At 52.9% G+C, this 69,320-nt stretch overlaps 2 protein-coding genes across 3 annotated transcripts; one reads left to right on the top strand and one right to left on the bottom strand.

Moving 5' to 3' along the window:
- Nucleotides 1-26,040: 26,040 nt before the first annotated feature.
- Nucleotides 26,041-37,522, top strand: PERM1 (PPARGC1 and ESRR induced regulator, muscle 1). Its single transcript, XM_013299910.3, has 4 exons — nucleotides 26,041-26,131; nucleotides 26,739-28,784; nucleotides 30,711-30,827; nucleotides 32,838-37,522. The coding sequence occupies exons 2-4, from the start codon at nucleotides 26,741-26,743 to the stop codon at nucleotides 32,915-32,917; spliced, it is 2,241 nt and encodes a 746-aa protein (XP_013155364.2). The 5' UTR covers nucleotides 26,041-26,131; nucleotides 26,739-26,740; the 3' UTR covers nucleotides 32,918-37,522.
- A 3,164-nt stretch (nucleotides 37,523-40,686) lies between these two features.
- PLEKHN1 (pleckstrin homology domain containing N1) lies at nucleotides 40,687-69,085 on the bottom strand. 2 transcript variants are annotated; one of them, XM_055800645.1, is made up of 17 exons: nucleotides 67,924-69,085; nucleotides 67,179-67,839; nucleotides 65,426-65,525; nucleotides 59,492-59,638; nucleotides 59,033-59,113; nucleotides 57,489-57,576; nucleotides 53,988-54,112; nucleotides 52,353-52,502; nucleotides 51,873-51,953; nucleotides 47,410-47,479; nucleotides 46,758-46,912; nucleotides 45,925-46,119; nucleotides 45,135-45,395; nucleotides 44,400-44,552; nucleotides 43,387-43,599; nucleotides 43,086-43,134; nucleotides 40,687-42,678 (listed from the first exon to the last, which is right to left on the bottom strand). In XM_055800645.1, exons 2-17 carry the CDS (start codon nucleotides 67,256-67,258, stop codon nucleotides 42,485-42,487), a joined length of 2,142 nt encoding a protein of 713 aa, XP_055656620.1. In that variant the 5' UTR covers nucleotides 67,259-67,839; nucleotides 67,924-69,085; the 3' UTR covers nucleotides 40,687-42,484. The 2 variants fall into 2 exon arrangements, with proteins under 2 accessions (XP_055656620.1, XP_055656621.1); XM_055800646.1 differs by having other exon boundaries at nucleotides 67,179-69,085.
- Nucleotides 69,086-69,320: the final 235 nt, after the last annotated feature.

The raw sequence follows: 69,320 nt of genomic DNA, 5'->3' as shown, positions 1-69,320 counted from the left end.
GGGATAATGTTCATGCTGTTGAGAGACTTCATCTTTGCTGGTACGTTATCGAGCCTCTTGGCTTCTTACACACTCCCGGGATGAAAGCACAAGGGGAGTGATTGTCCAAGTATTTACCAAAGTTTAGGTCTGATAAGCCCTGTTGATTTTACAAGTGCTCCTTGTGGCCCCAGGAATGACTTTATGGCTAGAGCTAGCAGGTGGAATACTTTGCAGTGGAGAGGAAGGAGGGCAGACACACCAACCAAACCCAGCATTATCCACTTGTTTGCTGATTATTTCTGTGCAATTTAACTCCTTGCAAAGCACCCCAGGCTCCCCCAGTGCGCAGTGTGCTTTCCATCACCTCTCTGCAGGCTGCTGGCTTGAGGTGTGGAAAGTCCTTGTCAAATTTCTCACGCTTACATTTTTCCTGAGAATTTCAAATTAAGAATGGAAACATCTCTACAGAAGGGCAGAAAAACCTCCTGTCACCAAGATCTCCTTGTCTCTGAGCAACTTTCTTTTGAGGAAGTGGTAGAACATCTTTTGCTAAAGAATTTTAGAAGTAGACCAAAACCTAGTCAGCACCAGGGTCTGGTATGGTGTAAACAAGCATCGATGCCGCCTACAGACCTGAAACTAGAAAGGCAGAATAGCCCTTTGCATCAGCTGACAGGGCACTTCTCTGAGCTCTCACCCCCTCAGTTGGCTGCCTCCATATGCAGCTCCGGGCAGCATTTCCACCAGTGTGGTGCAAGGGTACTTTTGAGGACTAAATGTTGTTGGTAGGAACCGATGCCACAGCATTTGAGTTTATACCCCTTGAAGAACTGCCCACCATGTTTTAGAGCTCTCTCCCTGCAAAACACTCCTTGCCACAGAGCATCCGGCAAAGGAAGACTACTGTGCTGCTTCAGATTTTCAAGTAATAAGGGTTCTACATTCTGTCACTTTTGCATGACCTTTCTGGCAATCTTTGTAATTACTTTCAGTCTTTCTCTATCCCTTCTCACTGTAGCTCTTTGAACATTGGCTTTATTTTACAGATGGAAAAAAATGGGTATTGGTTTGTTGAGGGCTGGGCAAAAAAAAAATCAAGCCAAACCAGCCTGTCCCAAATTAGGGACAATATAAGCCAAGGCAGCAAAATGACTGGGCAAACCTTTGTAGCACCTGGGAAACAAACAGCTGTGCAAGACCCTTCCTTCCCGGAGCCGGGACCTTGCAGAGTGAGCTCTGCAACGACCAGAAACTGCTGAAGTCTTCATTTCCCCCCGTTACTCAGGTTCAGCACCAAAACAATGAATCTTTCTGTAAATGCTCTTTACAGTGAGAGGCACCCTCACTGGGGTGAGGATGGGAGCTTAGATTTTTCAGATGGAAATAGTAAAGGGTTTGGCATCCTCAGGAAGTCAGAGTATCTTTGCTCTTAGTATCTCAGATGTTAGAGGAGAGGAAAGCATTTGAAGTCAGACAAAATAAATAATTCAGTTTCTACATTAACACAACAGTTTCCTCGCTATCAGCTCTGCCACTTGTTTGCAATTCTGGAAAGCAGCCTTCTTTAAGATTGTATTTAAGTATTTTCTTAAGTGCTTTTAGATTCAACAAAGCAAAGATCCTGTTTAAGTGCTTTCTCCAGCCGGGGCTTTCTTACATTCCTGCCTCTCCGATAAGAATTTGTGTAACATGCAATGTGTCTGCATGTGTGGACATCAACTGAGCGTGTTCCACCAAGACAGCATACGAAATCTGTGTATATTGTGTGCGTGCATATATCTGCCTGCCTGTTTGCATGCATTCGTATGGAAATGCTTATCTGGCTATTGCAACAAATAAAAGGCATCTAGCTGTAAGTGCACTCTTTCTGAATAAAGCTGATAATTACTGTAAACATCCCAGGTGCTTCAAGGCCCTGCTTGTTTGATATTAGGTGACAGGGCCCAGTTGCCCACCTGCTGCTATCTCCTCAAAGTCTACCTAGCTGCCAAAACCGCAAAGGCTGTTGATACTCCAGGTATCAGCATACTGGCTGCTGCAGCAGCCTACAGCTCTCAGGAGTGGGTCACTGAGTAATTAGCAATATTACTAATGGGTAGGAAACCTGAAGCAGCTGGTGACGTCCAGTCCCAGTGGAAGTGTGGCCCTAGGCTAGGAGCTGCTGTCAGTCCCCACTCTGTGACTGGATCTGTGGGTCCCCCAGCCCATGGGGTTACGATCCGAGAGCCAGGCTTGCTCTCCCAGCCCAACCAGCCAGGCTGCTGCAAGCAGCACAACTATGCCGAGCGGCGACGCCAGAAGGAGAAGCACCTCAGCTGCTGCGTTGCATCCACTCCTTAACCACCACGAAGAGCTGAGACTGCTGCCGTGGGTCCTACTCTTCAAGGCAAGCCTTCCTCTGCACCCGGGCTGCTGACCAGGGGTCTGGCACCAGGGCTAATCTGCTTTAAGCAGCTCACAGAGCACCCTGGTCATGCTGCTTCAGAGAGGAAATGCGGTGCTGGGCTTTCTTGTTTGGTGTTGGTGGGGTTTTTTTTGCCAGTATCTGTTGAACAAAGCGCCTTTCTTCCCGGCAGACTGGCTGACCTAACACAAGGGGAATTGTCCTCCCCGGCACAAAGGGTGGGGGCGGCAGCAGTGGGAGGAAATGGCCGGGTTCCTCGCTGGGCTGCACCTGGGTCCGAGGGCTCACCACGCCGATGAAGATGCCCGTGCCATCGGCCACCCTGGCTCTCACCTGCTGGCCAGTGTGGGGCTGCACCGTGGGAACTCTCCACCCCTCAGCTCACTCGCTGCCAGACCATCCGTCGGTCCTGGAGCTGGGCCCACATGCCCAGGTTAATGAATTGCACCCACCAGCGAGGGTGGGGGGAAGACAAGGACTGCTCCGGGGAGTTGAGTATGTGAGACTCTTAAATACAGTTTTATGCCCTGTCTCTTATCAGCAGCCCCATCCCCCAGCAGAAGCTGCCTAACCCGGTGAACTGGGAGAGAAACCCATCTGCTCCAGTGCGGTTTTGGCCACTGTCAGCCCAGAGCAGGGCAGGGGCACGTAGGCAGACTCACAGGCAGGCTGGGAGAAGGGGCAGTGGCAGCAGGAGAGGAAGACTGTCACAGCTGATGAGAGGCAGGCGGGTGGCGGTGTATTTTTCTCATGACAAAGATGCTCTTGTGCTGCCCAAGCCAGAGAAGAAGATGTTAATGGGAGCTGTCTGTCCCAGGCCAAGGGCGCTGCGATCCCAAAGGGCAACAGAGAAATTGTAATGAGAGCTATGAGTATCAACAGGAGCGTTTTGGTTGCAACCACAGGGTTTTAAAACCTTCTGACCACCATGTAAATGTACTTGAAACAGACTCAGCTGAGACCTCTGATTTCTCCAAGGTTCAGCCTTCAAAATGCCATAGAACACACACAGTTCTACCCGAAGCCATAAATGGCCCATGGGGAGCCAAGAGCCAGGAGCATCCTGCAGCCACACTTCTCCTTTCACCTTCCGTTTCCCCTCCTGCTCCTCCTTGGAAGTCCTTGCAAACCAAAGTGAGGAGCATCTAAGCTGCAGAGACATCCAAGCTGTGCAACAAGGATCTCTGAATTTTCCTTGCACTTTGCATTGTTAAGCTGCAGCTTCTCCATTCAGTGTCATTTGTGGCCCTAATCCAAAGTCAGCCAGAAAAGGACAGGATCACCCTGCCTGCAGACCTGCACCCTCTGCTGAAGTGTGAGCCAGCAGCAGCCTGGGAGACAGCCTGAGATTTCTGCCTTGTGCCCCGTGGGCCAAATCCAAGGGCTGCTGGTGCCAGTGGCGAGACCCCAGCAGACTCTGGGTGAAGTTCAGGCGCTGGACATCTCCAGCTGAGCAAGGAGATGGCTTGAAAATGTGCGTGGCTCATCAGGGCCTGCCCCCGAGTCCCAAGGCAAAAATAGAAGGATGGAGTAATAGAGGTGAGCTTGTCTCTAAGACATCCACCCCAAGGGCTGGGCGCTCCACCCTGAGCACAGCACTGCGCATTGCTAATTTATTGTAATCGGCGTGCCATGCCAGGAGACAGGTCCTCAAAGGGTTCCTTGGAGGAAAGCAAGCAGAGACGTAGGGTCCAGAGCCATGTCTGCAGCCATGGGGCAGCCTGCCAGGCGCTGCCGGCTGCCGCAGCCTGCCCGGGCTGCCCCGTGCTCCCCGCAGCCCCCAGGACACAGCCACTCGCCACCTCGGGGGGCCGGGTGTGATTTCTCGCGGCCGACCTCCACCCAGCCTGGCAGCTCCCTGGGTAGTCACGGGGGTGGTTCGGGCCAGGCAACTGCAACCATGCTGAGAGCCTGTTCTGCACGGAGCCTGTTCTCAGTGGGTGTAGAGATCCACTTTGCTATGCTTCTATGGTGGCAAGCTATGGGCCAGGGCTCTGTCAGAGCTCCTGCTCACAAGCGTGGAGGACTCAGCTAGGCCACGTAGGAGAGGAAAGGCAAGGTATCATGGTATTTTCTGCAATTTTTCATAGAAGGAAGCATAAGCATGGAGCAATTGTGTAGGGGTTGGGATGGAGTCAGGCCCTCGGACTGTTTCTTGCTGAAGCCCAGATTGCCACTGTGACTGCACAGGCTGATGTCTGAAAAAACATCCAGGAATGCAATGGTTAATCGCAAGTGCCCTGCATTGTGCCTCCTTATGCTTCAGAGCCAACAACCCTGGTGAACTCCTCTGAGCTGGGACCAGATCCTCTCCTCACTCCCCTGCGGTGAACTGCAGGGGATGGGGAAGTGGGCAGGGGAAGAAGACACAGGAGACAACCTCTGTGGCTATGTCCTTGCACAGTGGCAGCAGTTTCCGTGTCGGAGAGTTCACGTCTAGAGAAGAGGGAAGCCAGGGTGCCTGCACATTCCAGCGTTTGGCTCATGCTGCCTGCCCTGCCACATGCTGCTCTGCCTTATTTCCTTGTGTGTGTGTGTGTGGTGTTGCCTTTGGAACCCGGGATGATGTTTACACTTTGCATACAGAATAACACAACTTGATATGAATCTGGCTTGGAAAAAAAAAAAAAAAAGGGAAGAAAGATAGAAAGAGCAAACCCCAAACCCTGCAGCTGAAAAAATACTGCAAGCTCCTGTGGCAGCCAAGATCAACAGCAAGGACAGGCTACTACTCTCCAAGGGGGATACAGATGGGTTTTGCTAACCCACTTCTAATTTGTGACGAAAATAATCACAGAAGGACAGCAGATCAGTGCATGCCCATCAGGACGACTCACTCGGGTGCTGGGCGAAGGAAAGGTAACGAGAGCAGCTCGGTTCCTTGCAGTGAACCAGACTACTTTGGAAACATTGGCGGTGCTTTTGAAGGGGATGAACAGTAACTGGTTTCTGTTCCTCATGTGTGAGCAGATGAAAGCCTTTGGAAGACAGAGCATTCCCATGAGGGCTGGCGGCCATCCTTCAGTCCTGCCCCAGACCCCTGGCCTCAGGCAGCAGTGACATGGGGCGCTCCCCATAGCCTGCATCGGCTGCTAACAGGCAGGTGGGTCCCAGCTCTTGAGCTGCTTGGCTTTGCACTGTAGCGTGGAGCAGTGAGGCAGAGCTCAGAGATGTTGATCCCACCCCTTCTAACACAAAGGCTTTTTACAGCTCATTTGTGGTTCTGCTGAGGACTTCTCAGGGCATTGGTGCTGGAAGACAGGGAAAGCATTAGTTTTTTTGGCTGTCACTTTTCCTTAAGTCCTAAAGTGGTGTCATCTGGATGGACTGAGGAATCACCAGTACCTTCCCCCTGCCCTGTCTCTGTCAATCGTCTCCAGGACTTTCTGCTCTCACCCACCTTTCCAGTTCAGCTCTTTTTCAATCTCAGTAGCCTTATTGGCATGACATGGTTTGCAAGTATTGCCAAAGTTAATATATCAAATGTCTGTCCCTAGGAGCAAACATTTCTCAGCACAATTACTCCCCAAAGACTCATCGAATGCACAGGCCACGGCTGAACACTACAGTTTAATGTCCTCATTAAATAACGATGAATAACCACCCCACCCCCCATCAATGTCATTCTGGTTTCAGAGAGCCTCTTGGGCTCAGAATCTCAGGGCCACATGGGAAGAGCATTGGGAATTCTTTCCAGCATTTATTTGGATTACAGGCATCCATCCAAAACCAGGCCCCCGTTGTGCCTGGCATAGCACACAACAGAACAAGGAAAAGTCCCTGGCCCAAAAAGCTTGGACAATGCAGACATATAAATGATTACTTTTCTCATTTTACTGACATGTGAGGTGCTTAGGGACTTGCCCAAGGGCATGCAGTGAGTCAGCATCAGAGCTGGGGATTAAACCCAGATCTCCAGGGACTAAACTGCAAAACCAGTTCTCCCCCCAAGATGTAAATCCCAGCTCTGCAGGCCTTCCCATGGAATTCTCACCAGTGAGGCTACCACAGGCACTTGCCAGACTTGCAGCAACTCTGTCTCTGGCTAGCTAGTTCCCCCTCTGTTTCCAGAGAGATGGAACTGGTGCATTTGAGCCCGAGCTGCCTGCATTTCTGCAGGGGCTGGCACAGTGCCTATGTGCTTACCCTGTGTATACAGCAGTTCTCTGGGCACTTTGGGATCCTGGAAGAGGAAAGCCATGCACATGCTGTCAGCCTCTTAATTCTGCTTTTCTGCTGCTTAATGTCTCACAGGCAGGAGAGGGCTCGGATCCGTGCTCAAATTGCCACAAGATAAATCCCCTGCTCGGCTGAGCTGAGGTAACTGACGTCTGCATGCTCTTATTCAGCAGCAAATACAGGTTAATTCAGTTTAGCTTAGCTGGCAGCACTAGCAGCCTAAGCTGGGTTGTGTTACACAGTGCTTGCCGCAGGGGCAGAGCTGATGGGCAGACAGTTGCCAAGGCTCAGCTGGCGCATGGTAACACAGAAAGCTTCAGGACTTGCTCCCGTTTTCAGACCTTCAGACAGATTCCCTGTATCTGGCCTTAATAGATGAATAGACAAGAGGTGATTCACAAGGCTCAGGAAGAAACCTCTCCTCCCAGGTAACTGCTGGCAGCAGTTTACGTGTGCTTTTTTTGCAGCCTGATCCTGCCAATTCTTGGTTGCTGGCTCCTGCTCCAGCTGAACCACAGGTCTGATCCACCGAATTAAAACACAGCCATACCAAACCTGACGAGACAAAGTTTGGAACATGCCATGACAATTCCCTAACCTCTCTTCTTCCCCCTCAGCCAACAGGAGCAATTTCTAGCTACTAGGCATTTCCTCTGTTAATTTTGGAGTAGAAGATGGACACACCAGCCTTGTCTATACACAGAGTTCTGCACATGCACGCTGCATCCAGATCAGCTTTACATTGCTGAGATGAGATAGGCAGCTGCATCCCAGCCGGGATCAGCGATGCTGGGCCCATGGCCTGACATCCTTCCAGACTTGGGGATGTTCAATGGGCTGGGAGATACTCCTGAAAAACAAAGCAGCAGCCTCATAAAGAAAAACCTCCTATAGAGGCATTGCAGTGACGATTTCCCCATCCCTGGGCAGGGAGACAATGGTGGGAAGGAAGTTGGAGTCATTATCGTCATTGTTTCAAGGTTTAATCAGGCACTCAGGGATTAGCACCTCAGCACTGAGGGCACAGCTGGGTGGGAAAGGGCTTGGCTTTGTGCACTGCAGTGGAGCGGCTGTTTGAAGTGTTTTGCACTCTCCTGCAACCAGGCTTGTTGGGTCCTGCGGTGGGAGGCATACTGGCAGCTTCAGGCTTGGGGCAGCAAAGAAAGGCTGAGGCTTGCTAGGGAGGCCCCCCACCACAGACACAGCAGCGGAAGGCGCAGGGGGGGACCCCACCAGCCAGGGCCCCTCCACCTCCTGCTCCTGCCTATGTCAGAAGGAATTGGCAAGAGGGTGTATTTCCGGAGAACCTGTTTTCCAGATCCCCTGGCATCCTTCCCACCGCGCTCGGTGCATGCGTCATCATTTTATGAGGCTGCATCGTTCCCCGGGAGCCCCCTTCCCCTCCCCTTTCTCTTTCTCTCTCTCTCACACAGAGATTTTATTTATTTGTTTATAACACTTCGCCTATCCCCAGGATGCCTTTCATCTGCAAGCACTTAACTGTTTCGGTGACAGGAGGGAGGGCAGCAGCTCAGGGACAGGGCAGAGCCCTCACGCCACATTTCAGGCAGGATGGACCTGGGCAGTGCTGCTGGTCCCTGAGGGCACACTGCTCCCCTGGCCCCGCTGCCTTTCCCACTTCCAGCTCCTTGCCCTGGGCTGGCCTCCAGAGAGCTGGACTGGAGCGCTGCTGCACAGCTTCCCGTGCATCTCCTGTGTCCGACAGGACTGCCAGTCATGCAGACGCGTGCCTGGGAAATAGACCCTTCCCAGTGCAGCACATCCCTCGGGGCCGGCTCCAGAGGATGATCTCCCCTCCTGGGACCGGCCTCTCCATTAGCGGGGGACAATGTCTCTGAAGGAGACAATGAGTCCAGCCCAAGCAGCAGCCTGGCCACCCTCATGCTGTGGGTGTTGCCTCCAGACACCAACTGCTGCCCTTGGCTCCTCTTTAAAGGGCTCTGAAAGACATTTTGTTCATGGATTGAGCACAGGACTGTGAAGCGATGGGGCTAGCTACTTCCACACTTGATGCTTTGAGAGGGGGCTTAACTCTTCTGCCCCTTTGCCTCAGCTGTGCCTTTCCTTCCCCCCGGCATCAGCCCATTGCATCCCAATCCTACTGCAGTGTGCTCCCATCCACTCTGTCACCACTATTCCTTCTGTCAGGATGTCTCATCCCCAGCTGATATTTCTGGCTGTAAGAGAAACAGTCCAAATCAGGGCTGAGCTGTGCATGCAGACCCCAGACACAGGGAGCCCTGTGGGAGCAAGCTGGATGGGGATGTTCGAAAACTCTCTCATATCCAAAGCAGAACATTGTGCCTGAGCATATGCAGGACAGGGGAAAAGCTGCGTCTCGTCATGTGCAACCTAAGGTGTGGTCCGTCTCAGGGAAGCACAAGCAGAGGTTCTGCATGTGTCAGAAAGTTGTGATATACACTGAATAGGAGCCAAGGAGAAGTGTGGGCACATCCACAGGCCAAACACCACGTTCTGGAAGGCCAAAGGATGTGCCAGCCTTTCACGCAGCTCCAGGCGCAGCAGCCAGCCCCTAGTGATACTGGTATCTCTGCCCGAGGGACTCGGCAGTGAGCGCCATGGAAAGCTCAGCCTAGAAGGTGTGTAGGTGAGAAAAAGCCCAGCTAAATCTGCCACATGCTCTGGAGAGGGGCAGGGGAGACCAGGTCCTTCTGCCCAAGAGATGTGAGTGGGTGAGGGCAGGGTCAGACTTTGCACTCAGTATTGCCACTTCCAGGGCAGTTTTCAGCAACCAACATGCGTGTGTTGGGGGGGTGGGGGGAGCTAAATAGCCCAGCTTAGCAAATGTCAACAGCAATTAGTGTTTCACACTCGGCCTGAGAGGGGGTTAAACATTCACAAGTAACTAAGCAGTGCTGGGCTGCCTGGGAAGGAGTGCCAGACAGGGAGGGGGGGAGGAAGCAGAACAATGCTTTCTAATGCCATTGCTTTGTCAAGAGAAGTTTGCAGCTTGGTGGGAAAGATGCTCTGTCCCACACATTTTCTTGTCTCCCCCTCGTTGCTTTGCAGTTATTGATGGGGGAGGCCCCAGGCACTAGTGCTCAGCTTCCATGCAAAGCTGCTCAGAGGGAAACCGATGTAGCGTGGTCTTAGCTAAACCAGTGCAAAAGACTGGGAGTGCTCTTACAGCCACGCTAACCAGGCTGCCGCTGAGCAGGAACCACATAGGGCTGGACTGAGATGAGCCTATCTGCATGGTGCCTTGCATCAGGTACAAAAAACGACTTCGCTATTCCATCCTGGGAGTGTGGAGCAGGTACAGCTAAACCAGCATGAGAGGGGGTATATATGCAAACGCACATTGGCAGTAAGCCGGTTTGCCATCATCCTTCTGGATGAACTGATGCAAATTATCTTGCAAAGTTCTGTTGCTTCTGACAGTGTCCATGGACTGTGGCTGACTTGCTCCTGCTTGGCACTTGTGTGATGAAAAGAATAGGTGCTTAGCATTTAGGGAGGCGGGACGTCAGGGTTCCACAGAACTGGCATTTTGCTACTATAACAGCCAGCATTTTTACTGGGAACTGACAGGACTGAGGTCCAGTTCTCAGTCACACCAGCTGGCAGGCTCTCTCGTGGTGCTGCTAACTGCGATAGGATGCGTGCGAGTGTGGAGTCTGGGAATGCTTTTTTAAGCATTTTGCAGGCTATCTGGTGAAACCCTATGGACCATGTGTAGACCAACACAGGCCTAGGTAGTGGGGTTAGAAGGCAACTCCCCAGCGCTAAGGAGCTGTCACCATACCAGTTCTAGAAATAAATATCTCTTCCCTCCAGCTTCCCCACTGCCGCTGCTGCTGGGGTATTGCTGACATATCCTCTTGGCACTGATGGATAAAATCCCTGCTCTGCCAGATGCTGTCCAAGCACAGCTACAGGGGCAAGCCTTTGCCATCCAGTCAGAAAAATTGGGCAACAAAATGAATATTTATCCTCATTTCAGCACTGAGGACCAAAGGTCCAGTGAAACTGAAGCTGAAATTATAAGTGCCGGTGGTGAAGTGGCCAGATCTTAAGAGAAGAGTGTCTGACTGACTCTATCCAGAAGCAAGGTCCAGCCTTGGTAGCAGCAAGAGTCACTGAGGAAGACTGAATCAGACTGCCTTCCTTCTCTGCAAGAGGCAGAGGCTGACTGGCTCCGTCTGCGAGAGCAGCTCATCTCCTGCTCCAGGACTTGGCTGTCTTTCTCAGGAGAGCAAGGGATCTCAGTGCTGCACGGAGAGAGGCTGTAGACACTGTAGCTGCTGGGGTTGAGCTGTGCTGTGCCCACACGGGCTCAGGTAAATGTCTCTGCTGAAAATCTCTCCTGCTGAAGCTCCTGAAGCCAGTGGAAGGACTGCCCCCACTTTCCTGCAGCCTTGAGCTGCCCAGGGCAGCGCCTGGCTTTACACAGCATCGCACAAAGGCGCTTTGTCGACATGATTAAAAGGCAGACGCTCTCTTTCTGGAGCCTGGCAGCAGCAAGTCCTGCCTGCCCTCCTCCAGGCACCCTCCTCCCCTGGCTCCCCATCCGTGCTGCCAGCCTCCATGATTAGGAAAGCTGCAATGTGTGCTCTCTCCTCCTCACGTGTGCACATGCGTGCGTGCGCACAGGCAGACTGCACAGGGGAGCTTCAAAAGAAGGATGCGTTCCTGGCTCTGAACTGCAGCAGCTCTTCGGGGAGCTGCTAATCCCACCCAGGGCAAGCAGAGAACACGACAGCTTCTGGTGACGCACCTTCTCTGGAGAAGCCACACGGAGGGACGTTAATGAGCTGCCTGACTCCGGAGGCATTACTGCTGGCGCTGCGTGTCTGGCACTCGCACCGCGGCCTCCCCGGGAGTTACAAACTGCAGGCAGGCTCCCTGACAGCTGTGCTCCTATCGGCAAAGGCACTCTTCCTCCAGAGAAATAGCCGAGTCACATGGATCCCATTAGCCCTTCACTTAACACGAACCAGAACCAGAAACAACCACCAGCGCCACCCCCAACCCCGGCTCTCCCTGCCGAGATGCTGCACGGCAAAAATCTCCTTATGAAATCAGGCCAAAGCACTGCTGTGCCTGTCTCCAGAGCCCTGTGTGCAAGGAGGGCACGCAGGGGCCACGTGAAAAATGTTGCTTGAGAAGGGGGAATCCACCTGGGGCAACTTGCTGCCATCAAGTGCTTGCTTTTTACTTTATGGATGGGAACTACCTGTGCTTCATACATCACTGACAGCCCGCACCGTGCTAGCCCCCAGGGTCCCTGGCAGGCAGCGCTCACTGATGGCTTTGCTAATATCTGGGGGAGCTGAGAGCCAGCCACCAGTGTTTTTTCTCCCTGCCACACCCCCATCCGTGCAAATCCACATGAGCACAAAAGCCTCCAAGCATCTGTGGCTGGGGCTGAGAACTGCAATGGGTGGCAAAATCTGGACGGTTGCACAGTCCGGCGGGCCACTGTGAGCAGAGGCAGGCCCAGGTTAGCATCCTTCAGTGGCACCCCTTGGCAGCCATGCCGCAGCCAGCACTGCGCCCTTGACACGGTGTTGGTGATGGGTCTAACACAGGCCACCCCTCGCCCCTCGGGGGGTGGCCCTGGCACAGCTCACAGTGGTGCTCTGTGGCATACTGAGCCCTGCAAGTGAACCAAAGCAGTGTGCCACTGCAGGCTCAGGGTGATTAACTGGAGTGTTAGCCAATTAACTTTTTCACACTTGCAGCCTCTAAACCCCCATAACTCAGAGGTGACAGACTCAGTGTTTATTTTCTGCTTAAAGAGAAGTCAGTTGCAGGTTCCAAAGGAAAACAAGCCTTCCCCAGATTTATAGGCAGGCTTCAAGGCAGATAGTAGGACAAAGGAGCCAGTCAGTTTTAAAAGCTGAAGGCCAGGTCCTTGTCTGCAGAAACTGGCATCAGGGAAGCAATTCTATCAGTGCAGATCTGGTCCAGGCCTTATGTGAGTCACCTTCTTTCTCCATCTTCGTCTGCCCAGGTGGAGCTGGAGCTGCATGTAAAGAGCAGCAGTGCCAATTATAGTGTGGCACTCTCAGGGTACGGCTAAAACCAGGTTAGGTTTTACTGTGTCCTGGAGCCCCATGAGCAAGGCACATCTGCTTATCTGTCACCAAATGTCTTCCTACCTTTTTAAGTATTTGGGGGCATGGATTGTAACTTGCAATGTGTCCAGTGGGAATCCTGCATCCATGCTCCCAGCTGGGAGAAGGCCTTTGATTCTGTCATTAGGCAGCACAGAGGCGGGAGCTGCATGTGTCCTGCTAGAGTGAGCCCTAGGACACTACCAGATCATTCCATCTGCCTCTTGTTTATAATGTGAACTTCTCTGCACCCCTTCCCTGCTGCAAGAGAATGTGCCAATGCAGACAGGTCAACATCTGCATCTGGACAGCAGTATTCCTAACCGACAGTAGAAAACTCTGCTTCTGCCTCTACCATGGGCCAGTGGCTACCCCACGATGGCATTGTACTAGGAGGGAGGAGGGCTGAGAATGGATTTGCATGCAGGTGTTACTCATATTGGCAGCTATTTTGGGTTTTTTTGGTGGGAGATATTTTGTGTGCTGCAACAGGGTTTTTTGCATAAAACTGGCACTTGGTGACAGCCTCCATTTGCATTATGGCTCAGGAGGGGCACCGGTGACCAGAAAGCTTCAACCAAAAATGGGGCTTTGGCTCACTAGTAAGGGTCCTGATGCTGACAGATGATTAAAGGGATTTGCTCGGAACATCCATATTTTGGTTGGGATGAAGAGCACCTTTCCAGTCTGCTGTAATGACTTCAGCTGCTGCACAGTGATTGTTTTTTATAGTAACATCTCCAAGGTCTCAGCCTCATTATTTTCATTTAGAAATGAAGAAGTAAGCAAAGGGAGGTGCTGTGTTTTGAATAAGGTCTCCTGAGAGGCAGCAGCACATCACAGCTTCACTGATGGTCCCAGTCCTGTGGCCTTCCCACCAGACACTGCTGGAATTGTCCTGTGAGCAACCCATCGCTCACAGGGCAGCTGACAGCTTCACAGCTCCGCAGTAACTCCCTGACCCACAGCTTCTGCCTACAAGTTGACAGGAAAGCCTGTCTGCTATGAAGGTTAAAAATGTTTCCCATAGGGAGAGAAAAGTCTGACATTGCCTGCAGCATACTTCTCGCCTGGAGTTATTGCCTGTGGATTAGGAAAGGTCAGGGTTTAGTGCTTCAGCCCTTCCCAGTCTCTTCCTTTACTGCAGGTTAGGGCTACAGTTGAAAATTTTGTTGATTTAGCCTCATCCGTAAGTGTAAGGAAAAATCCCACCCAGTCTGGGGGAGCCATGGGAGCAGAATTCCTAGAGCAGATGTAATCATACTGGCAAACAGAAAATACCCCACCCCTTGGCCGCTGCAGCATGGTGAGGAAATTAATAGGATCCCTATGGGCAAGAAAGCTCCTTATCAGTAAACGCTATGTTCTCCTGGTCCTGGCACCCTCTCTCTAGCAAAGCTTGGTCCCAGCATACCCTCGTCTCCTCCTCTTTCTGTTTCAGTCTTTTCATCTTTTTTCTCTCTCCCGCCCATTTTCATTTCGCCCTGACAACTTTTTTTTCCTTGCAGAATGTGGGAGGGATGAAAGCTGCAGATAATTAATAACCCCAGCACTTCTCAGCTCTGTCTTCCTGGGAGAACTCAGAGATTCCTGCTCCTTCCACCTCTGCCTCCCCCTGCAAACGCTCTCTCGCTTCCAGTCATGTGCTGTCTGTTCCCACTGCCTGATAAATTGCAGCTGGCAGCTCTTGCTCCAAAAGACTTTGCTTATTTTATGTTTGTGTTCATGGGTAAGGATTCGGTTTGAGCTAGGGACAGGAGACAGCTTAGCAGCACACCCAGAGATGGGTGTCGCTACAATTTATCCACAGGCGAACCCCCCATTAGCAGAAGCAGTTTCTTGATGTGGGTCTGTGAGCGCTTTGCCAAGCTCTTGGGTAAAGCCACACTGAGGTGGTAGGGACTTCCCATCTCCCTAGCCACAAGGATAGCAGGAATCGCTTCTCCTGCCTTTCTCTCTCCTGTTCTGCCCCTTCCAGCAGTTTCCAGCAGCTTTGCAGGTCATTCAGGCTTACAGCGAAAGCAAAGGCAGGCTCTTCTTATTTGCTAGCCCCCATTCTTTTGTGCTACCTTCTGTGCTTTCCTACTGTTGAGTCAGTTGGAAATAAGTACTTTGCGCTGAAAGATTATCTGGAAAGGCAAAAGGCAGGATCTCAGGAAAGAGGAGGCTTGGGACAGTGCCTCATACAGGGAAAAAGTCAGTGCTGCTGCAGAAACTACCTGAGCAAACAGCAGGAAACCACAGGGGGAGGCCAAGGAGAAGCTGCTGATAACCTCTAATCACCTCCCAAGAGCTGCATGGTAAATTCAGTGCTGGATCCATTTGTGTTCAAGGGGGAGCAACCAGGCGAGTGCTGAATTGCGCTCTGTCTCAAGCATGATTCCTCATAAGCATCAATTTTGCAGAAGCCTGGTCACCAGGAAACTTGCCTGCTTGGCAGAACCCTGGAGAATACATTCGGGGACTGGGTCAGTACTCCTCTACGGTGTGGATGCCACTGCCTTCTGCAGCTGAGGCCGAGGCTGTGGCTTTCAGGCAACGGTGCAGCTTCTCATCCATGATTCCCTCCTGTGTAGCCAGATCGGTTCGTCTGTAGTGCGGAGGTTTGATGTTCTTAACATGAACGTTGCCTGCATAGAAAAGGAGCCTCTGTCATTCATTCCTGCAGGGTCAGGGATGGTGAGGAAGGTCTCCCCTTTGGTTCAGAAACATCCTGGCCCACAAGGCTTAATCCACACAGCTGCAAGGCAAGCACCCCTTCACCTAGGCACGTGCCTGCACCCCGCTGCCGGGCCTGGGGGCGAGCGTGGGTTCCCGTGCTGGCAAGCGGGACCACGAAGCTGCTGCGAGTGCTGGCGTGAGCCTTTTGGGCTGCTGGGCTGCTCTTCGCCATGTGCCTCCTGGCTAGGAGCGAGGCTGAACCCGGAGGGGCAGGGGCTGCACGGTGCTGCCTCCCACTGCCCTCGGGGGCCGCAGAAGAATCAGGGCAGAAAGCTCAGGGGCTTGCGGCCCCTCTTGAGCTGTCCCCCTTCTCCATCAGTTTTGAAGCTTGGGATGGACAACCCTCTCAACTCCAGATGCACAGGCTGTTTGTTCTATTCGGGGTGCTTCTGCTCTCTGTCCCCTTTCCTCTTCCCATTCAAACACCATGGGGCCCTGTGGCTTTTCTCCATTTGTGGGCTTAATCTCTGTTATGGTGTTTTGTCTCTTTACCTTCCGCCTGGTGCCTGAGCCATAAGACAAAGAGGTGTTTACCCTCCTGGGCTGCCCCAGCATTGAGGGCAGAGACAAGCAGCACAGCTGAGGGCAGATAGAATTGAACATTTCAAGATTTTTTTTCCCGTCTGTCCCCAAAGCCAATATTGACCCAAGACCCCTGTGCGGTTGCTTTAGTCAGTTTTACCAGCCCTAGAAGCTCTTGGGAGTGCAGGACCCTGGAGCTTGGGGATGAGGGGAGGGGAGGACATGGCTGCTCTCCAGAGGGGGCCATCCCACCCCGATGGGTTGGCGCATCCCCTGCCCCAGGGGGGCTTTGCCTCCTGGCACCAAGGAGCTGGTGCTGGCCAGCTAGTGCTGAGTGGAGCCACACAAGCGGCGGCCTGGTGGCCCTTGTTCCCAGTCAGGGCCGATCTGCCCTGCTTGCTGGAGATCACCCTGCTTGGGGGCACAAGGAGTCGAGGGGCTGGAGCCCTCCACACCAGCAGGCAGATTTTCAGCACCAAATTACGTTCAATTAGGAGCACTAATGGGACTGGCTTTGGCCTGAGCAATAAGGGAGCGGGGTCAGTGCCAAACAATATCCTGTTGACATCGCTTCTGAGGAGCGATTCACTGTGCAAGGGGAGAAGGGGCCTTGATGAGACGCTCCTCAGCACAAAAACCTCAAAGGGAGCTTTGGCCTCTCCTCCTGCTTCTCCCGGCTCCATTATCTGGCTAGGCCGCGTGAGGCGCGGCAGTGAGGAGGTGGTGGAGGGGAGCGATAAGGGGAAAAGTGGCCATTTTCCCTCTGGCTCATCTGCTGGCGATAGCACATCATCTTGGGGAGGGGGCCATGGGGGGCCTGGGGTTTGGATAACCTGCCTCATTAGTAGCTGTATGACATCATTATCTCACATTAGCGACACTCTTCCAGAGGTAATTGGGAAGCCTCTGGAATGGCCCCGTGACCTTTAATTAATGCAATGGGGTCTTTGCCTTGTGCGATTCCTCACTCTGCCTCAAGCAGCTGCTTCTTGTTAAGATGCCAGAACAGGGGAGCTCTGGTCCCATGCCGGGATTTTCTAAGCCTCTATCCCCCAGGGGAGAAATAAAAAGGTGCACAAACAGTCAGCTGCTGCCTGACTTGTTTCAGCCTCTGTTTTCCCCAGCCTGGGCAATTACCTCCGGCTGCCCCACGCAGAGCTGATTAGCTTGGCCAGGCTGCCAGCCTGGCGGTTACCCTTGGCCTGGTGTGCCCACGGGTGAGCCAGGGCTGTGTGGCACCAACAGCGACCGGTGCCCTCACTTGCAATGGAAGGAGGAAGGGCAGCTCTGCTGATCTCTGGGGAAAGAGCTTGGAGGAAGCTCGAGGTTTCTGGAGGCCATGGAGCTGCAGGCAGTGTGGGGTGCTGCTTTTGGGTTGGGTAATGGTGATGGCTGTGGGCAGGACTAGCTTCGGATGGGGTAGATGCAAGGTAGAAATGTTGTATTTCTGTGATCATCTTGGCTATCAAAGCCCTGCATACTGCTGCAAGAGAGAAGGGCTAGACCATGCTCTTCCCAAGCCTTTCATCTCACTCCAGCTGTAATTCTGGTGCCTGCTCCTATCTTTGCAGTTGTTATTGTCTCTTCAGCTTGGTCTCAGCTGCTAAATCAATGACCAGAGATTAGTCATTGGCAGCCCCAGGTAGCACAGAGATTTCCAGTAGTGCTGTGCATCTGGGCTGTCAGTATTATTAGTGCTGTTACTACAGCAGTGTCTGCAGGCTCCGGTGCAGAGTGGCATTTTGTCGTCCTTGGCACAGTGCAGAAGGGGAAAGGGTCCCAGTGCTGATGTGCCAACAGGCAAAGGAGCTATTGTATCCCTCTTTGACATCCAGGGCACTGAAACCCAAGTGGAGAGCGTGACCCCCAAGCAAGGTTATGCAAAACGGTTGGGGTGACCTAAAATAAACCCCGGACCTTCTATCTACTTTCCAGTGCATGGGTCCTAGAACTGCCTTCTCTGTGCCCTTGCCAGTAAAAAGCCTGACTGGAGCTAAAAAATACAATTTTCCTTATCATGCTAGGCCAGGATTTGCTACCTTAAGTTCTTTTCAAAGAACCACAAGAATTTTTGCAGCGTGCAAAGGAACTCAATAGCTCAGAAACACTCAGTCCCTAGCCAGAACCCAAATAAGTGGTATGCAAATACAAATGCAAGCTGCACACCCACTACACTCAACGAGGAATAGGGAGAGGAAATATCTTACTTTCAGTAAGAAGGGAAGGAAAAAATGTGCACTTAAAACAGGATTCCCAGATGTGATGTGGGGAAGACAGGAAGGTGTGAAGAAATCGCTGCTGTGGAAAGGTTTTGCTGAAACATTATTTCAAAGACTGGAACAATAAAATTTCCTCAAAAGACAATACAATAGCCTGATAGAGGTAGGTGGGTTGGTTTGGTTCTGCTTGGAGGCAGATTGATCCACGGCCATCCAACTGTGTACAGCATGTGCGCTTTCCAGGCAGTGGTCTTTGTGCTGGAAAACACAGAGCTCTGAACATGGGGTTGTGCAGCTGGAGATGGGTGCAGGAGCAAAGGCGGAGAAGCCTGCTGTAAGGGAGCTGCTCTGCCTTCGTGAAGGCAGCATGATCATCCAGCTCAAGCTGCAGGTGTGGCAGGGAGCTCCCAGACCCAGTTAAGGGGAGTAACAACATGTTGAGTGGCCAGCATTGACCTGACTTGTGTTTGAATAGTCATAAGCAGGGATCAAGTGGAGGTGAGAGCCACAGAAAAACCTGTCATCTCCGTAAGATGGTGCTGGGCTTGGATATGCTTGCTTGCGTGTGCACAGCGCAGTTAGATGGTTCCAAATAACTCTCTGTCCCTTAACACTGTTTAGGCTTTGCAGAGAGGGCAGAGGAATCACGTCCAGATGTTTCTGTTCCCTGGCCGCAGGACTACAAAGATATCCCACATCTAAGATCAGGACTTGTGAAGGCCAGTTGAGCCATCCCAGTCTAGTGGACAAGAGCAGTGTACAGGTCCCTGGAGCCAGCCAGGCTCTGTTTTCTGATTTTGCCACCAAAACTGGGACACCAGTGATCGCTGGAACATCGTGTCCCAGCCCTGTGCTTCTGTGTCTCCCATCACGTCACGTTTGACTGTTCTCTCCATGCCCACACAGTTTTTCTCCCTTGTACTGGGCTCCCTCAGCAGAACCCCCACCCCCTGGCAGGCAGGCAGGAGCTCTAGGTGTTACTGGGATGTAAATCAGGCTCCTTCCTTTGTCCAGACTCGGGTTTACACTTGCTGCTCTACCCTGGCTGCTGGGAGGCCTGCAAGCTCACACACTGCCTTAGGCACTCAAATGGATAATCAGGAATTGTTGTGGTCCTGGCCCAGCTCTAATCCTAATTTTGTCTCAGAAACCTCTGTAACAATCATCAATGTGAGGAGATAGGGACCACTGGCTGTTATTCTCCTGGCCGTGATTCTCTGTGGGGGCTTTTGTATTCAAAATGTGGAAACAAATTAACTCCCTGGGAAGACCTATTCAGAGGATCAGGGCTTTTAATTCACAGGTGACTGAAGGCAGCGTATTTCAAAAGCAGGTGAATGATGTAGTCAGGTCCTTGGGAGCCGTCAACTTGCAGAGAGCTTTAGCTTTTTTGACAGTGGCATTTGGACTTGTCAGGCTTTGGGGATCAGTCTGCACAGTGCAATGCTCTGCAGTGCTGCTCGTTGGCACAGCTTGCTTCTCAACAGCTGGCACGAATATCACTCTCCCTTGCTGCAGCAAGCAGTGCTGGCACGTCCCTGGGTGCTTCGAAAGCTCTTTCCATGGGCAGAGGGGAGCGCAGCTCTCCATAACAAACGAGCGCTTTGGGATTCCCATCTTATAGCCTCGGCCTTCAGAGGGTTAATGTCATCAGTTCTCCAAGGCTGATTTAATTCAAGCCAGACTGGAGTGCTGCACAAGGCAGCCTCCCCTGGAGTGGGAGCCTTTGCTCCTGGACTCTTGCGCCCTGGGGAGAGAGGGTGAGCAGAGCAGCCGAGTGCAAGGAGCTACTGGTGTCTGTTGTGCTTGCAACCTGACCTCTCCTTTGCTCTTTGAAGCTGCTGACAGTGGGTGGGCTGAGATCAGTGGAGTGGCCGATATGCTGGGAGTTAGAATAACACAACCGCGATGCCCTGTTCAGCCGGGAATAGGATCTGTTTGGAAGGGGGTGGGCAGCAGCAGGGTGAAGAACTCGGGACCTTGAAGACTGACAGAGTCCTGCAGATGTGGAACAGCTTGCATTTGGGGCTGGGGTGGGAGGCCCTTTCAACCCAAAACATAATTAATCAGAAACTTGGACAGAAAAATGGAGCTGTGGCTGCAGGTCCAGCTACCGTTGCCCTTTCCAGGCCCACAGCCAGAATGGGGAGGGAACAGCTTTGCCAAGTTGACACTCTGTGAGAAAGCCTCAGGTCCTTCTCTCTTTCCATGTCTTATCCCGGAGCTTGCTCTTGCTCCCAAGGGCCAGGGTCAGCATGCTGGCCAGCACTGCCTTCCCCGACGCCGCTCCAGCCCAAAGCAGCCTCTCTCCCTCACATTGCAATGTTGGGTGCAGGATAAAAACCGCAAAGAGGTGGCCCAAGACACCAGCTCACACTCCTGTGAGTTTTCCTTTATACCTTTACCACATGGGTCTGAGCACCAGCTCATCTCCATCTGGGATTGCCCAAAACCCCACTTTTTTGCTAAGCACTGGTAAAATAGCTGGTTAAACCCTTAGTGGCAAGCTGGAAGTAGCTGATACAGTGGCATCCATCCTGCAGAAAGCCTGATCCCAGAAGTGAGAGGTGCAGTCGCACTTGCTCCCATGTCGAGCTCGGGCAGCTCTCACCCTTTCAGTGCTACCTCCCCAGCAGCAGAGGAAGCAGCGGTGGAGCGTGCTGGGGTAGGGGCAGTGGGAGCAGTGGGGGGAGCACACACAGAGGAGCCTTTGCTCCTGCCCTTGAGCCCCTGGCAGCCTCCCGGGAAGGCTGGGAGAGGAGCTCCCCCCGGCTCAGCCTGCCGGGGGGTGGGGGACGGGACTGCAAAGGGCTATGGGGAGGGCAGGCAGGTCCTGCTGTGGGGTGGAGGGGGGTGTAAGGGGTGGCTCAGCAATGCTCTGGGCTGCCTGCACCCCTCTGCTTTGCATATGAAGAAAAGCCCTGAAGGAAAGATCTGGGCCAGCACTTGGAAGCAGTTCCAGCGCTGTAGGGTGAGGGAGGCAGCTGCTTGGGCACTAGGATGGAGATGCCGCTGGTGGTTTTGTTGCTGTCCAGAGGGTTGAAGTGACCCTGGCACCGGTCCATGCTGTGACCCCAGGGTCAGGAGACTGCTGGTATTGCTGCCTTGCATTGCAGTAGTGTTACTGTGCCCCCGCTCAGGGCCAAGTACCTCATGTGTGAAATGATGTGCAAAGGCAGAACAGCCCTTACCCCAAAGCACTCAGGATGGGTTGGTGACTGCAGAGATAGAGCTGCCTGCTGGCTCAGAGATTTGGACACCCACACGTGACAGCTGTGACCTACCTGCGTGGATCACTGAACATCTAACATTACAGCGCAAAGCGCAACAGGCTTGCTGTAGAGACTCCCAACATGCACAAGTCAGTGTTAGCAAAGACTCTGCTCTTCCAGCCTTACAAAACATAGCTTTTTCCTTTCTCCTAGAGGCACCACACCAGCTGGATGGGAGGCTCAGGAGATGTTTGCTTCCCCTACACCCCTCTCTTACAGCCTGCAGTCCTGACTGCTCTAATACCATTACAGCCCTAATTCCTGGACATCTAAGACCCCTTTTTAGGATTGACATAGTTCTGCACATCAGGAGGAGGTTAAAAATCTAGGGAAACTGCTAACTTTCTGGCTATAAGTGACATCTAGTGGAAATGGCAGGAAAAATTAGTTCCACAGGTAAAATGCTGATGCGGTTGCATTCAGTTGTGAAACTGATTCCTATGAGCTGGAACTTCAGCCCAGCAGCCTCTTTTCAGGCCTTGTAAAAAACATAGAATAGCTCTATCTGTCTGGGTATGACTTGCAGAGAGAGAGCTTGGCATGCTTCGTTTGTCTCACATTGGTGAGCAACATGAAAAGTGAGGCAGCTGTGACATGACAATGGTCACCTGCCCTTACGGCTGCTGGTCCCAAGCCAGAAACACTTACAGCCACAACAGATCATGCACTGGTCTGGTATTACTGTGCTGGATTTAGGATTAAAACAATCCACCGGGGTAACTGCACTGCTAAGCTTCATGGCAGTTTAGGTCTTGCCTGTCCTCTGACAGCTATAGCAACTGCTCCTGGGGCTCCGACGGCCATAGCTTGTGCCGCTGCGTCCTCTGCCGTGCAGTGCTCCGGGGCAGGATGGTGCCTGCAGCCCCTTGGCAGCACCCCGAGAGGGGCAAAGCTGGAGAGTTGCAGAACCTGTCCCCAAGGGACGGTGAGCCCAGGGTTATGGACATGGAGCCTATCTGTGTCCTGTGCCTCTGAGGCAGCTGTGTGCCCTGCTTGCCCTGCCTGCTCTTGGCACTGAGGTGGCTGCCTGCTGCCATCCCTGCCCTGGCAGGAAAGGTCCAGCCAGCAGAATAGATGTGGCCTGCGGCTATTCTTGTGTAGAGCAAAGCCAAAGCTTGCACGGAAACCTGAAACCCAGTGAGACTTGGATTAGCAACCCGAAACTCAGGCCAGGATACAAGCCTTTTGGAAGAGCTTGGCAGAGTTTCAGGCAAGTGCGGGCTGAGTTTCAAGTCAGCTCAGGCTGACCTTTGAGTGAGCCCGCTGCTGGCTGCGCGGGAGGCATGGGCCTGAATTTTTAGAGAGCCTGGGGACTGAGTTTCAGGCAAAAAAAAAACCCAAAACACCAAACCAAAACAGTTAAAGGGTTTAGACAATAACAATGCAGACCTCTTATGGTTTGGGGGTGATAATTCCTAGCCACTCACCTGCCCCCAAACCAGCAAAACCAGACTGGTGGTTACAGCTTGGTTGCACTTTGAGTTTCAATGTAGACTTAACCCCTTCCTCAGCATAGAGTAACTGTTAAATTCTAGACTTTCTTTGGGGTAGATCTAAATTCCCTGTTTCCTCTCTCCCTGTCACAAGGGAGGTCTCATGGCTGTTAGCAGTGCAAGGTCAAAGCTGTACCCAAGCAGCTCTTGGACATGAAGAGCTGAGCTATCCACATGACAGTTTGTACCTTGCAGGAATTTATGGAAGGGGGGAAAATGAATCAAATCAGAGGAGATCGTAAGATGGAAAGGCTAGTCCCTTGAGAGCGGAAGACCAGAGTCCAGGGATCAGCCAGAGATAGGCAGACAAGGCCATGCTGTATCAGTGACCGAGGCTGAAGGATGATGATCAAGCCAAAGCGGAAGAAAGCATGAGAAAGTGGCTGCAAATAGAGCTGTCTGTCCCAGGCAGTGGGAAGCAGCAAGGGCCAATGACGTCTTGCTCCTGAAACTGCAGACGTATCTCTCTTCACATTATGGCTAGGGTTTTTTTTTTTTTCCATTGCTTTTCCTGCAATCTCATCACTCTCTTCCTCCCCTAACAGGCAGCATGTGACAAGTCTATATCAGACCCACATTTCTCTGCGCTGTCTGCATTGTCTCAGCAGTGAATTCAGCCAAAACCCCCATACTCATGTTGGTTTAGTGCTGATTTTAAAAGCTCTGTGAAGGTAGAATTCTCCCATACAGAGTTTCCTGCATAGGAAATTGCTTATCTTAGAGTATTATTCTATATAGCTCTGATAGCTCCCCTCCCCTCTGCCGGTCTGTTGTGGTCCCTTTACACCAAGAGTAACAAATGTCAAGCCTGAAGCCACAGAAGGGGTCTTTATGCCCATGTAAATGCCCCTCTGTGGCACTCTTGGTTTTCTTGCCTCACTCCCTTTTCCATGCCCTTGATTCTGGCTCTTTCTCCCACGCTGTGTCCTATGTCATCAGGCAGAGAAGGGCCTCATCTCCTGCTTTATTTCAGGCCCTTCTCTAATTACACGTTGACATTAGTTATTTATATAATGTCCTTAATAGCAAAGTGTCAATACTGGAGGTGCTGGGAGGTGGTGGAGAGGCCTGTGCCCGCCTGTCTGTAGCTGAGCTGGTCACATCCACGGTCACGTTGGTCTGGAGGTGCTGGAGCAGCCCTGCAGCATCCCAGCATCTGGCACCAGTTCCTCTGGAGAGAGCTCTGGAGGGCTGGAGCCAGGTATCCCAGAGAGGCACAGGGTCACGCACCAGGTGCCAGAAGGTAATCAGAGACGGTCTGTTTGGGCTGCAACTGCTGGATGTCCTTCACAGACAGCATAATGTCCCTTCTGCAGCCTGCATGGCTTGGGGCAGCATGCCTTGCCCTTGGAGTCCACGCTGTGCTTATATGGTCCTCCCAGAGGAAGGCAGGGAAGTGCTAGCAGATGCATAATTTCCCCAAGGACAGTGTGTGGGCTTTACCCTGGACAGCTAAATAAATACTTGGATGTCTCCTGCACCGAGACTTGTTTGTGTCTCTGAGGCCAGGGTGGAACATGTGGTGGGGTGTGTATAGTTCCTGTTGGGTTTGGTGTGTGGCTGCTCCAGCACTGGCTTTAAATGCGACATTGATAATGCGGGCTGCCAGCTCTCTGCTGGCTTCCAGTTCCATCTCGCTGCCTCTGTCTCTTTTATGTTCTCTGCTGTGGTTCGCAAGGCAGAGTTTAAAGGTTTCTCTGACTAACCCTGGCTGCCGGACTCAAAGGGAAGGAAGTCGACTGCAGCCAAGAAAAGGAAGTCAGTTGGTTTCCCTTCTGCGTCTGCAAGCGCGTGTGAGGAGGGAGAGGGAGAAGGGTGTAGCCAGATCAGAAATGAGATAGGATGGGAAGGCAGCAGACCTCTTTCCTTCCATATTTTCTTGGCTTGACAAGCTCCCTGTGTGCGTCAGCCCAGAGCATGGAGAAAGGAAGCGTGTCCTGGTCAATATTTACCCGGTGGCGTGGGGCAGCACACTTCAGCTCCAGCTGTTGGTGGGCTACGAGCTTCTGGCTCACTCCTTGGCAGTGCCGTGCGGGAAGGCAGCCACGGCGGGGACCTTCATTCCTGCAGGTTGGCAGGTGCTGGCAGGGCAGGGCAAGAGGCACTGCTGCCCTCCAGCCTGTGGGACAGGAGCTGGGTGCTGTTCCCCAGCCCCTTGGAGCATGCCATGTGGCATGGCCAGCACCCCAGCTCTGCTGGCACCCTCGAGGTGGACGCAGGGCACCTGGGTCCTGCTGGGCTCCCACAGCATCTACACAAGTGGCCATCTGCAGTTTGGGTCTACGGCAGCCCAGAGACACAAGGGGTGGCCGGAGTCTGGGGGCAGTGCTGTCCCCTCTGGGGGCAGCAGGGCCTGGGACTGGGCTTGGGCTTGCACTCACAGGCACAGTGCTGCAGGCAGCTACTTCAGGGCATCTATTTCTGAACCCTGGGACAGGGAGGGCATGCAGTAGGAGGCAGGCTCCAGCACTTGCAGGAGCTGAGGGCTATTTCTGGCCATGGTTGCTGACCCGCCAGGCAACCCTCAGCCAGTTGCTTCCCTGTAACTCCCTCATGCCAGGCTCACCCTGAGTCTCCAACCCATGGCTCCCTCTGCCACCTGCACCAGATGCTCCTGGGGTGCATGGGATGGCTGCCACGCACCACACAAGGCTTGTCATAAGACCGTGATGCTGGCTGTGGTCCTTTGATGTGAATCTGCAGTGGGTTGGCAATAAGTGCCCTATGAGTACATAGACAAATGACACCCCAAGGCATGTTTCTGTCACTTTAGAAACGGGTAACCTGCAGACTGAGGCAAAGAGGTGGGTATGTTGTAAAAAGCCATCCAGATGTCATGCTGCGCCTTGTGCTAAAGGCTGGAGCTCTGGGGCCTGGGCCCCTTCCCTGCTGGTCATCCCACAGAATAACCCCAGGCAGAGGGCAGAACAGAGCAGTGGGCATCAGGTGTGGTCTCAGAGACCCCAGAGGCTGTGGGACAGAAACACATTGGCTGGCACCCTCACATCTTCCCCACCAGCTTCTATATATGGGCCTGCCCTCTCTGAACCCATCACACTCGGATCTCAAGTGACACACTGGGGAGGGAGGGGGAGGTGTCTATTTTTAGCCCCTGAATGGATCTGTGCTGGAGCCGAGCTCTCTGCCCCCATCAAGGGTACAGCATCATGTTGTGCTGGAAGGATTTTTCTGCGTGGCTCTTTGAATGGCTCCATCACTGGCTTAGATTGTGGTACAGGTAGGATGCAGCTTTGTGATTTCTCTGCTTCTTCTCCTACCGTTGGATCCCCTCTGCTGGTTTTGGGCTCTGTTGCATCTCCCTCCCGAGAGCCATGGGTATGGACGGAGCTGCCATGTCTGGCTGGAATGTCCTTGTTTGGACTGTGCTTCGTGCTACCTTCATGCATGATGCTGTGGCAGCAGGAATGCTCACGAGCATATCCCCCCCCCACTTTTTTAAAGGCAAAAGGAGTAGGGAAGGGGTATGTGAAGTGCAATACTGCTGTGCTGCTGTGGAGAGAATTCCACCCCATCTGTGCTGCTGTGCTCGGGGAGCAGAGGCAGAAGGGACCTGAGGGGGGTGGTAGTGGTCTCTGTCACTGCTGGCTGGGTTATGGTCCAGCACAACCATACCTGTCTGGCTGAGCCTGCCAGGAGCTGCCCTCACCTCTCACCATTTTCAGCTGGAAATGAGTGAGGATGAGTGAATGCCGGTGACAGGGAAGCAGGGCAGGAATCTGGGGGGAAGAGTTTGGGGCATATACCTCTGCTATGTCTGCTGATGCTGATACCCCCTCTTCATGCCTTGATCTCTCTGGCCCCCTCCTCTTGCTTTGCTGCTGCAGGCATGGACAACTTTGAGTACAGCATCCAGCTGAATGACAGGGACTGGGCTGAGTTCTTCTTGGCGTCGGAAGAATGCAACCTAGCACCAGCCGCCCTGGCCACGGCTGAGGAGCAGTGTCTCAGTGACATTGAACAAGGGGACGGCGTGCCGGGGAGGGACTGCCGTGCCAGCACAAATGGGCAGATCACAGTGAGGGTGGGCAGCAGGCCAGGGCCTGGCACAGGGAGCTCTGTCCCACGTGGGGTGCCTGGAGACGCCTCCCTGCGCTGGCCTGCTGGTGGGCATCTCTCCCTGCCGGAGCTTCTCTCGGGCAGCGAGGACGAAGCGGACCTGGGCTCGGTCGGCAGGTTTCTGTGTGAGAGCGACAAGCCCAGCTGCCCTTTGATTGCTCCAATGCCCAGCACGCAGGGGAGGCAGCCCCCCTGTCCCCCTGCAGCCACCCTTGCTGGCCCCACTGACGGCACAGCCGAGAGCAGCTCAGGACAGGACGCAGCATGTGAAGCAGCAGCACTGCAGTTGGCATCAGCATCGGAGAAAGGAGCAGCCAGCAACAGTCAGGCCATGGAGCCTCCCAGCCACCCGGCTGGAACGAGCGGCCCTGAACAGGGAAGGGATGCAGGAGGGCAGCAGCCCTATGGCAGCCCAGTGGTAGCACAACCGGGGACGGCAACGCAAGGCAGGTCGCTGGCACTGGCTGCCTCCCCAGAGGGTTCAGCGAGGAAAAGTCCTAGCAACACTTCCCGCTCGGAGTCTGGGCTACGGGGACCTCTGCGTGACCATCCCCCAAGCCCTGCCCTGGAGACTGCGCCCAGAGCGCCCAGCTGCCCAGCGCAGGAGGAGGCGAGCAGGGAGAGAGCGGCTGCCGAGCCGAGCTCCCCGGCTGGCTCCCCGGAGGTCGTGAGGCCCAAGGTGCCAGGACAGCTGAGAAAGAGCCGCAAGCAACGTGGAGCCAGTGCCACAGAGGCAGCCCAGAGGGACAGGGAGACTGCAGGGACTGCAGCGCAGGGGACCGTGGTACCCATAAAGGCACCTTTAAGCTCGCCACTGTCCTCACGAAAGAGCAAAGGGAAGGAGAAGGCAGCCAAGCCAGCTCCTGTGAAGCTGGGGAGCGAGGAGGCAGGGGAGAGCAAACGGTCAGTGCCCAGCCCTGGTGTGGATGAGGGTGATCCAGCCGCGGGCGCTCCCCCGAAGCAGAAGGCAAAGGAGCCAGGGGCACAGCCCCTGGGAAAGGCGAAGGCCACCAAGCATTCAAAGCCAGGGCAGGCTGGTGCCTTGGGTGTGTGTGACGATGTGCTGGCGATCCCTGCCAGTGAAGCCATGGCTCCTTTGGGAGCGGCATGCCAGGAGATACCAGGGAAGCCTCTCCCTCCCAAGAGTGTGGCAGCTTCTGGAGGAGATGCTGCTGACGGAGCTCATGGAGAGCCTGCAGCTGAGATCCCTGGGCAGCTGGCCCCCCCGTGCTTTGCAGCTGGGGCCTCTGCAGGGAGAGACACCCTGGACGTGAGTTGGCCTGAGATGTATGAGTATTTGTTCTGTGACTCCCAAGGGGAAGAAGAAGGAGTGGAGAACTCAGTGGAGGGGGAGAAAGCACCCTTGGAAAGGGAAATGTCCCTGCCTGAACTGTATGAATATTTTTTCAATGAACCAGAAGGAAACAGGAAAAAAGTCAAGAGTAAAGACAGGAGGCGAAAGAAGTTCAGCAGCTTGGACCACGCTCGGCTGCAAAAGGAGGACTCCAACTCAGCTCCAGTCAAAGACTCCCTGGTTATCTCAGTCCCTGAGGTGTATGAACACTTCTTTCCAGACAGGCCTGGGAACAGGGCAGGCTGGAGGCAGATTTTCTCAATCACTCCAACCTCCGAGGTGAGGAAGGCCGTAGGGGCTTTTAAGTCCTTCCTGCAAAGGCCAATGCATCTCATCAGAGGCCAGGCCCCTGCCCCCCAGTCCTTTGTGCAGAGAGGATCTGGAGAGAAGCTCCCCCTCGTCCCACTGGGAAGAGGCCAGGCACGGTCAGAAACGTTGGACATGGCCCTTGCACTGACAGGTAAAGCACTGCTACCCCCTGCCCGATGGCCCCAACTTGCTGCTGCACTCAGGGATGTGCCTCTGCCTTGTGTGATCTCCCCTGCTCCCACTGCCCCTGGGGAAGCCTGGTAGCCAGCTCTGGCCCTGCCGCAGCCACCGCCACTCCAGCTACAGCGGCCTTACAAATGGGAGCATTTTGGTGGGCTTTGCCAGGTGTAGCTGCTCTGAAATCACCCTCCTGGCATGTTCACCTTGCCACGCAGCAGCCCTGGGCTTTAGCAGGGGAAGCGCGGCTAAAGCCACCACCACGACATGCTGTGTCACATTGGCTCTCTCTTGCGATGCTCACACTGTCCCTATGCCAAGCAAGTACTGCTGGCCAGACCCCACGGGCTGGCTCCCAGCACTGCAGGAGGCATGGACAGGGAATCTGGGTATATCCTGTGCATAACTTGCTTTTCTCTCCACAAACCCTGGTCCTGGAGCAGAGGTGGTCATGACAGAATGCATGCAACAGGCTGAAATTCACCCTGGCCGAAAGTCCCTGTCCTAGCTGATTCAGTTGTCCCCCCTGAATGCATATAACTTACTGTGGCTCTAATCTATTCTTTTGCCCTCTGACCAAGGAAAACGTACTGAAGTGGACAGCTGCACTGAACACGGCTGGTGCTATTGCAGGGTCTGGTAGAGACAGGAATCCCCTACCCCACCACCATCCGACTGCCTGCAGAACCACATACCTGTATTTCTGATGAGGGAGTGGGAGGCAGAGCAGCAAAATCCTTCTGTACCAAAGAACTCCTGCCCCTGAGATAAGGCAGTGGCTGCTGGGCTGCTAATCCATCTAATATCTGTGGGGGAAAGGGTGTGCACAGAGTGGGACATGTCCAAGGCTTCCAGCTGAAAGAGGTGTGTGGGGACTTTAAAACACATGCTAATGTCAAAAACACCCTTGACCTCAGAGGTTACCTGAACATTAACTGTTACTGGAGGAAGGTAAGAGAAACAGGAACGAAGGGACAGCAAGTCTGACCCACTAGGACAGCCAGCATATTTATCTTAAAGCTTATATGATGCTTACAGCCACAGCGCCTCATAGTTAATATTAAACCCAAACAATGAATGAGTCATCCCAAAGGGTGCCTCAAAATAGAGCTTCCGGTCTGTTTGCACAGAGAAAACCCCCTTTGCCATCATTGTAGATAATTAATAAACCCGTTTTAATTAAAAGCCTGATCAAATAAACATAGGAGCAAAAATAACCTACTCTTGCAACATGCCTTCAGGTTGTACCAGGCTTGGAACTCCAGCAAAGAAAAAAATGCAGAGCACTTAGGGCTGTCTCCCTCCCTGGACCTAGCAGGCAGCGGGAGTGAGGTGGGATCCAAGGAGAGATGCTGAGCACTGGTGCTTCTCGGGGGGCGTATGCTTGTCCTAGAGATGCATGTGCCTTGGTACATTGTCTTGCAGGAAGGAGACCTTTCCCAGAGAGACCTGCCTGCAGCCCTGGTGCATCAGCAGCCACCCCGGGAACTGCTCTCTCCTAAATCTACCCCCCAGACCCCCTTCCAGGCACCACACAGGGCTGCACTGGGAAGGTGGGCAGGAGGTGGTGAGGCAGGCAGAGGTCCTGGAAGCAGTGACACACTGGCTGTGCCTCTGAGGACCATGGGTAGCATTAACAAATACTTGCCTTGGGCTCTTAACGAAGTGTAAAACTGAGAGGGGTGAAAAATGTGCCCCTCTCCTTAGGAAACATACCCAAGTCCTAAATAGACATGTTTGACCTGACCAATGTTGAAAAAAGGTCTTCTGGGAGGGTGAATGTGTGAGAAGGATGTATTTCTCTGGGAGTGCAAGGGACTCGCTGCCCTGACGCAGCTGGAGCCTGCTGTGGCAGAGGCGGTAGTGTAAAACCCCAAGCCTCATGCTCTTCTTCTCACAGGGAGGCCTGAGGCTCCGCTGGCACTGACCCACAAAGACATGTGCCTTGTCTTCTGTGCCTTTGCGTCCTGGGCAGTGAAGACCTCTGACCTGCAGTCTCCGGATGCCTGGAAGACCAGTACGTATGGTGCCCAGCCTGGCAGGAGAGGGGTGGGAAAGGACCCCATGGAAGTCATAGTGAGGAGAAAGGCAGGGATGCTAACACTCTAACACTCCCTGTGGGAAAATGCAGTCATTTTCCTGCTTTTCCAAACTGTCCCGTTACTTTCTAATACCTTCTCTCTCCTATAGAAATGGCAGCCCTGACTCCTACTCACTTAGGTTGTCCTTTCCCCACACAAAGTGGCTGCTGACTTGAACTGAACTGTAGGACAAGTCCATATTCCTGGCTTTGGCCCTGCTCCATCCAGCCTCTGACAGGGACCAGGACCAGTGTGTCAGAGGAAGAGAGACTTCTTTAGGATCCATGCTGGTTAGAAGCTGAATCGGTACCTTGAGGATGCAGGTTTAGACTCCCATCGTCTGAGCTGGGACAAACACATGCATTTTTCCAATGTGCTGTAAAGGTATAATCTTTTTTCTAAATACAGCTTAGCTGAAGTATTACCCTGGTGCACTGAGTCCTGCAAGTAAACGGAGCTCTGTCAGTTCCCCTCCTCTCCAACCACAGCACTTGGAATAACTGGTGGGGAGAGAGGAAGCTCAGGCAACACAAATTAGCCGAGCTGTGGCCCAAGGGGTGCGGGTCTCTGGGTGAGCAGGGCAGGGGACAAGTGAGTGCAGCAGTGCTGCCCTGGTGGCAGCAGCTGAGCGCAGGGTCCAGCCCGTGGGCACCGAAGAGCCCCTGCCATGGGGTGAGATGCCAGGGTCAGGGCTTCCCGCTGCTTGTCCAGGGGAGGAATGTTCCCCGCTAAGGTCACACAGGAAGCTGACACCCCGAGCTGAGAATAGCTCATTAGCTAAAGTTGCTCCGTGCAATCATCACAAGGAGCTTTTGGCTTGCTCCTCCTTGCCTTCTTAGTATTAGGTGGTAGATGTGGCCTTAGAGAGGGTGTGAAAAACGTAACGGCCTTGTGCCCTCAGGATTGCATAACCCAGTGCAGTAAGCACCCAGGTGAGGAGGGGAGGCCAGAGACAGCTTAACGTCCTGGGCAATTCTTTTTTGGCATTTTAGGTTCTAACAAGCTAAATTTCCCTGTCTATGTCCCAGGCTCTAACACATAAACCAAAATCAAGTCTGAATTTAAACTGGGAAATCCAAAGGCATGGCTTGGGTTCCCAGTTTTGCTTGGGCACAGATCAGGGGGTTTTAACCTCTTTTATAAGCCATGCTAAAAATATTAGCTAAAAGTACAGAGAAGAGCTTGATTCTGTGTATCATCTCCATTAGTTATTTTTTGTATCTCTACATTTTCTGATTCTGCGTTTTGGGTATTTTCTGCTTGGCTGGGATCAGAGTATCCACAGATAACCCACAAAATTATATTTTTCTTGGCATATTCCTGGTGCAAACAGAAGTAGAAAACGAAGGGACTGTCCTGAAACCCTACTGTGGCTTTCTCATCGAGATTAGACCCACTAGATCTCCACATGAAGCTGTATATCTAACCACCACTCATCTCTACCACACGCATGAAGTCTATGTTGTGTTTCCCTCAAAAGCAGCTGTTTCTTGTGAAATGGTGGTGTGATTCCTGTGCCCAGACTATAGGACTAGATGTAGTTGGCCAGGCTTTGGACAGCTCAGGAGTGAATGCACTGGGAACAAGGATGGTGGGGTGGGGATGAAAAGCAAAGGCAGGAAGGGACTGAGAAAGGGAGGGGAGTGACACACACACCCACACACCCCAGGACCTGTGGATTACAGTGAGCCACATAACTTGTGATCTTCAAGTTTGGAGAAAGACCATCAGGTTTGGAATCACAGAATCATTTAGGCTGGAAAAGACCTTTAAGTTCATCAGGTTCAACCGTTAACCTGGGACTGCCAAGCCCACCACTAAACATGTCCCTAAGCACCACATCTACACATTTTTTGAATGCTTCCAGGGGTGGTGATTCCACCAGCTCCCTGGCTTTGCAAGAAGCACACAGACTCATTCTGGAAATGTGCTGCGCTCTTTTCCAGTGTTCCTGGCAAGTTTTGGCACGCTTTCTGCTATCCGCTACTTCCGAAGGCAGGTCAGAGAAGGACACCTCCGGACCTAGCCCAGCACAAAACCAGAGGTGCTTCCCAAGGACATGCGAGGACGGTGGAGGCAGAGGCCAGGGACTTTGTTCTTGGGCATCGTGAGGAGCCTGGATCCCAGCACCAAAACTTCTCTGGACCCATCCCTAAGGGGACAGGATGTCACAGGAAGCAGGACCCTTCCAGTGATAGTCATTTACAGTACTGTAGGCAGTTTGTACCTGAAGAGGAGCCCGGCGTGGGCTGGCTCTGTTCTTTCTTTGCACACTTCTTGCATATTTGTCCTATCTCCTAGGAGTAGTCACACCATCAGTTGCAGGGTCCTGCTTGTCCATCCTCCCTGCTGAAGGCAGCTGGTGGCAAAGGAAGGCACTGAGGGGGCAGAGGGAAGAGAGAGCAAAAGAAACCAGGAAAGTGCTTTGTTCCTATGAAAGAGCTGGGATATCTGTGAAGGAAGAGAGGAGAGAGCTTTGGGGAAGAGCTGTCTCTGCCCAAACATGGTGCTTTGCTAAGCATGTGCTGGCTGTGTGTGGCTAGCTGGGCAGCAGCTAAAGGCAACAGAGGGGCCACTCGCTTGGCAAGGGCCAAGTCTCCCATGACCAGTTTGGCTCACTGCAGGAGGACTCATCCTCTTGGATTTCACTCCAAGAAGTCATGGCTCGGTCTAACAGTTCAGGAGGCTGAGATAGGGTTTCTGCTGCATGTGGCCGCCTTCAGTCCCGCTGAGCCAGAGCCACAGATGCGGTGCCTGTCCCTGCGGGTGAGGAGCACCCACTGCAAGGTCACATCCCACTCCCATAGGCAGAGGACAGGCAAGTATCATGGAGCCAGGGCCAGGGGAAAGGGTGGCTGGGAAGGGCCCTGCAGGAGGCTGCGCAGGACAGAAGAGGCTGCAAGACCAGCAGGGAAAGGGGCCGAGCACCGGGGAGCCTCAGGAAAGAGCCCTGACAAAGACAGGAGCATGTCGGAGAGGAGAAGGAAAAGGTATGTGTACATGTATGGCTCTGACAATCACCAGATGAAGGGTCTATATATACAGCTTGGTCCCTCCGCTGCCTCCCATCACAGAGACATAAAGTGGGCTGGGAAGAGATGTTGGGTGAGGAGGTGCTGTGGCTGGGTGTGTAACCTGTGGGGCTGGAGAGGGCTGGAGCGGCCCCAGAATGGAAAGTGCGGTGAAAAATTAAAAATAAGTGGTTCTTCCCGGTTTCTAGTGCCTTCTTGATCACTAAAGGGCATTATTAATGAGGGGGTTTCTGCACTTCCAAGTCTGGTAACAGCACGAATGTGAGATTTTTTAAGCCCTTAGGGACCAGATCCACAAAGGTACCGGGGGAAACCTGCCCAGAATACCTGTGTGGATCTGCTTATGAGCTTTATAGGAACATTGTGGCAATGTTTGCCTTATGAAACCAGAGAGGAGAGGTTTAGCTCTTCCCTTGCAATGCAGAGTGCCATGCAATTTTAATGTGTGTAGAGTTGTACTGACAACCATGTATTATTGCTGATAAGAAAGAACACTGTGCAATTGTACAGTGAGATATGTAGCAGGAAATAGCAAGAGAGAGACGTACAGGCTCTGTATGGACTATACCAGCTGCGTATCCAGTTAAGAGGAGTTTTGTGGAGGAGGAGAACAGATAAAATATGCTGGAAGCTTCTAATAAAGATCTATCTCATTTAATATTTTTGTGTACATACTTCTGTCTATATTGTTTATGTGTGAAACTGTTGAATGAGTACTGAGTTTTAAAGAATGAGAAACCAGTCCATCATGTGTCTGTTGATACAAAAATGTAGGGGTTGATGTGCTGGCTGAGGAGCCCTGAGGACAGCGTATGCAGGGAGATGGGCTGCTTCTCCTCTTCTTTGGCTCAGTCCCCATGCCTACCTGAGACACATCTTGTCTGTCACATGTAGCTAATGGCCTGATCCAGTGAGCTCTGCCCTCTCTTCCGTCTAAAAAGCACTCAGGACTCGAGCAGAGTCCCACTCCTGACAACCCTCCAGCCATCTCCTCCTGGGACCCCCCTGAACAGACCAGCGAGCACAAGTCAATGCACAGCAGCAGCTCCCGGCTTCCATCCATTGATCCTCATCGCCTCTGACCTCTCCAGCCCCCTTGATGCAGCCAAGCTCTCCAGCCTGAGCTGCATCCAGGAATGCCTGGCACTGCAGCCTCAGGCCCTGGAAGATGTGCCCGGCAGACCTCTCCATCCACTGAGCAGGAGCACGGGAGGCACAGGGGAGGCTGAAGTGTTCACATATGCTCAGTTTTACTGTTTATCCAGCCATAATCCATTAAGCGCTCTCCGCGATCTCAGTGGCAGGTGGAAATACAGCAGCCTTGGCATGGTGGGTGGGTAATGGGGGAACAGCTGGAGGAATCAGGCAATTTCATTATGCGACATTTTCCTGGGAGACTGTCACACGGGGCTGAGCAAAGCAGAAAAAGGTCAGAGGAGGGCAGCAGACAGGTTTGCTGAAAGGAAAGGGTCTCTGGAACTGCCAGCTCCTGTCTCAAGGGGCTCTGGCTCTCCCTCCCTAGTTCCTCATGCAGAGTGAAGTCCCCAGGGTAAGGGACACAGCTAAATCCTTGAACGGTCAGTGCTGACTTCTTGCCTGGTTTGAATTTTTCAGATTTTGTGTTTTCGAGCTTTGTCACACAAATCTGGAGGAAGTAATGTTTTCCCTTTGTTTTGCAGGTGCAGGAACATTTCGTTCCCTCTCAGCCATGTACAGCACTCCCAGGTGCGGTGCCATTCTGGCAGTCAATGAACGATTGTGCTAAAAGTCACTGAATTTAATCCTGGGCAAAAAGGTTGGGAAAGCTGTTCTGGTTTATCTCAGTGTCTCAGGGATTAAAAAGTTGGTCTGTAGATCTCACCGGAAGATTTCTGGCCAGAAACCATAATGCTGAAGACACTTATGATGATATTAGCCCCGCCAGGGAGGTCTGAATGGGGGCAGGGCTCTGTGCTGGGATGTGACGAGTCTGCATGTACCCATGTCAGCTGGCTCTTTTCTAAGCAATGTCCTTGCTTTGGAGACCTCATCTTCCCAGGGGAAGTGGTTTTGGTCTCAGCTGCTCCCCACAAGCCAAAGCTGCAGACATTTGCTGCAATGGGAGTGCTGCTGTTTCAGCTCACTGCTTGGGCACCCTGTGAGGAATGAGGAAGCTCAGTCAGTTGAGGCTGGGCTGGAGAACTTCGCGGTGGATGTGTAGGTGCTAAATCACCACTGGGAAGAGACTTGCTCATCCTCTCCTGCCACCATTGTTTGAAGGCTCTGTGCAAGATTTTTGCAGGAAGCCAGCTCATTCCACTGCTTGCAGGCAGTCAGGCTACAGTCGGAGACTACTGTCAGGTTTTGTGAACTACACGGGGCAGGCATGGCACTGACGGGAGGCTGCAGGAAAGCTGTTTTGCATGCCGGTAGTAATACCAGATACAGTTCAGAAAGGAATCAGATCTAGATGTTGCAAGAAGCAGGAATGGTAGGTCATGCTCTGTACCCCCAGTGCTCTGGTCCATGGGTGAGCTGCACTTGGGGCGGGAAAAGCTGCCTCCTGGTGGTCCTTGACCTGCTTGAGCTGGGAAAGGCATGGTAGCACTGAGTCTCAGTTTTCCCACTCCAAGGGACATCGGGTATCTCACTCTCTCAATGCCTCTATCCTACTGTTCAAAAACTCATGCAAAGTTTCTACCCAGAAGAGTTCAGTACTCATATTATGCTGTAGATAACAAGGTGCCTGTCACCTCTCCCAGCAAGTGCCCTTTGCCTGTCTGTGATAATTGGTGTCCGATCCTTTAGAGCTTGGGCTTGGAGACATAAATGGGATTTGGCACCTCCCCCTGCTAAAAGTTACCAAAGCTGCCAGATGATCCATCAGGTTATAGGTGCATTTCACACTCCTTTTCATCTCTACTAGAAGAAGTGGATGAGGTAAATATTTCAGAAGATAGGTATTTTCAGCGCACTGCAGAAGCTAAAGGAATTATGAAAGATCTTGTTGGTATCAGGAGATCAGGTCTGGGAGTGTCTACTGTGCTCAGTCAAGCAGCAACATCTCTAGTGTCCTTCAGGAAAACCAGCCTGGACTTGCTGGCAATTTTAATGCTTGGTTTATTCTCCGACCTTTTAAGCTCTCTCCTCTCCCTCCATGGCTAGGTCATCTTGCCTGTATCTCACCCTGGAGGGAGGAGCTGCGAGCTCACCATCTTTTGCAATAGCAGCAGCCACCACAATAGAAACGACCTTTTCAGCGCACCCTTGCTACTGTGAGATTTGTTTTCCCTTCACCAAAGAGAGTGGCAGTGCTGGCGGTGGGACCCATGCCATCCAACCCCACTTCTCTGCCTTGCACGTAGCTCCCACATCTGACACCTTGTCTTGCCAAGCAGATGAAAAAGTCAGGCAGGTGCACCCTCAAGAACTGCCTCCGTATTTCATCTGGCCTTGATACATCACGTGCCACTCGGCTGCTGGAGTCCCAGCCTGGAAGAGGGCTGCGGCTCGCTCTCCTCCCTCTTCTGCAGCCATCAGTTTTGCTGGAGCAGTTCCTTCACTCTTATTTTTGCTTCACCTCTCCGTAATAAAACTAGAGCAAAGCTTCCCGCGGACGTTCCTGCTAGGCCATTTCTGAGTCATGACCGTCTTCTCCCCGCACTTAAAAAATATTTCTGATGGCTGGTGGTGCTGTGCCAGAGGCGGAGTGCAGCCCCGGCGGGCGGCAGGCAGAGCAGAGGGAGCAGTGACCTCCCTCTGATCTGGGACTGACAGAAGCGCCAGTTGCTTCAGTCCGAGCGTGGCTTTCTCTGGTGGCTTCCCCCACCCACAGGGCGGTGAGGGAGTTGCTCATCACAGACGAGGGCAAATCCTGCACATCCTCAGCTCCTCAGGGGACCAAGAGCTCTGCAAGGGAGGCGCTGGGTTTTCTGAGCAGGTTTTCCGAGCAGGTCCTTCTCCAACGTCAGCTGTGGTTCCAGGCAGCCACTCATAGGCAGCTGACAGGAAAAGACACGTTCATACAAAATGCCCACCGAGGAATTCCCAAACCTCAAATGTCTTTGTAAAACACAACAAGAAGATTGGCACATCCATGCACAGCAAAGGAGAGGGAGCCGGCCAGGTGGGCTGCTCCATGGCAGCTACACCGTGTCTTCACTCATGGGTTTTTTTTCTCCAAACTCCTGAAGCCAAAGGAGCAGGTCACAGGCTCCACTTTCTTTTTCTAAAAACACCTCTCTGCTGTTTATTCTTTGAGCAAAAGAAGTTTGAAAATGTGGCTTGGAAATCAGAAAGCAGAGAGAAATACAGCAGTGCGTGGTGTTTCAATAACTGCTCTGTTTTTCCGGCCATGGTTTCAGAAGGGGGGACCTGATTCAGGACTTTTAGTACTTGGAGGGAGCAGGGGGGTGGAGAGATCATTTGTCAGAGAGTGACTGTTGGCAGCTAGTATCATCTCGTGCCTTTCATCTGCCTCTGTGAATAAAGATGCAGCTATGCTGTGACCAAGCTGAGCAGTGGGATGTGTATGGGCTTGCTGGCAGCTCCAGAGCACTGGGCCTGCAGTTTGCGGTGACCTGGTTCAGATCATATTTTTTCTGCAGCCAGTCTGTGAAGGACGAATTTATTTTTCCAGGAAATGAGAGGTATTTTGTGTGTTTACAGGTACTACAGTTGCCATTTTAATGCAACTTGTGCTGAGACGTCTAATGCCACTTTAACTAAACCCTCTACTTTTAAAGCCTAAGAGAAATGTGTTGGAGGAAAAGCTGGGGTTTTCACGGTCCCAAGGCAGGTGTCCACGAACACAGCTCACAAACACAGCCCTGTTCCCACCTGCTACAGAGCCGCCTGGGTCAACATCTGGATTGGAAACCATCAGCAGAAAACCAATGGATGGCAAAAGTGATGACTCAAGTGGGAAACCAGGTTGTGCTGGGGAGCCTGGGTGTGGGTCTTGGCCAGTCTGATGCTTATGGGGCTGGTTTGAAAACATTTTAGGGCTTGTGTACACACACATAAATGGCTCTGCATTGATTATACCGGCCTAGCAAAACTGTACAACCTTCTAAAGTAGGGACAGACAGAGGGAAAGCAGGAAGAACTGCTGCTCCTAGGGGAGCTAAACCCAGCTGGGAAAGGGTATAAGTGAAACTCCTTTAGCTGCTTGTATGGCAGAGGCTATGTAACCATTTCAGTGGCAGTTTGTTAGCACAATCTTTAATTGCTGCTGGGTAGCAGTGAAAAAACAGCAGGGAGCAGGCATTAGTGGTCTACAGGACGGCAGCATTCAGGGAGGGGACACTCAGGTCCTGTGTACAGCCATAACCCCACACTCTCCGCAGAAGCCCCTGATGGTTGCCTGTTTGCTAAGGGCATGCTCACACTCCATCCCTGCAATGCTATGTTCTGTGCTGCGCAGCAGCTGGAGGTAGCTACAGTCTGCGCCACAAATATGGCAGGAATAAGGCAGTAACTCAGGCACAGATGCACGAGCACAGAGACGGAGTTCAGGACCCAAAATAAGAGCCAAACAGACCACAGCAGCTGCACACAAAGGCATGCTGGAAGCATGAGAAATGAGCAGCTTGCATGTTGAAAGGGCAGCATTTGAAAGAGTGACAAATTTAGCCCAGATGTAGCCAGGGAGGAAAGTTGCCACTCTAGGAGCAGGACAAAAATTTCTTTAGAAGCTGTGTCATGTCTCTGCAGGCACTTTGAAACCAGGATCTCGCACCTTGCTACTGGTGGTCCCGTGCACACGTGTAACTGTCACCGGTCAATGTGATTCCACATTGCAGCCTGGGAGAGCTGCTCGCTGAGGGACAGACCCACCGGGCTTCTGCGGCCAACACATCCACCCCCTGCCTGGTTATTCGGTGTCTTGAGCACTTCTGGCTGCAGCACCAACACCTGCCACCTTCCCAAGTGTCAGCACCTTGCAGCAGCTGATGTCTTGCACGGAGCAGTGTGCTTGAGAAGGCAAGCCCTCTGCCTGCCCTGCTGCTCCCAGCCCTAAGAGATTACTGAACTTACAAACTGAGGGCCACATCCAGTTCCTCACTGGTCTTCTCTGCAGAATAACTGCAGAGGCAGCCAGGACACTTGGTTTTCTGCCCAGAGCAGATGCAGAGACAGAAGTTGCCTACGGGCATCTGGATGCAGTCCTCAGGACAGTATTTCCTTGCCAAGCAAGCCCCTGCCATGGCCAGCTCCCCTTCCCAACCAGCTTTGTTAGAAGGCAGCTGCCGTGAAGTGAGGTCAGACTGACAAAGCAGCAGAGGCAGAGCCAAACCCTGCACCACCTGGCAGCCCTTGGGGGGCTCAGGTCTGCACCCCACCCAGCGCTGGGGCTGGCCAGGGCATCCCCACTCAGCTCACCCAGGTTTTCCCCAGGCTGGAGAGCAGGCAGCACAGACCCTCCTGAATCACAGCACGGCACGGGCATTGCATGCACGAGTGCACGGAGCCATTTGGAGTCACCAACCGATTTTACACAGCATCTTTCCAAGACTCCCAGAAAACAGGGCTGAGGCAAAGTCCAATTAGCTTCGGCGTTAAACCTCTAGCCAGGCCTCATTGCCTGACGAACGCAGGAGAGACTTTGCTCTAAGATTAGGTGTTTACGAGTGCCTGACCTGAACTACAGACTGTCTGGAAATCATCCTGGACCCAGGGCCCCAGAGCCCTCCAGGGAGGAAGGGCTTTGGAAAGGACCACAGCAACACAGACAAAAATTCATCTCCATTAAACCAGATGATGGCAAAGAAAGAGAGAAGAAAAATGTTCCAGAAGAACATGTATTGCAATTGTCCAGTCTCACAGAAGTCCACCAGGGAACTCTTACAGTAATAGGGAGGGGCTTTTCCCTTCTGATACATTGCAGGTATCGCTGTTGAAACCCAGTTAAAAATATTGTGGTGACCATCTTCAAAGTCAACGTGTTCATAGGGGCTCATGACCCTCCTGCCTCCCAGCATACTACATGCTTTTGACATTCCCTAGTGCAATTTTGTCCTAATAAATAGACACTTTTGGGGTTAAGTTACTAGATACAAATCTTCCCAAAATGAAAGCAAACCTGAAACAAAACAATAACAGCTAGAAAACCCAAACCAACACACACACGAATGTGCAGACAGCTGCCCATTCTACAGTACTGAACATCATCCACAGCTAGAAAATTAAATAGAACTTCAACTCAGCCACATTTACAAGTTAAATACATATTATCCACTCAAACCTCGCATGTAAACTTTGTTGGATACCTTCTGAAAAAAAAAAAAAAAAGTACAATGTAATACACAGATATTCAAGTACAAAGAGCTCCTGGATTGTTTTGTTTGCACCAGTGAAAGAACAAAAATAGAGTTTTGTTAATATGTTTGGTTTGCAGCTTCTTTAGGGAACAAAGGTCAAGAATTTGGAACTTAAGTTAAAACATTTGGATTTGCTGCCGACCTTGTATGTGCTAAAGGATCTGGCCTAAGAGGCTGGAAAATGATAGCACTGAGACTCTGTCCCCTGTTGTTTGTATCCTGGTCTTGCTGCTGCTCTGGAGGAGGGAAGAGAGAGATTGCAGCCCACTCTGGCATTGCTCTGATCACTGGAGTATTATGGCTGGACTGGAGTTTGGTTTGTGGTGAAATCTCCTTCCTTCCCTCCCTGCCTAGATAGTCACAGGCAGAATTTAGCGTGAGCCCAGTAACGGACAGAGGGGTGGAAGGAAAGGGCACAGTCCCCCAAGAGGAATCTAGGGCATCCTTTCTAGGGAAGACCTTGGTAAACACAAGCCACTTGGCATATTTGCTGGCAGCACACTTCTTGATTCCACCTGCCAAGGTGACAGGCTCATAATATTGCAGGTCACTACCATGGTTTGGAGGCAGTACTGGCAGGGAAGAATTTTTTGCATTAAGTGGAAAGAAAGGCCCATTCTTCCCAGATCCAGACTGTTTTTCTCCATCTCTTGTCAGGTACCTGATCGGGCAGGAAGAAACTCCTGTGAGCACACCTATTGCTGCCAACCTTATACACCATGATGGGGCATGCTCATGTGTCTGGCAATGGAGGAAGGTTTGGTTTAACAGCTATCCTCAGGGATCAGTGAATCCCCAAAGTGGCCAGCCTGAGGGCTCTGGTAAAAAGGAAAAGGATCAAACTAACCCAGCCACCAGCCAGCCCTTTTCTTTGGCTTTTGAGTGATTGCTCCACCTGAACACCCAGTCCCTTTTCTCTGAGGGAGCCTGACAAGCTTTTTGTTCTTCCTTTTATTTCCAGGGGGGCAATGCCATTCCCTAGCCAGGGCTCCCCAAGGCAGTGCAACCACAGAGCATGCTCCTTAGCGTAGCACACACTGCTCCTTGGCTCCGCAGAGGCTGTCATTTTTGTGCTTTGCTCTCATCCCCAGATTTAGGGGAGAAGTTTGAACTCCGGACCTGCCAGGACATGGGAACCAGCCTTCCGCAGAGCAGAGCCCTTCCCTTTGCTTGGTATACCCCAGGCTCCTCACCCTGGGGGGAAGCCCAGAGAGAAAAGAGCCCAGGGGCTTTTCTGTGCCTGGCTCTGGAGGCCTTTCTTCAGGCCTGGTAGAATTGGTGGCCAGGAGCTGGGGAGCTGTGCGAGCTGCCTTGCTCCTTCGCCTCAGCTTCCCACAGGTTGTCATAGCTGAAGTCACTCTGGAAGCTCTGGAGCTCGGCATAGTCATGGTAGGCTGCAGAGTCACGGTGCGGGCAGCTGGCCTCTGGCAGGTCGTATGTGCCGACATTTCCGTCTGCAGAAAACCAGAACAAAGTGCTCAGAGCGCTCATAAGTAACCCAGCGGCTGCCCTCTGCCAGCAGAGAGTGCACACAAGGGTCAGCAAAATCGCAGCCCAGCTGCAGCTAGATCTGGGCAAAGCGGTGGAAGTGTGCCATGGAACAAACCACAAGCCCCTTCGTGTGATGGGTGGCCAGAGCCGGTGGGCAGTGGGTGGAAGCCAAGACAACTGCCTCCACCAGACAGACCAGATGCAGGGCAGGGTGACAGACTTGGTCCCACCATGGGGAAGCAGGAGGAAGGAAGGGCATGCATGAGTCCCCACGCTCCCTCTCAGCCCTGCTTTCAGTGATGCTTATGGAGACAGACATTGGCAAGGTGGGGTGGGCTGCAGCACCCCAGCAGCCTCCCAAGAGTCTCACCTGGTGGCTGCAGTGAAGGGCCCAGATGTTCCTCTCGCAGAGAAGAGATCTGAAAAGAAAGATGCGCTGATGAGGATGACTTAGCACTGCAGACCTGGGATACCACACACCAGCCTTGCTTGGTTCCCCCATCCCAGCTCTCCTTGATGCGTTCATCCCCTCACAAAGCGAAGGGCTCAGGGCCCTCCAGAGACCAGCCACTCTTCCACCCCAGAGAAAGACAAGCTGGGACCCTGCACCTCTGTGTACTCCCCAGCAGCCTGCACAGTGTGGGGCACTAGGACTGCATTTACAAACTCACCTCATCTCGGTAAGAAGCATCAGCAGGAGGCCGCAGCTGGAGATGGCCCGAGGTGCCAGGGGTGCTGTAACTGGGAGCCACGGGCATCTCTCTGTAGCAACTGCTGGGCAGGGGCTGGCAGTTCCTTTTCTGCAGAGAGAGATGCTGGGGTACCGGGATGGCTGGGCATCCATTTGCCTGTGCCGAACCCATCTGTCCGTGACACTGCAGGAACTTAACCAAAACAAACTCCAGATTTGATACCTGCTATGGAGAGCTGGGGAACGCTGATCTGCTGCTTCCCATCTGGCACCCACAGCCAGCCCGGCTGTGAACAGACTTAGGCAAACCAAGGTTTTCTGCCTACCTTGCAAATTTCAGTACATTCCAATCCTTCAGGCCTTAGTTGGGAAAGAAAGAACGGCTACAGGCCCCTTGCCACACACGTGCACCTTGCCTTCCTATCACCCACACAGACAGTGGCAGGTGGCCAGATGTCAAGGCAGCAGGATGAAACCTACTGGCAGCTCAGGGGATGCAAAAGGACAGAGCAGTCAGGAAGAACCCCCCCGAGGGAACGAAGGACTTCGGCAGTATGGGGGGTGCCAGCCACAGACTCAGAAATAGTCTTTTCCCAAGAGATGTGCAAAACTAGAAGTGTGGCCTCTCATAGGCACTCAGTTATCACAGCTGGAATTTTTGGGGGTGGATAAAGTGGTGTCTGACTCATCTCTAGTTTCTATAGACTGGATCACATCTCAGTCTCTGCCTTCTGCGGTTTCTGGCTGTTTCTGGAATTGCTGCGATGCTGACATCCAGCGATAAGACAGGGGAAACCTGTTCCCCTCTGACTCTGTCCTGGCTTGAAAAAACAGAACTGCACTGTGCCCTGCCGCACCCCGCAGTGCAGACCTGAGTTCCCACATCCCGCTCAGGCAGACAGCAGGAAAAGAAATGGCCCGAGGCACAATTTCTGGAGCCAAAAGCCTGTGTGCTGAGTCAGGGCCATAACCAGCAGCAAAGGCGCAGGGTACCTCTTGCAGGAAGCTGGAGCTTGCCGTGCTGTGAGCGCTGGGGGAGCTGGGCATATAGGGGTCAGCATACAGGGAGGAGCGGGGCAGGGCCGGCTTCTCCAGGGAGCTGGAAGCTGTCGAGGGCTGACTTCCCACCAAGCTCCATCTGTTCAGCTAAAAGGCAGAATTGAAACAGGAACATGACATGCTATTCCCTACTTGCAATTCATCCCCAGGAGGGATCAGAGTGGGGAATCTCCCTGCAATTGAAGTCCCAAATGCTGCTCAGCCATGAAGGATGACGGGGGATGACTCCTAACTGTGGCCATCTGTGCTAACAAGGGGACTTCCCTGGGCATAAGGCAGATGCACACTCATTGAGGGGAGGGAAACATGGCATCACACACTAAACCACTGATGGACACACGCTTCAAAGCCCTCAGAAGAAGAGGCTGTGTCCTATGAGGTAATAACGCTCCTGCTTGCAGAGCACTTGGGGCTCATGTTGCCTCAGGAATGAGCACCCAGCATCTCAGGGCTCCCAGAGACATAGCTCCCTTTGCCGTATTTAGCCTCACCTCCCATGAGCCATTTTCAAATGGAAATGGGTTTCACGCCTGCCCTAGAGCACCCACCAGGACAGCTATCCCTGCACGCAGCGCTGTAAGGAAAATGCAAGCCCTGCACCGGTTCCTCTGCTGCCTGATCCTTCCCAGGCAGGCAGGAGGGCAGCCCCCCATATCCCAGCCCCCTTACACTGCTCAGGTCCAGGCGTGGCGAGGGAGCTGCGGGGTGATGCTGTGAGCTGTGTGCGGAGTATGGCTCGTTATACACTGACACCAGGAGCTCGCCATTGGGATTTTCAGGAATGAGGCTGCAGATGGTCCTCTCTGTGTCCTGGCTGGGCAGCTGCTGGCCACAAGGCCCACATTTGCCCTTGGACTTTCTGGCACTGCTCCCCCGCCGCAGGTCCTGCGCGGACAGCCCCATGCTTGGCCATTTGGCCTGTGCCAGGCACTGAAACAAGGAGACAGACCCTGGAGCTGGCTCTCCTCAGGCCAGCCCCAGGTATGCAGACCCACTTGCAGCCAACACAAGGCACTGCCCTGCTAGGGCTGCTGCCTGCGGGCACCCTGCTGCGCTTGTGCATCAGCATGGTCCTGCGCACGCACACACCCTGGGATATACAAATGCTGCACAGGGTCAGAGCAAAGGCCTGCCTAGCCCATCACCTCCACCCACCCACGGGCCTTTACTTTGGGATTTTCTAACCTTTGAATAGTCCCATTTGCCCGTTTGCAATCTGCACCAACAGTCCCTACGCAGAGTGGAGTATGGGGATCGGACCCTTCAGCAGACTTTTCCCTTATCAGCAATGACAAAGCTGAGCCAGAACAAATACAGGTTCCAGGCACGGATTTGCTATGCCACGTAGCAAACACTGACCACGCAAGCTCAGCCCATCCGGACACCTAGATAGACCGCTCTGGTCAAAGGCAGCATCTGTTGCCACATGCGTCCCAGGCTTTTAGCAGGGTTCACTTACATTGAGAGGCTGGGAATAGCCATGGGAGAGGGGGTCTTCAAGCACTCTGCTCTCAGGCATTAGCATGAAGGACTGTCCATCAGGAAGAGAGCCGCTGTTCTGGGAGAGGTGTGTTAAGGTGGCCACTCTCCCTCCGGACGCCCAGGAGTTTGTACGGCCATCAGAAGTGAGCGACCCCCTCCCGCTGCTGGCAAACTAGACAGAAGAAAAGAACAGCATGTAGGAAGAGCTCTCTGCGTGGCCACAGGCACATCCCTCCTCAGCCCCATCTCGTGCCTGAGCATCGCCAGCCCAGCCCTCTGTGCCCACACGCTGGGGCCAGACCCGGGGCTGGGCTGTGCCTGCATGGTAAGCAGCTGCCGTGCCTGGTGCAGTGGGGTGTGCTGCCTTCTGGGGCTGAGAAGGCAGCTGAGTCTGGCTTGCTGGGGTGAAACGAGGAGGGCTTGCAGCAGGGAGAAGGGTGCTCAGGCACCCTGACCCCATCCTGGCTGCAGTGCTGGCAGGGTGGGTCTCCCCTTCCTTGCAAGACCCTGTTAACGTTCTTGTGCCAATGCCTCACTGCACAACACAGTCTATGGCCAGGGGTCTGCTTCTGAATTAATTTAATATATGCCTATATAATGTAATATAGGGCTTCAAAATAATTTGCAAGGATCAGCAACCTCGTGACAGCCCTCAAGCAGGGGACTTGAAGCAAAGTCTGCTGTGTCACAAGAGTACCCACACGTGGCCAGAGATAGGAAAGATGGGAGTCCTGGGAGACACCTATTGATTACCAGCCAAACGCTGTTTACCTGCTAACCTGTTTTACCCTGTTAACCCACATCTGTTACCTGGCTGGGGTGTGGCAGCTTTGATCCTGAGAAACTCTCTGATCCAGAGAGGGAGGAGTCAGCATTTCGAAACTGGGCTGTTTTGAGGCAGTAGAGCCACTCCTGGTAATCATCATAGCTGCGGCAGATCACCCGGATCGAATTGATCAGTCGGCCTGTAAAAACATCACTCACTGCTGTTACCGGGTTTGATTGACAGTCATGTTGCTTCCCTCAAAATCCCATGGGAATCCCCTTGCTCCTTCCCTCCCCACATTCCCCCAGGATGTGGAGACCCCCACGCCGGTGCAGGGACAACCGGAATGCTCCGTCTTCAGTGCTGCCCATGTGCACCCGGCTGAATATCAGACAGGGGCAATCACAGCCCAGACCTAAACGACGGGGAACCTGTGCAGCCCTGTGTGACAAGCGCTCCTGCAGTGCAAGCGCTGCTGCTGGCTCACAGCCTCTCCCGGCCAGCAAAGCCGGGTCCTGCAGCACAGCCAGCGCACAGACAGGATGAGATTTCCAAGCACTTCAGTTCACAGAGTTTGGGTGCCAACACGAGTGAGCACAGCCAGGAAGATGGCCACAGCAGCTGAACAAAAACAGCCCAGCCCCAGAGACCTCCGTGGCTGCTGCCAGCACACCCCTCAGCATGCTGGACACACACCTTCTATTAAAAAGGAGGTTTTCTTGTTCTCTTCAAAAAGCACTTGGATGGCGTTGAGTGGCAGCTCACCCTGTCGGAGAGAGAAGCAGGCTTAGGACTGCATAGCGGAGCACAGCTCACAGTCCATGCCGTACAGCAGACAGGTGGAGCAGGGGGGGGACAACGTGGCTACCCCTGCCTGCTTGAGGGCTGGAGCCTCTGCGGGCACCTGGCCAGTGAAGCTCCGCTTCCACAGGGGCTTGCCCGTCAGGTAAGCCAAGAGGCTCTAGGAGCCTGCTGCAAAGTTTCACCAGCTTAGCTGGGAGCAGTGCAGGGCTGGCGCTGAGGGTGAGGCAAGGCTGGCAGGAGCCTGGCTGCTCTTCATGTGGCGCGGGGAGAAGGTGCAGCTCAGCCCTGCCGACAATCCCCTTGGGGTCCTCTGTGGGGAGGGGGAGGAAGAAGGAATCGTAGAAGCATAGAAGCATTTAGGTTGGAACAGACCTTTAAGATCATCAAGTCCAGCCGTTAACCCAGCACCGCCCAGCCCACCGCTAAACCCTGTCCCTAAGAACTGCATCTATGTGGTTTTTAAACACTTCCAGGGATGGTGATTCCACCACATCCCTGGGCAATCTCAGAGCCTAAATCACCTAGGTCAGGTCTGCAGGAGACAAGAGGCACCCAAACTGGTGTTGATCTGGGTGAGGACTTGCGTACATCAATACTCTCATAGGCGTGGGACAGAGGCATGTTGGAGAACTCCGTCTCCAGCAGACTGAGTCAGCCTTGTCCCTCCCCGTGCACGTGTCACTCTCCCACCACCAGCCTTACTGCAGGAATGAAGCCTCTGAAAGGCGCTGTAACTGCACAAGCCATTTCTGTAAGCTTTCTTCTAACAGAGGTCCCTCCTGAGACATGAGCTTCAAAAAAACACTCCTTCCCTTCTCATTCTGTTTTCAACAGTTTCCCATAGTTTAACGGCTGATTTCTCCAGAACATTTTGCAAACATGGTCTTGAATGAGGTTTTCGTTGCTGGGCTGGGACTTCCAGCCTTGCAAACAGGAATCCCCACAATGCATACCCTTCAAAGCCCTACAAAGACAGGGTTGAGCCCTCTAAATGCCAGCTGGTGAAACGTGAGCTCTCGTGCTGTACAGCACAGTTGTCAATGTGCCTCCGGTGATCAGAGTGGGGTTTGCCCCTGGCAGGCACTGCATGTGTGTTCCTATTAGCAGGCAGATGCTAAAGCAGCCTGTCCCTGGAAAAACTGGAGTTAGAAGATACCCCGTGCTGTTGCCCCTCAGTGCAACAGTACCTTTGCATGCACATCCACCACTGCCTTCTCTGCCATCACCTGGTATCCCTTGCCCGTCCCCACATCTGCCACAGGCACTGGTCTGTGCCAGGCACAGCTCTCCCGTGAGCTCTGTGGGACAGGCAGGAACAGGACTGCCTGTTCCAGACCTCTGCTGCCTGCTGCCAGATGTCCTTTACGTGTCATCGCTGACAGTTCAATTCGGTGTGATGGGCAACCTGGCAGAAGGACCAACGGTTCATCAACACTGAATTAGGATCTAGGCCTCCTCTTTCTCGAGGGCTCCCCAAGCTGAATTTTCCTTACAGAAATGAAACAAGAACAGTCCTGGGAGAGCAGGATTTTGCACTGGAACCATCTCACAGATGAGTTCATTGCTTCACTTCTCATCCCTCTCATTCTCTGAGCCAGTGGAAACCAAGCAACACATAGCTTCTTTGTTCCTTAAGCCCCTGTTCACTGCACCTGGCTGTCACCCTGACCCTGTGGGCACAGAGCTGGTGGCAATGGCCCTGGGAGCAACTCCTGGCTGGGATGGCAAACACAGGGTCTGGGGAGCACTCAGGAAACGAAGTTCCCACCTCACACCACTCTCCTCCATGCCCAGCAGCAGAGGAAGCAGAGAAAGCAGGAGCAAAGCCCTGTCATTTAACCAAAGGTCCTCTCAAAAGGTGCATTCAGTCAGGATTCATTTGCCTAAGTTTACAGGCTGCAAAATAAGGTGTCTAGCAGAAACTCCTCATCATGTCCTCACTGCAAAGCTGTCCCAGCTGCAGAGGCCCCAGGGAATGTGGCTGACATGACAGTGTTGCCACAAGGGAAACGTGGAGCTCAACCAGGCGTTCATGGTTTTGCTGGCCAGCTGCCTCTCTGCAATAGCCTGTGGGCACAGGCAGGCTTCTGTGGTATTTCTCTTGCACCAAAAGGGATTTATGGGATGAGCAGTACAGGGAGGCTGACCTTGGGAGGGAAAGCTCATGCAATGCACCATGACTTGTTTTGCCCTGTCACTGGAAGAAATGGACTTTGATGCTTCAGCTGCCGCAGGCGCTGCAAGGCTGTGTGTGGAGGGGGTCAGTGCTGCCTGCTCCTGCTGCTCCTCAACTCTCCAGCACATCTGAGCAAGCCCTCCTGCCACCAAGGACAACTGCACAGGGCTTTCCCCAGGCACCCAGGGCTCCATCCTCCCTAAAGCAACAGCCCCTGTCTGTGGAAGGGGGCTGAAACACCCCGTGGCAAGAGTCCCACCTAGGGAAGCACAGCAGCATCCTGCAAATAACATGCACGTCGGCTGCAGAGAGCCCCTCCAGCCTTCCCCAGGCACGACGTGAATGCCAGCAGTTCCCCCTTGCTGATTTACCCCTTGCCCAGGGCCTTTTCCCACCAGCAGTGAGCCAGAGCCTGCTGCTTAGGGTGAGTCCTGTCCTGGCAGGCGCAGCTCCTGCCTTACCCCTTCCCTGTCCCACACGCAAACTTGGCAGTGGCAGCTCCTGTGGTTTGTATGAAACTCAAGAACAAAAGGGCCGGGCTACTCCTTCACACACAAATCGCAGGGCTCCGCATCTGCTTGCAGGGAAGGGAAGTTAATGTGCAGAAGCCCCGGGAGAAGGCTCCTGTGCCCTGACATGCCTGTGGAAAATCAGGTTCCCGCTGCAGTGTCACAGGCTGGTGAATCACCTCCTGCCTGCACTCGGCTGTGCAGAACCCTGCAGCTGCCCCACTGAGCAAGACGCCTGGGGACCAACACTCGTGCACCGTGGGAAGGGAACATGGACAGGGCAGACAAATCTGGTTTAAGGTTTCAAAAGAGATGAGTTAATCTGAGAGCCCAGCCCAAGGCACCCTTACGTGGTTCCGCATTCCCAGGAGCTGCAACCAACATGTTCCTGAAAACAAGCCCTGTCTGAGGTGTGTCACACAAGCCACCGCTGCTGGGAAACACCCTCCACTGTTGCACTGAGGATGGAGGACAGGAGATCGGCTTATATCCCTCCTCACACCCCTTCCTGATGGATGCACAGCCATCTCCACTGGCCAGGGAGATGCTCTGTGCAGGTCTTCCCAGGGGCAGTCCTTGAATTAAAAGCATCCTGCATGGCTCGGGGCCTGATGTGGACATGGAGAATTCATGTGAGGAAGGACCCCATTGAGTTCACACTGAATTTCACAAGCCCTCAATCTCTGCAGGGTTTCCTTGCCGCTGGCTCCTCTCTCAGTGAGTAGGAAGGATGCTGCTGCTCTGGAGGAGCAGCTCAGCTCTGCTCCACCATGTGCCGGTGCTGCTGCACATGCAGGTTCACAGACAGTTCAGCGCTCTTTTTGGCACATTTGTTCTAGCATGGGAAAACAGGGCCAGAAAGCACAGGGCTATTTAACAACCATCGCAATGATGGCTAAGATAGGTGTTGGCCATCAAGCTTAAGGGCCACTCAGACTGCAGGCAATGCGAATGCAGCTCCCAGGGCCCACAGTGCCACTGCCCATCTGTGCGGAGGCTCCCAGCTTTTCTCCTACAAGTAAAGGCACACCAGTGGACTAGAGAAGCTTGTCTCACATCCCCTAGGGCAGTCAGGCCTCCACGTCCTTGTTGGCCCTTCCGTTGGCATGCCCAGACATTGCTCAGAGCCCTTGTTCCACAGAGAGAAAGAGCAGCAAACGCAGCGCACCAGCAGCGGCCTCTCCCCTCTGTCCGCCAGCCAGCTGCCTTTGCCCCTCCTCACGAGCATCAGATGTGCTGCCAGGATGCTACCTGGTTCCAAGTGGTCCCACAGTGCAGGGTCTGGGAAGCAAAGCCCCCGCTCCACAGGGGCACTCTCTGGGGCTGTTCCAGCTCCTGTCTCAAGCAAGCGAGCCAGGCTCTCTGCCAGCATAACCACACAGAATATGCCAGCCTCCCTCCTCCCAGAGACTCAGATTCCTTGGCAGTCAGCTCCTTTTCCCCCAGGCTTTTGTAGGAGGGCAAGGTGTTTCTCATGGGAAGATAGCTTGCAACATCCCTCTGCCTGCTCACCTGCCAGCTGGCAAGGGAGCAGTGTGGAGGGAAAGCCCTTGTCAAAACAAGGAGCACAAGGGAACCCAGGTGGAGGGGAGCAACAAGCCAAAGAAGTGCTGCAATAGCCACTGTGGATGGGTGAGAGAGAACAAGAAGGTGCTCCAAAATGAACTTACCTTAAAACAGAGGCTGTTGCGCTCTTCAGATACTATCACCAGTGTGGATGGGTAAAGCACCAACAGCCGGTCATGCTGCTCCTTGGAAAGTAAAGAGGAAGAGGGCTTCCTATGAACAGCCAGACAGGGCTCAGATCTGGAGAGCCCTTTATTTTGTCTCTCTGACAGCAGCCTGAGGCAAGGGCTCTGGAAACAGCCGACTGGCTTCCCTGCAACAGGACTCTATGGGAGATTCCTGCCAGCTCCAGCTGCCAGCCCTGTCCTGCAAATGCTTATGCACGCACTGTCCCCAAGCACCACTGCTGGGCCACAGAGGCAGTAACAAACATCTTTCCATTTACTGGGATGTGGGTAAAATGACCCTCCAGGGACCCATTGGATTAGCGGCAGCAGGTAGGCAGGAGTCTGCACTAGTCACTCCATCCATTGCCTTTTCTGAGCCATGCTGACAGGAGCTTGCTCCCCTGAGATGTGTCCTACCTGGAAAGGCAGATGCTGAAGCTTGACTCTGGAAACACAGAGGACGTCGCCTAGGGATTCCCGCTGGGTCCCTCTCCACTCCTGGACAGGCATGTTCTGCACAGACCACCGCAACTCCTCCTTCCCCATAGAGCTCTGCTTCCAGTCATTCTAGGGACAGGAGCAGAACTGAGAAGCAGGGTAGACATGTCCTCCCCTAAGAGTCTGGCTAGTGCACAGCCCATCTCAGGACACTTTTCAAGTGTGGCAGAAACAGGAAAGAATAAATAAGTCTGTGCAGGAGCTAGTTTTCCAGCTGGGACTGAATAATCATACTTGGTACCTGGCATCACCGGTACATTGCCTTTCAAAGGGGATACCTCTGTTACAAGTTGGGAGGTGGAGACAGGGAGGGAAGTGAAACCCTCCAGAGACTGGAAGAGAAGACAGGTCTCTTGAATCTGGTCCTGTTTTCTAGGCCCCAGTCTTCTCCTCCAAATGTTTCGTAATCTCTGGGTAATTGCACAAGCAACCAGCTGTGTGAGAATTTCCCTGAACCAGACTCAAATCTCTGACCCTTTAGAAGGCTGTGGCAGTGGCATCTCTGGGTCGCAGGTCTACTTTCAGCACACACACCCTGCCAGCCCCTCTTGCAATTCCCTTGCAAAAGGCTACATAAACGGCAAGCTCCAAAATTAGAAGCTGTGTGTGCATGCACACACAGCAGAAATGCAGCAGAAATGCGACAGAAATGCAGTAGGCTGCTGCCAGGTCTCAGCAGCACCGAGCACCTTTGGGGTTGCCATTCAGACTCAAATCTCACACTCACTCCGGTGCTGGCTGCACAGACCTAAGACCCTAAGGCCATCTGAGCACAAACACACGGTTCCTCCACGGACAGGGGAGTTCCCAAGCAATAACATGTCTGTCAAGTGTGGGTAATTAGCCTGTCTACCCATGGTTATCTTAGGGGTGGTAGAATAACTAAAGGAAGCAAGAGCTCTGAGGTGTGTTGCCTGGGGCCAGCTCTAGGCACTGACAAACTGGCAAGTGCCTCAGGTAGCAAGGAGCCGGGGCCACACGGAGGCCCTTGCCAGGCTGGTACGTGCTGCTGGCAGAGGGACGTCGATTGCCACATGTCAGAAGGGCTGAAATACAGACCATGCACAGCCCCGGCAGCTGCTGGCAGTGGTGTGAGTGGCACCGAAACCCCTGTGCACCACGCCAGAGGGGCAGCTCCCTGACTGATGTGGCGAAGCACTCAAGCAGCTGGCCTGGAAAAAGGGGTTTAGGCCAGGAGTTAATCCCACACCTCCTTCTGACATTTTGAAAGAGCAGCAAGCACAGCAAGGAGCGTTTGGAAGTGGACCCAGAGCCCTTCTCCCTTTCCATCCCCAGGCCTCTGCTTAAGCTCTCCAGCCTGGAGGAGGTACCCAGAGCCCCACGGGGCACTCAGGGTTCTGGATGAGGAAGGTGTTAGATGAGTGCCTAGAAATGTGGCAAAAACAGCTGAGAGAGGCTGGCTGCAGAGATCATCCCTCCCACTGAACACGGCAGGAGCAGTGCAGCATCCACCCAGCTGGCCCAGCTTCCCCAGTCCTTCAGCTCTGAGCCCACACCATGGGAAATGGCCGTGCACCATCCCAAGATACTAACCTGAGAGAGGCAGGGCAAGCCAAGGCTTCCTCCGTTTAGTTGGATCTGTTTCTCCAGGTGATAAAGCCACTGCTTCAGCTCTGACTCAGTAGGGCAAAACACGATAAGGGGATTCAGCAGAGGACCTAGGTATGCGAGACACCAGATGAGCGGAGCAGATAAGGGCACTGATTGCAGCATCAATAAGTAATCAGCTGGCTGTTATGCTTGGCATATCACACCACAGGCTGCCTGCGAGTGCACTGCTCTGTTGACATCATGCTCCAGTCCCTCCTGCTGCTGCCTGGAGCTGGTTGCCTCATATCGGGCTGCTGGGGAGCTCCCCGGCAGGGACTGCTCCACCACCTTCTTGCCACCTCCTCATGCAGCCACATCTAGCTCTGACCACCAGTCACTTTTCAGTCCAAAACCAGCCCCAGAACAAAAATCAAAGACAGTACAGAAGTCAAGCTTGAAATCAACAGACAGATTTCAGCTGTAAAAGTCCCCTCCCAGTTTGTGAAAAGCATCTCCGCGGGCAGAGATTATCACAATGTGCTGCTGCAGACAGCCTAACTCAGTGCAAAAGTTTCCTGCTATTTCTTAGTTTCACTTTGGCACTCAATATGTAGAACACTGGTAGCTTTCTGACACTGTTTATTTATTGCTTTGCCAAATACAATCTGTGCCAGACAAGCTGAAGCTGCTCTCAGACATACTCTTTTAGGGAGGAAGAGCCCTGTATCTTGTTGATTTAATGTTTCTAGCTATCATTCACTTAGCAGCACAAGCAAAAAAGTCTCACAGCCTCTCTGCTACTCACTAAGACATAATCTAGTGACGTTAATAATAATTTCTGGCTGGCTGCAGAATGCATATTATAATTAATAATTTACTAGTGATCTCATATTAAACCATACTTGGTGCATGCTCAGTAAGATCTGGCTTTGCGGGACTCTGAAGTATTCAGATAAGCAAGCGCACTGGATAAGCACGATACTTTGCCCTTCTATGGAGTCTTTCATCCCATAATCCCTGCATTATTTATGAACATCACCTAATTAAGACTTTGAAATACCTCTGGCAGGAAATGCACTAATATGGACAGAGCAGAGGTGGGGAAACTGAGGTAGACACTCCCTGAGCGACTTCCCGTAAGTCGCTCTGTTCACACCCATGACAGTAATTAGGTGTCCAGCATTACTGGGCATCCAAGTGCCTACGTACCATTGTGGCTCTGGAGTTCTCTTGTCTCCTCTTGCTTTGGTGTCCCTGTCTTTCCAATGGAGAGAAGTGATTCCCTACTTTGTAGAGTTACTAGGAGGGTATAAAGGTGCGAGCGTTATCTAGATATTGTGGCAGCTCTGACTGCTCCTCTGGGCATCCAGGCCTTCATACAAACATCAGGAATTTGGCTGGTAGGGCATGACCCTTAACACTGCACTGCTTGCTCTGCCACCTCCTCTAAGGCCAGCCTCTCAGATGTATCCTGAGGGCTGTTTGCGCAGCCACATACAAACAGGGCCCCAAAGGAAGAGAAAATGAGAAAAGAAACTCCTGCCTAAGCCTGAAGCTTGGGATGTGCCTGACGCTTGTTCGAGGAGCTGCTGGGGAGGCTGCAAAGCAGAGCCTGGAAGGCTGCTGTTCTGTTTATTCAGTTGCTGCCATTTCCCTCAGCCCCAAGGGCACGTTTGTGGCACAGTCATGACACAGCCATGCTGAGCAACCTGTGCCAGCCGTCATGCTCTTTTCTTCTGCCCTGTCCTTCCTCTTTTCTTGCAAATGCTTCCAGAGGAGCACTGGAAGCAAGAAAGCCCTTTCCCGGAGCAGCAGCAGTTTATTCCCACCCAGATCTTTCTGTCTGGAGACACTACAGAGCTGCAACATTTGCGGGTGAGGCAAAGGTAACTCAAGGTGCTCCAGAACTTCATCAGCATCGGAAACTGTGCAAGAGATGGACCACAAAGCCAAGGTGACAGCCAGCCGCCATCCTCTCCACCATGCCAGCACACCAAGGGACAGCTCTGGATGCCACCAGGCTTCATTCTCATGCACCACCTCCACACTCTCAGTGATCGTGCCAAGCATCGTCTGATGTACTGAACTACCCTAGAAAGCTCAGTTCATGGGGAACTACTGATGCCATGGGATTTTGCAAGAGAATGGATACGTGTCTTTTGTGGCTCAGAGTCATGAGACAAAAGACTTCCACCCTGACACTGTGTGGGGCCATGGACAAAGCTCTTATCCCCTCCGTGCCTTGATTTCTCACCCTCAGGCAGAAAAATAAAACTGCTCTACTGATCTCCTGGAAATCCTAAATATCACTGCCTCCCTGGGTTTTTTTTGTCACTGCTTCCTGATATATACAGCACTCTCTGTCAGAAGGGCTTTGGTTTGTTCCATCCCTAAGCAGGACACAAACCCAACAAAGCTTGCAGCAATTTTCCACCCATCTGCACTCCTGCATGTTTTAATACAAGCAGAACAAGTCCACCCACCCCAGTGCAGATGCCCCTGGCAGGTTACGCCTGGGAGTGGTTTTCCTTCATTTTACAGACTCCCAAAAAGGGTTGGAGAGCCCTGCCTAGCACCGTGTAACAAGACCACAACTCAGCAGTCTTTAAAATTAATGGATCATTTGTACTGGTTCCTTTTTATCATTTATGTGATTTTTTTTTTGATGGAGTGGCCATTGTATAACTTTAAACAGAGGACACCAGAGTACATAGTGGGCCTAGAACACATACAAGCTTTCTTGGCTCTGTACCATTACTGGGTTTTTTACTTGTTTCCATGTACTTCATGCTTTAACTACTGCTCCTAGGGGCTTGCAACTGCTGTAAGTCAGCAATGACTAAGCCCAAAGAAGCTCCAGCCACGCTCTGGACAGGTTGTTATCCCAGTTAAGACTTTTATAAAGCAAGATCACTCAGAGAAAAGTTTAAAAAGCTTGTGGAAGCAGGAGTGCTGGTGAGGGAAGAGTTGGGTCCTGATGGCACCAGCCTGGCATTACTGGTAGAGGCAACTCACCTCTGGGCACTGTTGCCCACCCTGTGTGCCTGAGCAGTGCCACACATCAGCAGGGACAGCTGTACGCCTGCCTGCTCAGTCACTCCCTGGCCTCGGGGCTTATATGGCAATGAGAGGTGGGAGAAGGAGTTTTATTCCATTCCTTCATTCAGATGCGGTGCACAAAGAGCAAATGACTGGGCAGAGGTGGGAACTGTCACCATGTGTCCTTAGTACTAACCAGCTGGAGCACAGGACCATCCTTCCTCTGCGCTCCCTACCCAGCACCTTCCCTGCCTGCAGCCCTGGGCATCACTTCCACACATTTAGAAGCAGGGAAGCCTTGGAGGGAAAGTTGCAAATGCTGGCAGGAAGAGCTTCAGCTCTCTGCAACCTCTTTCCACTATGTGGTTCTTCTCTGGGACTAGCTCAGAGCAGGACAAAGAGCAGAGACAGTCATGGTTCATATACTCTCTGTTCTCTGTTCAAAGCAAACAAAAAGGCACCAACCTGCAATGCGGAAAGCATGATCCTCCTGCCCAGTGCTCTTCCCATTCTCAATTTCACACACATTCAGCTCTTTTAAAGGCAGCAGTCCCTGCATAAGAACACACCATTATTTTGGGGGCAGCCCACAAGCAGGCTCTGTAATTAATGCCTCCTTGCCGTAGGAGACTGGAAGTCCAGCCTTGGCACCGGCAGGCTGCTGTGGCTCACACTGTTAGACTGCAAAGTGTTATTCTGAGGGGAAGCATTTGGGACTTTGATCCAGCATACGGCCCAAAGGAAGCAGGTTCAGCAGCTCCCTGGGCTCCGTGGGGCTAGTACTGCAGCAATCCTCTGCCATGCTGGCAGGAACACTTTCTTTGTATTCCAAGTCTTTCAGTTTTAAGAGAAACCTCAGCAAAACAATGCTGGTTTAACACAAGAAAGCCAAAAGATGGAAATGACCATAAAGCAAAATTAAGCTGTCCTGTTTCTAAACTCCAGTTCTTCAGAGTCTCACTATAATGAGGCTCAGGAACAGATGACAAGTTTGTGCTCCCTGGCTTGGGCTTTCTAAACAACTGTAAAAGATCCTAATGGCTGTAATGCCTAGGGGCCAGTACTGGCACATTAACTCCTTTTTAATTCATCTAGAATTAATAAACTAAGGAGGTGTTTATAAAGTAGATGGGAGATTTTGTAATATTGTTTGCATTCTGACGTGTCTTTTCAGTTGAAGGCTGGCTTGCTGGATGGCTCGAGAGATTGTATTGGTATATTGCATTAGCCTCAACTCACCTAGAAGACAATAAATCATTTCTAAAAGGAACGGATTTTATGAACATCTACAAAACAGCCATGGTCAGTTTTAGTTACTCACTCATGTGGAGGGAGAGCAATTTCAGGGATTTTTGTTTATGTGTTTGTGATTCTTTGGCTGCATGTGCAAAACAGCCTATTGTTAGTAATTCACCAGCATCGTCAGGTTAAAAGACTGACAAACAGTTTGCCAGGATAGCTCCTCAAGCTTGCCCTCAGTTTTTTCTTTCCACCCTCTCCCACATGCCTCTTTCTCTGCCCTGCAGATGAAGAACTCCCCCTTGGTTCAGAAACCAAGGCCAAATCCGCCACTGGCACCAAGGCCAGTGGGATCTGGAGCAATAGGAGCTTTGACCCTTGCCAAGGCCCAGCTCCCTGTGCTTGGCGCTCTACACAAAGGTAAGTCCAGGTAGCCTAAATGCCTCCCATCCCTGGTCCTGCCTGCCAGACCTGCACAAGCCCCTATTCCACCTCTGTGGGCCCTTTATCTCTGCCCACAGAGAAGGCCAGGGACCCAGGTGAAACTGAGCTTGTTTGGGTACAGCCCTTAGGAGGAAACCCTCTCTTTCCCCAGGAGCTCGGCATCCACAGCAATGGACTGGCTGAGATCACTTAGAGGAGGCCAGTGGAAGCCCCAGCAGTTGAGCGAGCCTCCTGCTCTGTCCCATCCTGTCTGCCCAGTGACCCCAGCTTGGCCATACCGCCCGACTCCCCAGTGCTTGCCCCAGCGTGACTGGGAGATGCCCTACCTGGTAGGTGAGTCCGCTGGAGCCCACAGACTGGAAGTACAGGTAAGACTGGAACAGCTCCAAGAAGCAGTCATTCACCTCCTGCAGAAAAGACACATTTTGGGTTTATCTCAGGATGCCTTCCTCCTCCAAGCTCCCCTCTGCATCTCAGACTGATCTGTGCTCAGAAAAGCCAGCAGTCGCTTATCCAAAGGCCATCACCGCATCTCTGCTGGTGGATCTGCTGCCGCCGCAGTAGCTGAGCACAGAAGCACGGCCCAGGTCCCCAGTGGGATGGGAGCCAGTGGGTGCTCCCGGTACCCATGCATCACGTGGCAACAGAAGTCCCTGGGCCACGCAGCAGCCCAAAGAAGTCTCCATGAGTAACATTTCCTAGAACTACACTTTTTACTTCCCAGTCCTACAGGATCATTCTGTGCCTGGGAAGAGAAATGCCCACAGACAGGTGCCACAGCTTACCTGGCAGTGCTGGAACTTAAACTTGACCTTGGAGTAATAGATCATTTTGCCCATATTCCTGACAACCGTTTTCCTTCGTCCCTTCTTGAACAGGCTGGGGAACCTCTGGTCCAAGTTTTCTTTCTGGTTTTCCTGGTTCTGAATATTCTGTACCAAGGATTCAGGAAAAACAAATCAAAGCTGGTGAGAGGTGGGGGCCTGATGTCTGGAAGAGACTTTCCCAGAACATCTTCCCTGAAGGGCTTGCTCAGAAAGGCAGGCACCCAGGCCAAGATGTTTGTTGTTGGGTCTCCATGCCAGCATGGAGTGAGGGTTCAGTTACTGCTGGGAAGATGTGGGAAAGGGTGTGTGTGTGCTGAAGCACATCCTACATGTAGGGTGTCCCAGCTCCATGGACAACTTCCTGCCATCTGCACCAGATTAACTGGAACAAGGACTGATCAGGGCTAAGCAAACACAGCTTGCCTTCTGCTGGGGTTAGTGGAAAGGTTTTCTTTGCACCAGTTCCACCTGGATTCCTCAGCTCTCCCATCTGCTCAGATTCCTCCATTTCTCCAGGTGGACTCTGTTGTTTCAGGTGCCCAGACAATTTTGAAGCAGAGTCCCACAGCCATAAAAGCATGGTGCCGAGTCCTGAAGCTGCTCGTTGTCAGTGCAAAAAGCTAAGGGAAGTCAGCAAGCACTGCCAGAGAGCAAGGGCTGACATGAGGGAGACAGCACTCAGGACTAGGGGGTTCCCTTATTTCCTGCATTCTGGTTATATGGAAATTCTTCCTTCTGCAGAATGGCACAAACGCACACCCCTGCAGCACTCTGCTGCTCACAGCCCGGAGATGCCAGATACTGTACCAGTCCCAGGCGTGAGCAGCTCTCCCTGCAGTTTCCCAGAGAAAAACATTTTTATCTCTGGGGGTTGGTCGATTTCCTTGGGGAGAAGGGACAGGCTGTATCCCAGTGAGACCACAGACACCACTGATTCCCCCCACATCTACACTCCACTTGCAAATCCGAGTCTTAAATGCCAGCTTTGTTAGACATGTCACAGACTCTGGGTATTCCTTCCCAAGGAAAAGAGAAAGGTCGGTGGGAGATGCAAGGTTTGCCCTGCTGCTCTGTCAGCTGTGAGCCCACCTTGGCGGGACCCCACCCCGAGCACTGGCAGCTGTGTTTCCTGGGGATACTGCCAGCGAAGGCATGGCTGTGCCGGAGCTGGGAGGCCGGGTATAGAGGTGGCATGTGGCTCCCTGTGTCTCATACGCTTCTGTTCAAACAGCATTTCCAGGAATGAGCAGGGAGAGGGCTGCCGGGGCTCAGCAGGGATCAAGTGACAGCCAGGGGCTTCCAGCAGCTAGTGCTTCCCCGCTACCCGACCTGTCTGGCTGGCGTGTGCCCGCTCCTTGCACACCATGCCAAGGAGACAGCTGCCTAAGCCCCGTGATAAATGAAGAGCCAGCAGAGCTACCCAGATCTGTCCTGCTGGGCCCTCTGTGACTCACCCCTCTGGCATGAGATTAACCCCTCTCATAACCGTGCCAGGGACATGGGCAGCACTCAGGCCAGAGCGGAGCTGCTGAACTGGTAACAGGAGCCTCGTACCGTTAGGACCCTTCCACCTGCAAAGCTTGGGGTTCCTGCCAGGGTCCCCCTGAAATTAGGTAATTATTAAATAAGATAGTAATATCTAATTTAGATTACATATTAGGAAGGAATTCTTCCCTGTGAGGGTGGCAAGGTGCTGGCAGAGGCTGCCCAGAGCAGCTGTGGGTGCCCCATCCCTGGCAGGGCTCAAGGCCAGGCTGGACGGGGCTGGGAGCCACCAGGGCTGGGGGAAGGTGTCCCTGCCCATGGCAGGGGGCTTGGACTAGATGGTCTTTAAGGTCCCTTCCAAACCAAACTATTCTGTTATTCTAACTCTCTTTAGGACACAAGTTAACCCCTTCTCTGCTCAAAGTCTTCTTCCAGCTTTTCCAGCCGGCTCCATGCAGTACCCATGAACACATACCCAGGTCCTCCCTAGAGGTGGGAGCCTGCTGGCTGCCAATTAATCGTCTCACTGAGAGGCAATTAAGCATAGGAAAAGATTACATCTGTGCTACAAGCTGCTGTCAGAACAAAGAGCAACTGATCACCTGACAGCTGTGGCAGCAATAACAAAACACTGCTTGGATAAGGGCAGCAACCAGCAACAGGGAGGGGGGAGAGGATAAAGTAATGAAATTACAGTCACAGTGGTAAGTGGCAACACCAGCTACCAGCTGCCTAAGCAATGCTGCTGCCTGGAATAGGGCAGCCAAGTTTCCCAGGAGTAAGGCCCCAGGAAGCAAAAGCAACCTGGGAGCTGGGAATCCAGCAGTAGCTTTGGCAAAGAGCTCAGCCAACCTGTCAGCTTCCACTGGGATCCTCCTGTGGTCAAGAGGGAAAGGGAGAGCTTCCACTGCCACTGTCCATGTGGTACGTCCATGTGGTGAATGGGATACCTCCCTCTCCCAAACAAGCATCTAGCATCCCCAGCTTGCAAGGGTTTGCAGCAAGACTGAGAAGACAGCTGCATTTAGTGGCTAAGCATGGGGGCATCTCCAAGACCATGGACAGGATGGAATCACATCACTGAAATCTCCTTGCTGCCCTTTCAGCTGCCCTGCCCGCCCATGCCACACCAGTCTCTCAAGCCCCAGCAGTCTTTATCACTCATGATCAAGTATTATGGTTTCGCAGGAGGAAATGGGGCTGTTCAGGTCATTTTCTGTTGTTTTGTTTGGGTATTTTTACCAAGCAGGTCTCCCTTGGGTCTTTTTCTAGCAATTTTACGTCCTTCACTGGAGTGCCACTGTTAAAGGCCAAATAAATACAACTTTGCCTGTGTGCGAGGGGAACTGCCCTCGCCACTTTCCACAGGTTCCTGCCCACACTGAGGAGCAGCAGCAGGGAGCTGGACATCATTAAATCCAGCAGCAGGGAGCTGGACATCATTAAATCCAGCAGCTAGCACAAGCCCTTGGCAAAAGCAAGCGCAGCCTGTTTGTGCTGCAGCAGGGGCAGCAGTGACGCCCACCTTCTACCCGCCGCTTTTCTCCAACACTGTCCAGGATAGGCACAACCACAATCCCCATTTTTCCTGCTGAGGAGCTGAAGCTCGGGGCCGGGCTGTGACTTGGCCTGCCCGTGAGCCAGGGTGGCAGCCTGGTTCCCAGGCAGCATGCAGCAGTGGCATGGCCGAGTGGGCTGGCGGGTGGCATGGGCAGGCAAAGTGGCCACAGCTGCCACCTCCAGTTCTGGGGTTTCCTCTGTGAGGCCACTTACACTGGATGGCATGGAGGTGGCATCAGACACCATCCTGCCCTGGCCACAGAAGGAGCCCGGGGGACAGGGCACGAGCTCATCTGTTTTGTCCATCTGCAGGTTCTATGGTTTCTTTGTCCCCCACCTGGAGAAGCAGGCTGCCTTGCGCTGGCTCAGGCTTTCTCACTAAGAACAAAAACGCTTTGTAAGATTGACGGTGCTTCCCATAAACTCCTGATCACCTGCTTAGGTACAACAGTAATTTCCCAGGATGTGGAGGACTTGCCTAAACCCAGGCTCTGGAGAAAACAGCTCCTGCTGAATCTCAGCTGTCTCTGGGCTTAGATCCACAAGTGCATCCCTGCCCTCCTTGAGACAGGTTTATAGCCACCAGCACAGCCTGCACCTGGCCATCCCTCAAAAAGCGGGACTGGGAACCCCATGATGTCCTGTGAGGGCTGGGGAGCAGAGCTGTCACAGCCTCCTCCGCAAGCATCACTTACCTCCCTGGCCCATGCACTCCCTGAAACTGCGGGGATGCCTCTGCGTGCAGCCAAAATTAAAGTGAACTAGCATTTACCATCCCTCTGAAATCCTCCCCAGCCAGCTGTTTGCTCCCCTGGCTGGGCTGGGCTGGTGGCAAGCACTCTCCTGCCCCAGCCCCATGCTGATTAGCACTGTTTCTGTTAGCTCAGCTATCTTGTGCTGGGTTTGAGGCAGCACAGATCATTGGAAACCTGGTTTCTCTCAGGGTTCTCTGGCAGTGCAAGTGCCCTGAGACTTTCTTTCCCTCTCTCCTTCTGTCTTGGATGCCTCATCCTACAGGTAGAGCAAGTTAATAATTAACCTTGCCCCAGCCCCTGCAGACCCCAGTGACTCCCAGCTGAATCACTAACCCTGGCAGCAGGAAGAGCTCAGCCTTGCAAGGCTGGTGCCCTGGGGCTCCAAAAGCTGCTGTTTAATGATAAAAGCAGCAAATGAGAAGCACCACTCTCCAGCACATCCTTCCCCCTCACTTTTGCTTAGGCTTCCCAGAAAGGCACAACTGGCAAGTGTGGGAAACAGGGCAGAAGGGTGGTGGGAGAAAAGGTGCTGGCTTTGTGTGCTGGCTGCCCATGGCAGGGTCCAGAGGGGGCCTGGTTTCCAGCAATGTCACTTGCCCCAGTCCCAAACTGCCTGCCACAGCCAGAGATTTGGTGACACCATCTCCTCTGGAACTCCATCAGAAGAGTCCTGTGCTGGCAGCTGCTCTCTAACCTGGCCCTCTCAGAAGTGTTTCTCTTGAAAAGACAGGAGTGGGAAAGGGTTTCTCCGGGCCACACAAGAAGCTTGTGGCTGAGCAGAGAGTTTGGATCCCATCTGCCCCAGGTGAGGGTAACATCTAAACAAGTGCTCCACCCTTCCCTGAAGGGATCCCACACTCTCTTGCGCTCCTGAACAAATAATCAAATAATCTTGGTGACCTTCGCTCTGTCAGCTTGCAGGATTCATTTTCCAGGATCCACTAACATGACAGCTCCCCCTGCTAGAGTCCAGGATCTGACTGGGACCTGGTGCTGCCCAACCTTCTGGATGCCAGCTGAGTCCCACAGGGAACCATGCCCGCTACTCTCATTCACAAATAACAGGCAGGACTGTGAAACAGTCCCCGCTCTGCTGCGCTTCCCACCTGTACAGTTCAGGACATGTTCCCCAAGAAAGAGGATGGCACTCACCCATGGCCCCCTCACAAGCCAGCAGTAGGGTCCCAGTCCTGCTCCCTTCTCAGGCTCACACGAGGAAAGGGCCAGCCTGCTTGTGGGGAGCAGACGTTTGAATCTCTGCAGCAACCCAAATTACGTGAGCAGGGCTGCTCAGAACTGGGTCCTCCAGTACACCAAGCACACCTAGTCAGGAGCTTGAAACCCAAGAGATAATGTCCTGCTGCTGACCTCTGTCAAGCTGTGAGTCCCTGCCTCAGTTTCCCCTTCCTCCACATCCACACAGCCTATCTGCCATGCAGTGGGGGAGATGCACACACAGTACAGACCAACAGGTCCCAAAGCCTGCTCCACAGCCTTGGCCCACCCAAAGGGACCGAGCAAACATAGCGGAGTTCATCGTTTCATCTCTCCTTTCCCTGAGCAGTGCTGGGAAACAGGCCACATGGCCACAAGGCTGGTACGTGCCTGGGATGGACCTGCACTTCCTGATTACCTTCCCAGGGCTTATTGCTAATACGCTGCCGGCTCCGTCTCATTCCAGCGTGGGAATGAATCATCCTACTTTTGAATGCTCACTCTAATTTTCCCTTCCTTCACAGGCTACCCAGAAACAAAAGAACCAAGAGCAAAGGGGTGTGTGATATTCCCACCGTGCTGCCGACTTCGCTCTCAGCGCAAGCCTCCCACCCTGTCACACATTGTGGCTGATGGCAGGTCCCCCCAACACCTGCATGGGGACCCTGAAGCAGCCAGCTCTGCTGCTGTGAAGGGCACAGGGCTCACCCCTTCCTGGGCTGCAGAGATGACCTCCATCTCTTTGAGACAGACCTGTTGCTGCCCCCAGATCCAGATCCAGACCCATCATCCCTCTTATGCACAGCGCTGTCCTTGAGGTTGATAGGAATAATCTCTGGGAGCAGTGCGGAAGGGGTTTGGATGTGTTTGTACTTGCCTTTCCTGGGATATACTGCAGGATTTTGTCTGTGGTCATCTCTCTCTCCCGTCCTCCTTCTAAACCAAAAAAGCTGGGCATTTTTTTCTTGCCATTTTGCCTACAGAGGGGAGAAAAAAACCAAAGCACACATGCAAACACAGATCTAGGCTGATGCATAGTGATTTCTGCTCAGAAATAAGGAAGCCAGAAAGCGAAGCAAGCAATTTGTCACAGGCTTTCCAACCATTCCCAGCCCAGCAAAAGGCTGATGAACAGCCTGGGAGAATTGTAATGGGGTTTGTGCTGCACTTGGTGTTTCTTTGCTTTTTTACATGTCCTTGCATAACAAAACGATCAGCTAGGCTCATCTGTGTCTCCAAATCAGCAGAAGGACCAGATGTTCCATTGCAAAATGCAAAGACCGAATCCAGTCCTGACAACTATTCCAAAGCCCCTAGACTGGAGATGCATACATATACATACACCAACATACACTCACAAAAAGGTTTTGTTTCTATCTTTGTGGTTTTCATTTCTCTTTCCTTCCACTCCCAGCAAGGCCCCCCGCTTCTCCTTGCATGCACACCACTAACAAGCAGTTACCGATGCCATTTAAGAAGCACTGGGACTGCTTTGTTGGGACTTCTCAGCAGTTGCGCTCTCTTTCAACCAGATTGCAGTGTTTAGTTGAGCAGAAACTAGGCTTATCTGTAAGGAGAGCTGTGAGTGTGGGAAGCCGGGGGTCAGTGGGGACAGGAGGTGCTCTGGGGCTTGGTTGCTCCACTACAGCTACCTGATTTCAGCCCTCCAGGGTCAAAATTCCCCAGCTGATCCCCTCTCTTTTACCCCACAGTACCTCCACAGACTCCTACAGGTTTGCTCCCAATTTACAGCAGTACAGGAGACCCTTTCTTGATTAGAAAGCCTAGCAGAGTTCATGGGATTTGTCTCAAAGCCCAGCCCATATGCTGAGCCCGTTGTAGATGGGGCAGGCAGGTTCATGAGGAATCACCCTGGTTCTGGCAGAGCTCCCTTCCAGCCCGGAGCACTCAGGATGGGGAAGGGCTCTGCTTCACCTGTGCTTCGGCACCAGCAGCAGTGTTGTGACTGCGTGAATGGGAGCGTGGGCAGTGGGAAAGGCAGTGCGCAGGGAAGTGTGTGCTGCGCTCGCTGGTGGGCTCTATTTTGGAACAGCCATCCACCACTGTGGTACCCGAACGCTGCCCTGGCCAGCCCAGCTCCAAAATCCCCAGAGGATTTCACGGACATTTTCTGTTCTGTCTTCATTCAGGGCTGCAAACGCAGGTCAAATCGTACGGGCAGGGTGGCGGGGTTTGGGGCTTTCTAAAGTAAGAAGCATGTGAATGTGGGTTTTTCACAGCACTGCAACTCTGGCATCGTGAATAAACTCCCAAGTGAATACAAGGAGCGTCAGGCATTCTGCACCTTGCCCTGCCTGTTGCATAGAGGGGAGTTTTAATTTGCAAAACGAAATTAAATAAATCGCGTTTCTCCTGGGGGCAGCGCCGCTGAGCTAGGCTGCCGGCAGAGCCCTAGAATTCCCTCCCGGGCCCTTGTGGCGAGCTGGTGGCGTTTGGCGCTGCCCAGCACCCTGCGAAACCCCGCAAAAGCCCCGTTCCGCTGAGCCCGTGCGTGGCTGGCGGCCCGCGGCGCGGGGGCAGCCGCCCGGCCGGGGCTGCGCGGGGGGTAGCGGCGGGGGGGGGGGGGCAGCACGCCGGCGGCGGCCCCAGGCAGAAGCGAGGGTACTCACTCTTTCTTCAGCGAGGGCTTCCTTCTGAACGAGCCCCGGAGCCTCGCCGGCGCCTCGGGGACACAGGTGATGTTCCCCATGCCGGCAGCGAGCGCAGCTGCCCCGGCGCGGCGCCGTGCGGTGCGGGTGTCCCGCGGGCGCTCCCCTTCCGCCGGGTGTCTCGGGCGGGTGTGGGTGGGCCCCGCTCCCGGCCGGGCGGCCCCGCTCCTGCCCCGGCCCCCGCCCCCGCCCCGCTCGGGGCTGGCGGCTGGGAGGGGCGAGCCAGGTGAGCGGCAGCGGCCGCGGCCCCCGGGGGAGGGCAGGCAGGGCAGGCAGGGCAGGCAGGGCAGGCAGCAGCCTGTGCCCGGGGGCGCGCTGGCATCCCCGTGGGGTCCGCGTCGCCTGGCAGGAGGGGTCCCGCGACCCCCGGAGGAGGGCAGGCAGGGCAGGCGAAGCAGGGCGGGCAGGCAGAGCGGGGGCAGCAACTTCTGCCCGGGAGCGCGGTGGCATCCCCGCGGTGGGCTGGGCTGCCTGGCAGGAGGGGTCCTGGCCCCCTCCCCAGAGCCTCCCCCTTTACCTGCTCCCCTCTCCCCTCCCTAGAAGCGTTTTGAATTTGGGGATCTCTCGATTAACAAAAGGGTGCCCTCAAGGTGGGCGAATCCGGTCTTCGACCTCATTTTCCCTGTGAAGAGGAATTAACCACAGAATTAAAACCCCAGCAGTGCTTAGATGCAGCAAGCGAGCACAGCACGTTAACGTTGCTTACCAGCAAACAGGACGAAGCTGAGGCCCCTAATAAGTGCATCTGGAGCGTTTTTCCAAAAGGAAATCGATCACTGTTCAGCTCAGCCAGAAGAATAAAGGATGCAGAAAGATAGTATCGGTGATTATTTAAGCATTCTCCGAGGTGTTTAACAGGCTGCACTCAAAACAGTTGTTTTAGTTAAAAAGAACCAACCTGGATTGAAGGTGAAATGAAATGCACGGTATAAAAATGTAACAAATAAAGCTAGTATAAATAGAAATGTAGGAATTATGGAAAATTGAGAAAGGAAACAAAGACCAAAAGGAGATGTGTATGACCAGTAAAACTAAAGGGACATCTATAGAAGAAGTGCTTTAAAAGGAGGCAAACCAGAGATTCCTGCCCATAGTAGGAGTCCCTTACTGCATGGAAATAGTAACAGTGAGCGGTTAATGTAAAAAGTAAATACAAAAGGTAGATGCAGAATAAATATTTCAGTTCTGTGGACTGAAAAAAACAAGCAGTACAGTCATAGGAAATAACAAAACCCTTTTCAGTCCACAGAACTGCTGGTGGCTGTTAAAAAGTAAACACAAAACTTAGATGCTGTGGATTGGAAGGTCTAGAGAATTAATACTAAATAGTTTTAGGAGACCTGAACAACAAAGGTCTTGGATTACTGCTGTTCATTTCCAGTAAGTCTTGCAGGACCATGGAATTTGTGGAGAAACTGCAAATATTAATGGGAACACCAGTATTTCAATGGGTAAAGAAGATTGTCCCGGTCATTGTGGGTTTGTCAGTTGACACTGGTTCCTAGGAAAATGATGTAACAGCTGTTAGGGGGTTCGATTAACTTTAAGAATTAAAGGAGAAGAATATAATTAATACAAATCAGCTTGGGGTTATGGACATCAGATTTTGTCAAACTAATTTAATTGCTACCACATTTGAAAAAAACCACAGATTTAGATAATATAAACAGAAATGCTGATCTAAGAAATTACATGTGATGTGACACATCTATGCAACTTTCCAGTAAAATTCTGAAACACTACAAAGACTTAAGATCCACAAACCTATTGTGGGCTGGCCAGCCAGGGAGAGTCAATAGCAACTGGGAGCAGGGACTGTTCTCTGGGAAGAGGCATTTCTGCTGGTTGCTCCAGGGACCAGGTTTTGACTCCAGACTGCTTCATCTTGCTATGGCAGTAGAGAGGCTACAAGGATGCAGTGAGGTGGGTAGCGCCTGCAATGGGAACAGACCTGCAACAACCAGCTGGCAAAGAGATAACAAGAAGAGTTGCAGAGAAAGTGGCGCTAGACAAGTTGAACCTAGGAACAAGGAGGCATTTTTAACAGGAAAGGTTATTTCTTACTGGAACCACCTCCAGAGGACTGCAATGGCTTCTTCAACA

Source organism: Falco peregrinus, chromosome 3, assembly GCF_023634155.1.
Source record: "Falco peregrinus isolate bFalPer1 chromosome 3, bFalPer1.pri, whole genome shotgun sequence".
NCBI lineage: Eukaryota > Metazoa > Chordata > Aves > Falconiformes > Falconidae > Falco > Falco peregrinus.
This window is presented reverse-complemented; position numbering and strand designations above follow the sequence as displayed.

Bases quoted from the DNA above. Each gene is read 5' to 3' on its own strand.
- PERM1 (XM_013299910.3), top strand. From the start codon at position 26,741: ATGGACAACTTTGAGTACAGCATCCAGCTGAATGACAGGGACTGGGCT. The intron at 28,785-30,710 runs GTAAAGCACTGC...TTCTTCTCACAG, and splicing joins CATGGCCCTTGCACTGACAG to GGAGGCCTGAGGCTCCGCTG. The intron at 30,828-32,837 runs GTACGTATGGTG...GCTCTTTTCCAG, and splicing joins TCCGGATGCCTGGAAGACCA to TGTTCCTGGCAAGTTTTGGC.
- PLEKHN1 (XM_055800646.1), bottom strand. From the start codon at position 67,258: ATGGGGAACATCACCTGTGTCCCCGAGGCGCCGGCGAGGCTCCGGGGC. The intron at 59,114-59,491 runs GTAAGCTGTGGC...TCTTTTCTGCAG, and splicing joins TTAAGTTCCAGCACTGCCAG to GAGGTGAATGACTGCTTCTT. The intron at 42,679-43,085 runs GTGAGACTCTTG...GGTTTTCTGCAG, and splicing joins CCCTTCACTGCAGCCACCAG to ACGGAAATGTCGGCACATAC.